Genomic DNA, 72,089 nt, shown 5'->3' with positions numbered 1-72,089 from the left:
ACATGTTATTATACGTTTTTGGTCCCAACCATATGTTTTCATGACATGTTTGTTGTGATTGTGCATTTGGTCACTACCCTACGTGAGAAGTACTTATTGGGTATATTATATACTCATCCTATATTTTTATAAACTTTGTAGGTAAGGACACGGTGTAGATGGCAGAATTGGACGTCGCTCAAATGGCCAACCATAAAACTCACTATTATAGGCATATGCATTTTGTACCACCATGCTAATGTTTTATGGATCCTGGTGTTTTGATAAATAAACTTTTTATATAGCTTTTCTATCTAATTAATAAAATTTAGATATGTTCTTTGAAAATTTCACCAAAACTCATCTCATGATAGAAAAGTCTAAGTATGCATGTCGTAGCGGTCGGATCATAATGTGTAAGGATCCGGTCGTTACAGTATAGGTTGTGGCATCCTATTTAGAAGAGATGTATTAATAGTAAGGATGTGGTGTTCAGAGAAAGTGAGATATATATGCTAATAGAATAGCAACCTACAGTTATACCAAAAACCAGTAGTACAAGATTTGAGGTGGAGTCACAAAATGATCTAGAAACCTTCACTCCACAATAGAACTTATAATTTGAAAGTGAAGACACTATGGAGGCTGGGGAAAATGTGTCTGGTGAAGACCTACATAACTATTTCTTAGCAAGAGATTGTTGGGGTTGATGCCTTAAAGTCTCGTGTCCTATAGTCGTGTCCTATAGTTTGTAAACAAATTTGTATGAACGCTTGTATTGTATAATATATGATATTTACCTCACATATTGGTTTTTGCTCAGTTGTATGTTTTATTTGCTTCATCACAAACCAATGAACATAAAATCTCTAGTTATTTGTATGTAACTTAAGTATGTATGTGGTGACATACAAGTAGATCATGTCTTGAGTGATAACCAAAATGGTCTGTAGTATATGGATAGGAGGGAAACCTTATCCTGGTAACGCTATGGATGCGGCCGCTTTGTGGAATGGTCACAAGTGTTGTGACTTGTCACAGATGGTTTGATCCTAATCATAGGGGACATACGAGCAGAAGCGTCCTATACAAAGAGTTTGTATAAGACCTGACCACGAAGTGTTAATGTCTCGTTATATAACACCGTTCATGATAGAGACTTCACTTCACTAGGATGACCATAGGTAACATGACCTCAATCCTGAGTGAGTTGGGAACTCCTGCCTTTGAGGGAGGTCCTTTGATTTGTATGGATGCGAGTGGCCAGGTCGCCGATTCAAACCTACCATTTTGGGGATTCGTCTGATTTGGGAGCTGGGAACTCAGCTACACAAGATGGAATTCACTCCTTCCCCGAGGAAGGGGTAAGTAGATAGATAGCTCCCTTAAGGGCTGATTCCAGGGCTTGAACGATGTGGTGCCACACACCTTCTCTTGGTCTAAGAGGTGTTCACACATAGTTGGGCTATGTTGTATTGTTCATTAGAGGAATCAGTGGTACTTAAGGAGTGAGATGTAATTACAGGGGCAAAACGGTAAATTGGCCCAACTGTACTTACGAGCATCTGTGAAGGGTCATCATACTCATGATTGGTTATATCCAATGGACACATCAATATATCTATGGTAAGAAGAGTTCAGCTGTTGGTCTTTAGTAGAATGCCTGACAGTTAACGGATGGTGGATCTCGTGGCTAAAGAGTTTAGTCAGCTATTGATGAACTGTTGGAGCTTCGAGCCACAGGTTCATTAGGTCCCCTGGGTAGCTTGGATAAAGTCGAGAATCAATGTTTGGGTCAGTTTAAAATGTTCAAATTGACAAGAGGGAGTTCGATTATATATGATATAATTGAACTAGTTAATTATACATGATATAATTTGCTAAATGTATGAGATACATTATTTAGGAGGAAATTAGATATAAATATGATTTATATTAAGTGGAGGAGAAATTACTATAGTAAATATGTGATATCAAACTATAGGGTAAGAATATAATATGATTATATTCATTTATTATTAAATTGGTTAATTATATGATAATTGGTTGAAAACCTTTCCTCGATCGTGCGTTAATGGGAGAATCCGAGGTTGGTTATTGTAACCGAAGAATAAAATGAAAATTTGTTTCATTTTGCAAAAAGGGTTCGAAAATTTCGCAATCGGTGTGAAACGTAAACGATCGCCTAGCTTGAGAGCCTATACGATAGTAACTCATTGTCTAAACGATCGCACACCAGCGCGTAAACGATCGCACGCCTGTCCATAAACAATCGCTTAGCTTTCCTAAATGGTCGCATAGCGTCCTCATTTTCTAAACGATTGTCTACCTTTGATTAAACGATCGCTTAGTAAAACCTACACGATCGTGTAGCTTCATCTAAATGATAAGCATCCCTGTTATACAATAGCTCTTTCTCTCCCACTTGCTTATCGTCTACACGGTCTGTCTTTCCTCCTACCTCTACCAAATTCACCAAAGACCACAGTTTGGATTCTCACTCCGAGAATACCAAGGGCTCAAACTACTGGTGTTGTCCCCACTGTTTACTTGTTCGAGTTGCTGTCGTTCGTGTAGACGATCGTGCTACCGCAGCTAACTGTTTTGCTGGGCGATAGTTCGTGTAGAGGTTCTTCCACTGCTTTGAGTTCGATGTTTGAAGAGAGTCTTCAACTGGTATGAGAACTCTTTCCTTTATGTTTTATTGTTCGAAGCATGCTGTTAATTTGCATAACTATCCGTTGGAATGTATGTGTTGTATTTCGGTCACAATGAAATCGAAAAGATCCGAACACGCTCATTGATGCTCTTCATTAAGAGCTCCTTCAATTGGTATCAGAGTCAGGTTCTGATATTCTAATTTCATTATTACAATGAATTGCATATACATTCTTAGTGGGTGCATGTCTGCTCTGTTTAATCGTTAAATTGTTGTGGATGTGCGGATTAATGGATGTTAGCCTCGGTATCATTTATTTCTTTTACATTTTCGGTTGTTGTAAAGGCCGCTACATTTTTGGGCATTATTAATCATTATCGAGTCTGTAATTCAAAGTCAGTTTGAGTCTCGAGTCGTTCGTGAAGAAGATCGGAGCAAGGGTTGCAGTTCTTCAATAAAGGAGACGATCATGGGTTGATTGGGTCGTGTAGACGATGGATAAGTAATCGCTGAGTATTGGGTCGTGTAGACGATGGGATGCTCACGTATCGTTTAACGTGCACACACACTAGACAATCGTTTAGCTCAGCAAGCTTCATCTCTTAGTAACTGACTAAATGATCGCTTAGCACCACATGGTAAATTGTTTACCTTTCGTTGCGTTAGGCGATCGCCTAGAAGATTAGGCTTTGCATCCTCGTTGTCGTCTAAGCGATCGTTTAGCTTTTGTGCCTATCGTCTAGTGCACTTTCGGCGATCATTTACCTACGGCGTTTACTAAACGATGGACTTTTCCTAGCGGTTCAAGATCTGGTTCGCTTGGTGGAAAATTTAATTGATAGGGTTATTTCATTTCGGTTTTTTGTAAAGGCTCATCCCAGTCCATTAATCCTTAGTAAAATATATGTGATGTATGGTTTTTATATGTCATATTGTATGCACATATAGTAAATCCCACCTTAGGTTATGCATTGGTCATGCATCATCTCTTTATTATAAATGTTATAATTTAGAGAAGCATGATTTAATTATGTAAGAGCATGGTCATGCATCATATAATATAAGAGTTATATTTATGCATGAATAAAAAGAATTGACATGCATCATCTTTATATTATAATTGTTATTGTATAAGGGTGAATGGAAAGCATGTTTTGCTTATTTATTACGCGTATAAAAGTTATGTATAATAATGACCGGACATTGCATGAAGCATGACACATAAGTTATTTTATAACTGTTAAAAACACCTTGTTGTGCATAATGGTTTTTTAGTTGTTTCTTTTTAAAAGGCAAAGAGAAATTAGAACCAAAGGAAATAAGAAAGACATGCATGCTCACTTAGGTTTAATTCATGGTTTTAAAATGTTTAAAACTTAGATCACATAGACCTAAGGTCACGGTTCTAATATGATTAGCAACCCTACGACTTTAATCTTTTTCATATGTTTAATATTAAATTGACTAATAAAAGGTTAAAGTGTAGCAAATCTATCTATAAGGGACCTTTTGTCTAAGGCGGGTTCTATCTAGGATGGAGTATTTAAGTTCACGGAAACGTAACACCCCTACTTGGGAACTTACCTAGAAAGGTGAATTAGATAGATTTGATGCATGCATGCAAGTTAAGGACAGTCTATTAAAGTGTTTAAATGTGACTACTTGAACTTGTTCATATTTCATAGACAAACGTTGTTTATGAGCAGAGTTTTAAAAAGACGACTTAGACTAAAATCAATAGTCGAATTGTCTAGGTTAATTAGTTAGAACATTCAATGGGAGGTACTTAGGGCATAAGATGCTTCACTTAAACCTTTCACGTTTCTCCTAAATAGTCCACACCGGATGGTGTTTGGGTAGGTAAATATCAAGGTGGATGAAGAGAGTGTTCATAGTAAGTGGGAATGGGAAGTGCGACAACATATCCCTCGGTATCCCTCATTGGGTTAAAGAAAATTATTGTGCATCGCCTCGAGGCATCTTAGGAGTGTCCCCCTAAAGGATGGCAATTTTGCGCATTTCTTTATTTGATCTTCTGTAAGAGGATAAGGTAACTTAATCCCTTGTCCTAATCTGCTTCTTCCCTACGATGGGCTCATTAGGGCGGGACTCTGGCACCGAAAGCAAGGGGTCACACTTACACGAAATTGTTAAAGGTTAACAGTTCTGGACCGAAAAATAGAGGCTATTAGGTTCAGTTCCAAGAGTTGGTTCTGACTAATTGTTGAGAATGTCTCATCCTAGTGAAAAGGGCATCTGATCACCACATCGGTGACATTTGTCCTCTCTCACTGGGGGCATATTGCAAAATAGAAGTTTTTTTTTTCTTAGGGTACTTGAAACTGTTTTGAAAAACTAATTGGTTAAATGTGGTTTAGCAAAATCTAATAAAGTTTTGTTCATATTTTTAGCAACAACTTTTTCAAAATGGAAACAGCCACGTTAGATTTGCTTAGCGCCGAAAAAATAACTGGCGATAATTTTTCGACATGGAAACACATGATCATGACGATCCTAATCATCGAGGATCTCCTATTCGCCCTTACAGAGGTCTGTCCTCCTATTCTAGCTCCAAATGTCGCTCAAAATGTTTGGGAGGCATACGAGCGATGTACATGAGCGAATGAGAAGGCCCAAGCCTACATCTTAGCAAGTCTTTCTGAAGTCTTGGCCAAGAAACATGAGCCTATAGTCTCAGTGCGTGAGATCATGGAGTCCCTATAGGGGATGTTTGGACAACCGTCTAAACAGCTTATGCATGTGACTCTTAAGTATATATTCAACTCCAAAATGGAAGAAGGAACCTCTGTTCATGAACATGTGCTTAACATAATGCTCCACTGTAATATGGTGAAGTTGAATGGGCTACTATCGATGAGAGCAACCAAGTTAGCATAATCCTGCATTCGCTATCGGAGAGCTTCCTGCACTTTTTTAGTAATGTGATTCTTAACAAAGTGAAATATAAGTTTACAACTCTCATCAACGAGTTGTAGACCTACTAATCTTTACTGAAAAGTAAGAAGAGGAAGAAGGGTGAGGCAAATGTTGCTTCATCCTTTAGGAAGTTCCATAAAGGTTCAACCTCAGGGACGAAGTCTGCACCTTTTACTTCTAACTCTGCAAAGAGGAAGAAGAAATAGGGTGTGAAGGGAAAAGGGAAGGCGCCTACTAGCCCACTTCCTGTCGCCCCAAGGAGGCGTCCATTGGTTGAAAAGGGAAAGTGTTTCCACTACAATCAGGATGTACACTTGAAGAGGAATTTTCCTTGCTATCTGAAAGAGAGGAAGGCCGCCAAGGCTAAGGCCAAGGCAGATAAAGGTAAATATGATTTACTTGTACTTGAAACTTGTTTAGTGGAGAACGATGATTCTGCTTGGATAATTGATTCGGGGGCCACTAACTACGTTTGTTCTTCTTTTTCAGGGGATTAGATCCTGGCAACAGTTGGAGGCTAATGAGATGACGATGCGAGTAGGCACCGGGCACATCATCTCAGTTGTGGCAGTGGGAGGGCTCCAATTATCTTTATAGAATAGGTTTCTAGTTTTGAATGATGTACATTGTTCTCGAACTTAAGAGGAACCTCATTTCTGTAAAGTGTTTATTTCAATGTAAATACACTATTTCTTTCAATTTGGATAAAGAATTTATTCATAAAGATGGTGTTATTATTTGTACAGAAAATCTGGAATCTACTTTATATGTGCTAAGACCGTTAGTCATTAATTCCCTCCATAACACAAAATTGTTTAAAACTGCCGTAACTCAAACAAAACGTCGACGTATTTTTCCAAAAGAAAATGCCCATCTTTGGCATCTTCGTTTAGGGCACACCAATCTCAATAGGATTGAGAGATTGGTGAATAATGGACTTCTTAGTGAGTTAGAAGAAAATTATTTACCAATGTGCGAGTCTTGCCTTGAAGGTAAGATGACTAAACGAACTTTTACTGGAAAAAGCTATAGAGCTAAGGAGCCTCTTGAGTTAGTACATTCTGACCTTTGTGGTCCTATTAATGTGCGAGCCCGAGGTGGCTATGAGTATTTTATCAGTTTTACTGATGATTATTCCAGGTACAGGTATGTTTATCTTATGCAACGGAAGTCTGAATCCTTTGAAAAGTTCAAAGAGTTCAAGGCTGAAGTTGAAAACGCATTGGATAGACGGATTAAAACACTTCGATCGGATCAAGGTGGAGAGTTTTTGGACTCAGCATTCCAAGACTATTTGATAGAACATAGAATCGTTTCCCAACTCTCAGCGTCGGGTACACCTCAGTAAAATGGTGTAGCAGAGAGGAGAAATAGGACCTTGTTGGACATGGTTCGTTCGATGATGAGTTACGCTTTCTTACCTAACTCGTTTTGGGGTTTCACAGTGGAGATTGCGGTATACATACTCAATTGTGTTCCTTCCAAAAGTGTTGCAAGAACACCTCTGGAGTTGTGGAACGGGCGTAAAGCTATTTTATGTCACTTCCGCATTTAGGGTTGCCCTGCACATGTGCTTGAGGCTAATCCCGAGAAGTTGGAATCACGGTTGAGGTTATGCCTCTTTGTAGGCTACCCAAAGGTACACGATGGGGTTATTTTTATGATCCCACGGAAAATAGAGTGTTTATTTCAACAAATGCTACTTTCCTAAAGGAAGATCATATAAGGAAGCACAGTCCACGAAGTAAAGTCGTGTTGCATGAGCTTTCCAATTAAACTACTGAAACTTCAACAAGAGTTGTTGAAGAGCCTGCTACATCAGCAAGAGTTATTGATGGAAGTTTATCTAGTAGGTTAGTTCCATCTCAAGAGTTGACGGAACCTCGACGTAGTGGGAGGGTTGCAAACCCGCCCGTTCGTTATCTGGGTTTCACGAAAATCCTTGCTATGGTAACAGATAGTGACATTGAGGATCCATTGTCTTATCAGAAGGCAATGGAGGATGTTGATCGGGATGAATGGGTCAAAGCCATGGATCTCGAGATGGAGTCGATGTACTTCAACTCAGTATGGGATCTTATAGATCAGCTTGATAAGGTAAGACCTATAGGTTATAAATGGATCTACAAGCGCAAATGGGGTGTTGATGGAAAGGTATAGATCTTCAAGGCTCGACTTGTGGCAAAGAGTTATACCCAAGTAGAGGGAGTCGACTATGAGGAGACTTTCTCGGCTGTTGCCATGTTAAAATCGATCCGCATCCTTCTGTCCATTGCAGTTTATTATAATTATGAGATCTGAAAAATGGACGTCAAGACGACCTTTCTAAATGGAAATCTCGAGGAGACCATTTATATGGTGCAACTCGAGGGATTCATAGCCCAAAGTCAAAAGCAAAAGGTTTACAAGCTGAATTGGTTCATTTACAAACTGAAACAGGTGTCTAAATCTTGGAACATATGGTTTGATACTGCGATCAAGTCGTATGGCTTTGACCAAAACATTGATGAACCTTGGGTCTTCAAGAAGATCATCAATGCTTCAGTAGTCTTCTTAGTGTTGTACGTAGACGATATACTACTCATTGGGGATGATGTAGGTCTACTGACTGTAGTTAAGAACTGGCTAGCGACCTAATTCCAAATGAATGATTTGGGAGTGGCTCAATTTGTTCTTGGTATACAAATCTTTTAGGATGGTAAGAATAAAGTGCTAACACTGTCTCAGACATCGTACATTGACAAGATGTTGCTCAAGTACTCGATGCACGACTCCAAGAGGGGCCTACTGCATTTCAGGCATGGAGTCACTTTGTCTAAGGACATGTGTCCTAAGACGCCTCAAGAGGTTGAGGAGATGAGACGGGTCCCATATGCGTCTGCCGTTGGAAATTTGATGTATGTGATGCTCTGTACTCGTCCAGACATCTGCTATGTTGTGGGCATAGTCAGTAGGTATCAGTCTAACCCAGGCCAGGGTCACTGGATCGTAGTGAAGAGAATCCTCAAGTATCTTTGGAGAACGAGGGACTACATGCTCGTGTAAGGATCTAGGGATTTGATCCTTACTGGATACACGGATTCTGATTTTCAGACTGATAAGGATTCTCGCAAGTTCACATCAGGGTCAGTCTTTACTCTTAACGAATGAGCTGTAGTGTGGCGAAGCATTAAGCAGGGGTGCATCGCTAATCCACTATGGAGGCGGAGTACATAGCGGCTTGTGAAGCTGCTAAGGAGGTCGTCTGGCTTAGGAAGTTCTTGATAGAACTGGAAGTTGTTCTAGATATGTCTAGGTATATTACCCTTTATTGTGATAATAGTGGGGAAGTGGCAAACTCCAAGGAGCCGAGGAGTCACAGGCGCGACAAACACATAGAGCGGAAGTATCATCTGATCCGCGAGATAATGCATCGAGTGGACGTGATCGTCACAAAGATCGCTTTGGAGCACAATGTTGCTGACCAGTTTATGAAGGCTCTCACGGCTACAATGTTTGAGAGACCTATGGAACATGGGTCTATAGGATCGCCCGTGGCTGGACTAGGGCAAGTGGGAGATTTTATTGTACTGGCTTTTATGCCCTAGTTTATTGTTTTATACTAGTTTCATGTGCACCCCACTTCGCTTTAGGACAAGTGGGAAATTGCTGAGGTTGATGCCCTAAAGTCTCGTGTCCTGTAGTTTGTACAAACGCTGGTGTTGTATAATATATGATATTTACTTCACATCTTGTTTTTTGCTCAGTTGTATGTTTTATTTGCTTTACCACAAACCAATAAATATAAAATCCTTGGTTATTTGTATGTATTTGTATGTAACTTAAGCATGTATATGGTGACATACAAGTGGATCATGTCTTAAGTGATAACCAAAATGGTCTGTAGTATATGGATATAGGAGGAAAACGTTATCTTGGTAATGCTACGGATGCGGCCCACTTTGTGGAATGGTCACAAGTGTTGTAACTTGTCATAGATGGTCTGATCCTGATCATACGTGTAGGGGACATACGAGTAGGGACATCCTATATAAAGAGTTTATATAAGACCTGACCATGAAATGTTAAAGTCTCATTATATAACACCGTTCATGACAAAGACTTCACTTCACTAGGATGACCATAGATAACATGACCTCAATCTTGAGTGAGTTGGGAACTCCTGCCATTGAGGGTGGTTCTTTGATTTGTATGGGTGTGAATGGCCAGGTCGCCGATTAAAACCTACCATTTTGAGGATTCGTCTAATTTGGGAGCTGGGAACTCAGCTACACAAGATGGAATTCACTCCTTCCCCGAGGCAGGGGTAAGTAGATAGATAGCTCCCTTAAGGGCTGATTCCAGGGCTTGAATGATGTGGCGCCACACACCTTTTTTTGACCCAAAAAAGGTACACGATCATTTAGTAAATCCGACACACTATACGATCATTTAGAGAAGCTATCTAATCGTGTAAGCGACAGTGTGCGATCGTTTAGCGCGAGGTGGACGATCGTTTAGGTGGAGAAGCGACTATCCGCCTATTGATTGCACGATCCAAAATGAAAAACTTTTTTTCATTTTTAACTCATCGGTTACCATAACAATGCTGCCCACTACCCAAGTCAGAATGTGGAAAAAAGATTAATTATCATATAATTAATCAATTAATTAAATAATAAATATAATCATATTATATTTATATTCCATAGTTTGATATCACATATCTACGATATATTTTCTCTTTTACTTGATATAAACATATTTATATCTAATTTTCTCCAAAAAATAATCTATCTTATACATTTAGCCAATTATATCATATATAATTAACTAGTCCAATTATATCATATATAATCGAACTTCCTCTTGTCAATTTGAACATTTTAAATTAACCCAAATACTGGTTCTCGACTTTTATCCAAGCTACCCAGGGGACCTAATGGACTTGTGGCTCGAAGCTCCAACAGTACGTGAATAGCTAACTAAACTCTTTAGCCACGAGATCTACCATCTGTTAACTGTCAGGCATTCCACTAAAGACCAACAGCTGAACTCTTCTTACTACAGATATATTTCTGTGTCCATCGGATTTAACAAATCATGAGTACAATGACCCTTCACAGATGCTCGTAAGTACAGTTGGGCCAATTTATTGTTTTTCCCCTATAGTTACATCTCACTCCTTAAGTACCACTGATTCCTCTAATGAACAATACAACATAGTCCAACTATGTGTGAACACCTCTCGGGCTAGGAGAAGGTGTGTGGCACCACATCGTTCAAGCCCCGGAATCAGCCCTTAAGGGAGCCATCTATCTACTTATCTCTGCCTCAGGGAAGGAGTGAATTCCATCTTATGTAGTTGAGTTCTTAGCTCCCAAATCAGACGAATTCCCAAAATGGTAGGTTTGAATCGGCGACCTGGCCACTCGCACCCATACAAATCAAAGGACCGCCCTTAATCGCAGGAGTTCCCAACTCACTCAGGATTGAGGTGATGTTACATATGGTCATCATAATAAAGTGAAGTCTCTGTCGTGAATGGTGTTATATAACGAGATGTTAACACTTCGTGGTCAGGTCTTATACAAACTCTTTGTATAGGACGCCCCCGCTCGCATGCCCCCAACACGAATGATCAGGATTAGACCATCTGTGACAATTCACAACACTTGTGACCATTCCACAAAGCGGGCTGCATCCGTAGCATTACCAAGATAAAGTTTCCCTCCTATATCCATATACTACAAATCATTTTGGTTATCACTCAAGAGATGATCCACTTGTATGTCACCACATACATGTTTGAGTCACATATAGATAACCAGGGATTTTATGTTTATTGGTTTGTGGTAAAGCAAATAAAACAATTAACCGAGCAAAATACAAGATGTGAAGTAAATATCATATATTAACAACACAAGTGTTCGTACATACTATTTACAAACTACATGACACGAGACTTTAGGGCATCAACCCCAATAGTAGGATACCTTACTGATGTTAAAAAATGACTAGCAGTCCATTTTCAAATGAAAGATTTGGGATAGGCACAATATGTACTTGAGATCCAAATCATTAGAGATCGTAAAAACAAAGAGCTAGTTATGTCTCAAGCAACTAATATCGACAAGATGTTGATTTGATATTCAATGCAGAACTCTAAGAAAGGTTCATTTCCTTTTAGGCATGGAATTCACTTGTTTAAGGAATAGTGTCTTAAGACACCTCAAGAAGTTGAAGACATGAGACGTATTCCCTATAACTCAACTGTGAGCAACTTAATTTATGTTATGCTCTGCACTAGGCCTGACATTTGTTATGTAGTGGGAATAGTCCATAGGTACTAGTCCAATCAAGGGTTAGACCACTAGACTGTTGTTAATAATATCCTCAAGTATCTTAGAAGAATGAGGACTATATGCTCGTATATGGAGTTAAGGATTTGATCCTTAAGGGATACATGGACTCTGATTTCCAAACTAACAAGGATTCTAGGGATTCCACATCAGGATCAGTGTTCACCCTGAACGGGGAAGCTGTAGTATGGCATAGCATTAAGGAAGGATGCATTGCAGACTTAACCATGGAAGTTGAATATGTAGCTGCTTGTGAAGCAGCAAAGAAGGCTGTTTGGCTAAGGAAGTTCCTAATTGATTTAGAAGTTGTTCCAAGCATGAACTCGCCGATTACTTTATACTATGACAACAATGAGGTTGTGGCTAACTCGAAAGAACCTCGTAGCCACAAACGAGGAAAACACATTGAAAGGAAGTATCACCTGATACGGAAGATTGTGCAACGAGGAGATTTGATCGTCACAAAGATATCTTCGGAGCATAACATTGCTAATCCATTTATGAAGGCTCTCTCTACTAAAGTGTTCGAAAGTCATCTAAAGAATCTACGAGATATGTACATTGTGTAATCTAGGGCAAGTGGGAGATGTGTAATGGGTATGAGATGCCCTGGTATATTGTATTTTACTTTGTATTTGTAACATCCCCATTGTTCCATGTAGTGTACATCCCACTAACTAGAGTTTTATGTTCAAGTGGGAGTTTGTTGGGTTTTATGCTATAAAACCCATAGATAGTGAATGTAATTAAATGACCGTCATTAATAAATAGCTATTAATGTTTTTACCAATAAGTGTTATTGATGTTTTATTTAATTTTGTCTTATTAAACCTAAAATCTAATTAACTAACATCCTAGGCTGTCTTATGAGTCTTGAACTATATGTAGAGACATATAAGGATCAATGTTCAAAATACAGCCTATAGGGTCTATCGTATAGGGATAAGGGTGGGTACCTTATCCTGGTAACACTTTGAATTTGATATAGACGTAGTGATCCAACGTGTTCGTTAGGAGACATGCGAGTGGGGGTATCCTGTGCAATGAGTTTACACAAGACCGGACCACGAAATAGTAACCACTAGATGTAACTCTGTTGACTAGTTAGGTTTCTATTTCAATAGGAATATCTAGGCAACTTAGTCTTACTCCTGAAAATATTATAAACTCCTGTTCACGAGGGGTTGTCCTTTGATTTGTATGGGTGAGAGTGGCCAGTTTGCCGACTCAATATGCCTACCATTTTAGGGATAAGATCGACTGGGTAACTGGGAATATAATCATACAAGATAGATTTCACTACTTTCCGACTTTAGGGTAAGTAGATGAGTGTTCCCTTAAGTGGTGTCTCCGAGACTTAAACAAAGGGCCCTACTCTCTCACTCGCCCAAGAGGGGTTTTTGTTTAATGGTTGGACCATAAACAGGTTGTTCATTAGAGGAGCACTAGTACTTAAGGATGTAGAGGTAACCTTGGGGTAAAACGGTAATTTGACCCAACTGGTGTTACGAACACTCGTGAAGGACTAACTTGCTGTTATTGGTGTATATCTGTAGACACATAAACATATTTGTAGTGAGAAGAGTGCAATTGTGGGTCTTTATTAGAGTGTACTTGCAGTTAATGAATATTGATTAATTTAGTTAATGAGTTTAGCCAATTAATCTCACATCGTTGGAGCTTCTAATCTGCAGGTCCATTAGGTCCCCTTCCTAGCTTATAAAGGGTATTGAGATAATTTGTCATTAAATTGAATTTGAAATGTCTAAATTCAAAATTGGGAATTTTTTAATATATGTTGATACATTTTAATATAAAGTTTAATTTTAGACTTTATTATTAATTTTGGATATGATTCAAAATTAATAAATGAGATAACAAAGTATTTGAAAGGAGTTCAAATATTAATTTAATATGAATAAGATTCATATTGAAAACTATAGGTTAAAAATAATGTGCATTTGATGCGCATTAAAACTATAGGTTAAATGAGAGAAATGTTTTTTAATATGATTCAAATGGGAAATTAAATTAAATATGTGATATTTAATTGGATGATTAATTAATTGAAGAATTAATTAATTATTTGATTAAATTAAATTTTCAATATAATTCAATTTAATTTAATTTAATCGATGAAATCAAACTATAGGTTAAAATTAATTTACGTTAGATGCACATTAAAACGATAGTTATGTGAGAGAAAATCATTTAAATATGATTTAAATGATCACTTAATTAAATATGATTTAATGAATAAAATTAATTAAAATTAATTAAATTTTGTTTAATTTAAATTAAACAAATTAACTCCCCATTTTAGGGAAGTTATGTTTCTCCCTCTTTCACCATCCCTCTCTTTAATTTGGGTTTCATTTTTGCAGATGGAGGAATAGACTCTCGAGGTCTCTGTGGCTTTTTTTTTTCTTCTTCCTAAGAAAAGAAAGAAAAATCTTCTGTGATATTCCCAAATCCCGAGAGAGAGAATCCCACAATTCTCCATAGTCTCAATTCCCTGCAAGAATGCGGAGGTTTTCAAGTGGCAGTGTCCAATCTCAATTCAACAGAGAAATTCTATAGAATTGTCAAAAGGTTTACAAGGTGGGTTTTTTCCGCTATATAATTAGTCTTTGGGAATTGCATGCTTAATTGATATTATTTTTTATTCCAATGTAAAATTTTTTGTTTTTAAATGCCAATTTGAAAAAACGAAATGGTTCTGTATTTTGGCTTTCGCTATGTCTTAGGGTTTTCATCCCTTCAACTTAGTCATCGTTTAAACTATCAGAACCATCACCCTCATATTGGTCCTCATTATGGGGAATTGCCGCAAGTAGTGGTGGAGGAAGCGACATTCTTTCCTTTGCCCGATGCTCTGTCTCCTAACCTATCCAAATGGTCTGTCATTGCTTCCATAGTACGAATCATTCACGCCATAACATCTTTTTGTGTTTTTCTCAAACATACTTTGTTAACTTCAATGTCATCTTGATTGTCCATCCTATAAAAGAAAAACAAAGTAAAAGAAAAATGGACCCTACCAGCACTCCCTCATGTGATTACTCTAAAAAAGATGAAAGTTCACTTGTGTTTGTACTCAATATATTTATAATTACTCCTAAGACTAGAAATATCAAGTCTTATAATATTCTTATGAGAATCATGCAATAACAATGTCAATTTAACTAGAAGGTGGAAAGTCACAAAAATCTCAAATTTAGAAAACAAGTGTGCCTAGGTAATGGAATGAACCTTTAAAAAGCAAATAATTTATAGGAAGTTAAGAGAAAATGAAGACAAAGAAATTTAGTAACCGATAACAAAAAAAAAAAAAAAATGAACAAAATGAACAAAATGTGTGAATAAAGATATGGAATGACAAAAAGATATAAATATGATTTTTTTTTTTTACTCTTTTTAGATATGTAATCACAATGCTTCAAAACTTGCTCAATAAACTCTTTTTTTAGCACATAAAACGAGTGGCATAAAATATGAAAAGTCATAAAAAGATAGTAAGATACTTTTTTTTTCTTTTTCACTTCTTTTCTTTTCTTTTCTTTTCTTTTTCCTTTTTGCAGCAAGCACAATAAAGTACGAAGCAAGAAAAAAATGACAAGATGCATAGTCACAAGAAATATGGAGATAGATGAAATGATTTTAAGAAAGAAAGAAGATGACATGGAAGCAACTATTTAATCCTTCTTGAAGTTTCTTAGCTCTAGCTCTTATCATTGGTTCTTGTGGCATTATGATTGCCTCATGATTGGGTTGACTTGGAATGTTCTCCCAATGATTTTCAATACGACCTTCAATTGAGCTGGTCAAGCCTCATTTTCCTCTTCTAAAACCTCATTGTCTCCTTCACTTGTTAGCTCCTTATCACACTCCAACGATGATGGAGCCACAAAGATAGCCAAAAGATGGAGGAGAAACTCATCGACCCATCCGCACGTCAGGTGTCAGCCCACGTCTACTCACCAACACCTTTTTTCTTTTTCTTTTTCTTTTTTTAACTTCTACGTTTCCGCTTTCCATCTTTCAAGTTTCAAGCTTTTGTTTTTTTTAGGTTCCTTTTTTTTCATATTTTGTTTCAACTTTCTTTGGGTTCTCAAAAGTTCCAACTTTTAGATTTAAAGATTTGATTTTTTAAAAAAGTTTTTTATATATTTTTTAGTTTTGCTTTGAAGTTTTGGTTTATCTTTCTTTGCATTTTCAAAAGTTCTACCTTTTAAGTTTCAAGATTTATTTATTTTTAAGTTGTTCATATATTTTTCAGTTTTACTTTGAAGTTTTGGTTTATTTTTGTTTGCATTTTCAAAAGTTCCAACATTTAAATTTCAAGATTTGATTTTTTTTTTAAAAAAAAATTTCATGTATTTTTTAGTTTTTCTTTGAGGTTTTGGTTTATCTTTCTTTGCAATTTTCAAAAATTTCAATGTTTAATTTCAAGATTTGATTTTTTTTTTTTATTTGTAAGTTTTTCATATATTTTTTAGTTTTTCTTTAAAGTTTTGGTTTATCTTTCTTTGCATTTTCAAAAGTTCCAATGTTTAAGTTTTAAATTTTGATTTTTTGTAAGTTTTTCATACTTTTCAATTTTGCTTTGAAGTTTTGGTTTATTTTTGCATTTTCGAAAGTTCAAACTTTTAAGTTTCAAGACTTTATTTTCTTTTGAAAGTTTTTCATATATTCTTCAATTTTGCTTTGAAGTTTTAATTTATCTTTGTAGGCATTTTCAAAAGTTCCAACTTTTAAGTTTCAAGATTTGATTTTCTTTTGTAAGTTTTTCATATATTTTTTAGTTTTCCTTTGAAGTTTTGATTTATCTTTGTAGTTGTTGATACGAAAAATTGCACTGACGGTAAATTTGTATTTGAAGGAGAATAATTGGATATCCTGCAAGAAAAGTGAGTAAAGCTAACACTGGTGTGGTGTTGAGCCAAATCCACTCTGACGCTCAAGTTAGAATCGGGTTTGAATTTGAGTCACCTGGTAACAATTAACATAGGTTGAAAAGCATACCTCTCTTTGATGGTACCCCTTGAATTATATAGGTCATCCATGTAATAACCGAACATAGTTGGTCTCTTCAGCTTCCAAACCATCATTAATCATTACTTTATCCGTTTTCCGCCTGAAGCATCATCATCCCGGCTGTTACGAAGTTCAACCCTTAATGTGCTTGACCTTTGGGTGGAAGTATGATTTTTGATTTATCAATAATTGTCCTTAATGTGTTGTGTTTCTCTAATAATGTAATAATTGAGCTACATAAACGAAATTAGGTAACTAAATAGTCTTTAAATTAACTATCTTAAAAGAGGTTTCCATTAATTTTCCTTTTCTTAAAAATCTAATGCATAGCCAAAAAAAACTATGAAAAACAAGCCCAATGAGGGTAGAAATGGGTTGGGGGTTGGTGGCCAACCCCATTAGCTATGGGCTAACCTCATTTAGAGGTCAGCTGAGCTCATAGGCCTAGCTGTGGGCTGGCCTTTTCTCAAAGTGGGGAGGTCGGCATACCCCTTTTTTTTTGTCTTGCCAGTTGGGTTGGCTTCTTCTTTCACAGTGGCAGGTGGGCAGTCCGACTACCACCCCCCTTCATTTTTTTTCTCTCTATATATAGATATACTTAAATTTCTTTATTTAAATATACACATATATATTTATATATACTTTTTTTTTTTACTTAAATATATATATACATATATATTTCTTTATTTAAATGAACATATACATATATATTTCTTTATTGGAATATACATATACATATATATTTCTTTATTTAAATATATATTCCTTATTTATGCATGTATCATTCCATATGCACAAGATACAATATTGTTTTAACCAAAAGCCATTTGAAAGTCTATTAACTTGGCAGTTCTACCTTTGGGTTGCCTGTCGAGCTTGGCTAGCTTTCCTTAGCCCACCTTTTTAGTTTATCTGCCTAAACCCAAAACTTTGGACTTAAATATGCTATTTGGGTTCAATTTCACCCTCCACAGTAGCCATTTTCAAAAGTTTCAACTTTTAAGTTTCAAATTTTGATTTCTTTGTAAGTTTTTCTTTGAATTTTTTTATTAAATTTAAAAGTTTATCATGATTTATTTGCAGGATAAATATTGAAGAGGAAGAGGAAAAAGCTATCAATATAATGGAGAAGATAGATGAGAATACCGTTAATGTGGATGAACATGAAGAAGAAGTCAATGAGAAGCCAACAAAAAAGCGTAAGAACGTGAAAATATCTATAGTTTGGGAACATTTTAAGCTAGGTGCAAATATTGTGGAATTACTTATGCATGTCATTCAAAACATAATGGTAACTGGGACGATGAAAAATCACTTAAATAATTGTGAGAAATACCCTTACCAAAGGAAGAGAGATCATTCTCAAAAGGCTTTAGCTTTCAAACCAAAAGAAGAAGAGGTTGGGGATGGTCTTTCACAATTTGTATGTGAATCATATAATTTACATAGTTGTCGTGAAGTTTTGGCTAAAATGCTAATTGTAGATATATTGCCTTTCGAGTTTGTAGAATATAACGAGAGCATTAATAGAATTCGAAATGTTGTTAGGTATGTTAGATCTTCTCCTACACGCATGATAAAGTTTAAAAAGTGTGTTGAAAATGAAAGGATATCTAGTGTTGTGTGTCTAGATGTTTCCACTAGATGGAACTCCGTGTATTTGATGCTTGAGGCGGCTACAAAGTTTGCAAGAGGTTTTGACAGATTAGAGGCTAATGATGATTCTTATAGAAATGATTTCACCACCCACTAAATATGATTGGGAAAATTCTAGGATGTTGATTAAATTTTTCGAAGTATTTTATATTGTCACATTGAACTTTCGAGATCTTTGTTTACAACTTCAAATTTGGTTTTCCATGAGATATGTAAAATTAAAAAATGCATACAATTAGATGCTAGTAGTGAACATAAAATGCTTTCTACTATGACTAATAATATGATGGCCATATTTGGCCAATATTGGGGGAATGATGAAAGGAAGAATAATTTTCTCCTTTGCATTGTTGTGGTGTTGATCCTCGTTATAATATGAAGTGCTTATAATATTGTCAAAATGACCTTTTCAAGCCAAAAATTGCTAAAACAAAGACTAGGATGGTGGAGAATGCTTTGAGACGTCTTTTTCATGAATACAAAAAATGGATTTGGTAGTAATTGTTGTTATAGTGGTAGTACTAGTGGTAGTACTAGTGGTAGTGGTAGTGTTAGTGCTAATGCAAGTGTTAGTGATTATGAATCCACTAATGATCCTAATATCCATGGTTGTAGTTTTTCAACTGTTTTGGATACAACTATGGAGGTAAATGTGGAAGATGAAGTGGAAGTGAGAGTGGATCCGAACTATGGTTACATAGATGTGTTTCGAACTGTTGAGACCACAACTTTTGATAGGGAGTCAAAGATTGATGTATAATTTTGTAGTCCTTAATCGTATTAGTAAAGATATTTTAGTGATTCCAGTATCTACTGTAGCATATGAGTCAGCTTTTAGTACAAAGGACAAGTGGTTAATACAATTTGTTGTTCATTGGCTCCAAGAGTGGAGGAGGCTCTTGTATGCACTCATAATTGATTAAATTCAGGTTCAATCAATCTTAAACGTCATAATCAATACTTTGAAGAAGATTTAAAGTTTGAAGAAGGTGTGAGTTTTATTTTTTATTTTCGTTCTTAATTGTAATGTTCGTTCGAGTTGTCGTGCATGGAGAAAAAGACATCAACATGATGGAAGATTTTATATAATTATGTTGGATGGTTTTTGTATGGTTTTGATTACCTTTTGTATTGGAATTTTGGATTTTGGAGAACATTTAAAGTTTCAATACTAATTTTGTTTTCCAATTCTCTGTTCTTAATTATGGATTTTTAATTCTTCTTTTTGAATTTCCATTTGAAAGGATAAGATTCCATGCTGTCATGGATCATGGATGGAGAAAAAGACATGAACAAGAATACAAGATGGATGATTTTATGTACTTTTATTTGAACTTGGATGAATTTTGTATAATTATTTTGTTGGAACTTTGGAGTTTTACAATTTTGGATCTTATAAGTTTTGGATTTTAAAACTTTGGATTTTATGATTATTGTGTTGCATTTATCATTCTTTTTACTGTTAAATTATTAATTTGAGAATCAAGTTCAATTCTACATATTACAATTTTTTATGGAAGATTTTCACATATAGAAAAAATGACAAACTATTTACAGAAATAGCAAAACAAAAAAACACTAACTGTTGGATTTTATGTCATAAAACTCGTAGTTTGTAATATCATATTCTTGTTCAATAAAACTGTTATTGAAAATCTTTAGTAAAATTAAATTCTATATTCATGAATCCAATAAACTAAGGATCCGAGACTATTAAGTTTAAGTTTGAACTTTATGTAGTGACATAAATGTGGATCAAGTTCAAATATATAGCCAAAATGGTCTATAGTATATGAATAAAGTTGGGCACCTTATTCTGGGTACACTATGGATGCGGCCTATTTTGTAGTTAGTACAAACGATGTGATCCTAAAACGTTTATGTGGAGACATGAAAGTGGGGGCATCCTATGTATAGAGTTTACATAAGACTGAACCATGAAATAGTCACTTTTTAAGTTCTAAACGCCGTTTTATGTATAAAACTGACTATTTCTTAATTGATGACCTAGGTAACTTAATCTTAATCCTGAGCTAACTATGAACTCCTGTTCACTCGGAATTATCTTTAGATCTGTATAGGTGAGGGCAGCTCATTATCGATGGCCCAGGAGTAAGATCAGGTGGATAGCTGGGAACATAGGGTGCAAGACGAGATTCACTCCTACCTGTTATAAGGATAGTAGATAGGTTGTTCCATTTAGTACTAAATCCAGGTCTTGAACAAAGGGCCCACCCTCTCTTTGGCCCGAGAGGGGTTCGGTTTATAGGTTGGACCTTAAATCAATTGTTCATTAGAGGATCGGTGGAACTTAAGGAATAAGATATGGTCTTGGGGGTAAAACGGTTTTTATGACCCAGCCGAGATTACAAACAACTTGTAAAGGATTAGCTTACTAATCGTGGTTATATCATATGGACACAAATATATCTATAGTGGGGGGAGCACAACTACGGGACTATAGTGGAATGACCCGTTAGTTAACGAATATTGATTAGCTCCGTCTAAAAGAGTTTAGCTAGCTAATCTCGAATCATTGGAGCCCATGATCTATAGGTCCATTAGGTTCCTCTACTAGCTCATATGGAATAAATTTAGAACAGTATGATAGAATGATTCAAATTGTTCGAATTAGGTGAAGAGAGATAAACTGACAAGTATATGTGATATAGTGGTCGGTTTTCAGTTTAGAGATACAGCTTTAATTATTAAATGTGATTTAAATATCAAGAATATGTATACGTTCATATTCAGAAATAATGGAAATGGTCAAAGATTTAAAAAGTCAATGACTTGACTTTTGACTTTGAAAAGTCAAACTTTGACCAACCTTATATTCAAATGTGATTTGAATTTCGAGAAAATGAATACGGATTCATGCTCGGGAGGCCAAAATTAGTCAACACGAAAAAAATCATAAAAAGTCAAAATGTTGACTTTTCGGTCAAATTTTGACTTTGACAAAATGACCATTTTGCCCTTTGACTAAAGTTAATGGGAAAATCAAAACTTTTTGTTGGATAATTCCACTAACAAGATAGTGGGCTAGGTGTTGGCTTATAGTGGAGACATCAAGCCCACTTAGATGGTGGATTTTGAGGTGTTGAGTTTTTATGAATTTGTTTCATGCAATTTTTTCATGGTTTTTTTTATATAAATTTGGGCTTTCAATTTGGGTAGTGGACTTTTGACAATTTTGCCAAAATTAGTTTCTAAATTGGGTTGGAAAAATCACCATTTTTAGAAATATCAAAACCCAAACCCAACCTAAAAAAAAAATCCATCTCCTATTTTCATATCTTTCTCTCTCCGGTTTCTTCATCCATCGGGTCCCACAACCCGGTTCTGAGTCCAGAGGATAGTAGGTCAGCTCTTGTGATTGTCCGGTTCGTGTTTGGGTGGAGATAGAACCGTTTTGGGAGCTTCAAAGGTAATATTTCAAAAAACCCTAATTAATTAATTTAGGGTTGTATGTTATTTTTGTGCAATTAGAGTAAAATTGGTCCTCAATTCCGCTACCATGCCTATTTTTCTATCATATGGTATCAGAGCATGTTTTAATTTTACTCAATTGCATGTGGCTGGTATCAATTTATTAGATAAAATTGATATTGGAAACTAAAATGGTTTTTAGGATTTGGCAATTAAATTAAGTTTTTTTTTTGTAGTATTAATTTATAATTACTCACATGTTTATGAGCATTAATGTGTGGCAAAGGTTCTATAAATTTTCTAGAGTCATTAGGCTATAATTGCTCGGTTCCGAGAAAGAGGGTAGCTTCAATATTGGAGAAAATTGGCTCACAAACCCAAAATTGCCACCAGACCCGAGATAGTGCTCCCAGACCTGACCCGTTGCCCGGATCCGACTCGCGTGCTCTGCCCGCTCTACCGACCCGGGTCCAGCGTCCGTTGACCGCCCCTGCAAGCGTTGACCAACCGGTCTGGACCGGTTCTGTTGAGCCGGTTTGACCAATTCAACCTGGTTTTTGGAGTTTTTGGGCTGGTTCGAGAGTTTTTGACTAGCTCGAGTTGATTCAAAAGTGTTTGAAGCTAGTTCGAGAGCGGTTTTTTTGTACTATACCAAATTATTATTATAATAATTTAGTTGTTGGCTTAATTTAAGAGCCAAAACCAATCCATTTTAGGGTGTTTAATTAATTATGCATGTTGATGTATGTTTAATTAGTTTTTGAATCTTGTTGTGCATATAGTATGCTATATAGATTTAAAATCCCACCATAGGTTAACATGTACATGCATTTGATATATGTTATAATTGTTATAATGTATATAGTATGCATGTGAAGTTGTTTTAATATAAAGTGTTATATTAAAGCATGATCATTGAGTATGGATGTATGTTATAGATGTATGATTCTAGGATTATAATGGTTATAATTTTTTTTTCATAATTGTTATAAAATAACCTAGACAATAAAATCTATAACAAAGGTAAAAGCTGCATGCTCACCTAGGATTAAATTGGTGAAATTTTAATTGGCTTTTCTAAAGAGTTAGAATAGGTCGATTACTTGTTAAACAAAGAGTTATTTACTTACCTGGGGAGATCTTGTCTAAGGTTGGGGGTTCTTAGACAAGATCTACCTGGAGATCAAACTGGCGTCTAAGTCAACACCTCCTACCTGGAGATCAAACTGGCGTAATAAAATTTATTTATCACCTAGACATCATATGTTAAAATCCAGTATAAGAGTTATACATGGATCTATCACCTACACTTAGGATATGTTTAATTTCGCTGAAATATATCTATAATTTTTTTTTATACCATAAACAGTTATAAAACACTTTAGCTAGAGAGAAGTAGTGTACTCTTAGCTTTAGCATCCCTAAGAGTTCACATCGTGAGGTCCATGCAGGGCTTTGGGCTGTGCTTAGGAGCAAACTCCCTTCAAAGAGTGTTTGCATGGATCAATATCAAGGTGAATAGGGGAAGTAGTTCATAGTAAGTGGGTGAGGGGTATGTAACAACATATCCCATGGTCTCTTCCATTAGGTCGCACCGTGAGATTCCTATAATGCACCTGCATGTCTGCCCTGGAGCGACCTTTCCCTTCAGAGGGTTGTATTATAGGATTCGAAACACCATGAACTCCAAATCTGGATAGGCTCTCTTAGATCAGTTTTCATATTGACTTTCCACTTTCGGGTGCATGTTGATTCTGTTCTCTGAAATCCAAAAATGGAAGGTTACACTTACAAGAATTACTAAGATGTTAGTATAATTTCTACCAAAGTAGCGATAACTAAAATGCTATAAGAATAAAGAGTTATTCTGGGGTTAGCATCTAGTCAAGATTGTCTTGGTTCAGAAAAGGAATAATCGACTGCCCCTCGGTGGAAGTTATTCTAAACTTTTGAAATATCATTGCAAAATATAATAATGAAAGGTACATTATTAGTTTTTTTTGCTAAATTAAATTGGTTTCTTTATGATTATAGTTTTTCTAAAAGAATATATTTATCTTTTTCAGCATGAATAGCTTGATAATTCAACTCTTAGCTTCCGAGAAACTAAACGGCAATAATTATTCGGCATGGAAGTCAAATCTAAACACAATACTGGTAATGGACGATCTAAGATTTGTCTTAACTGAGGAATGTCCTCAAGCCCCAGCCTCAACTGCTAACCGAGTTGTTCAGGAAGCATACGATCGATGGGTCAAAGCCAATGAAAAGGCCAGTGTTTACATTCTTGCCAACATGTCTGATGTTTTGGCAAAGAAACATGAATCCTTAACTACGGCTAAAGAGATAATAGATTTATTAAAAGAAATGTTTGGGCAACCATCATGGTCCCTTAGACATAAGGCAATTAAGCAAATTTACACAAAGCGGATGAAGGAGGGGACTCTGCTAGAGAACATGTCCTGGACATGATGATGCACTTCAATATCGCTGCAGTAAATGGTGGACCCATTGATGAGGCTAATCAGGTTAGCTTTATCTTACAATCTCTTCCGAAGAGTTTTATACCTTTTCAGACAAATGCGTCTTTAAATAAGATAGAATTTAACCTCACTACCCTTCTTAACGAGCTCCAGCGATTCCAAAACCTTACTTTAGGTAAGGGGAAGGAAGTGGAAGCAAATGTTGCTACCACTAAGAAAAAAATTTATAAGAGGATCGTCCTCTAAAAACAAAGCTGGACCCTCTAAAGCTCAAATGAAAAAGAAAGGGAAAGGATAGGCTCCTAAGATAAGAAAGGGAAAGAAGGATGCAGATAAAGGAAAATGTTTCCACTGTAACCAAAATGGGCATTGGAAGAGAAATTGCCCGAAGTACCTTGCAGAGAAGAAAGCTGAGAAAACGACACAAGGTAAATATGATTTACTGGTCGTTGAAACATGTTTAGTGGAATATGATACCTTAACCTAGATACTAGATTCAGGAGCCACTAATCATATTTGTTTCTCGTTTTAGGAAACTAGTTCTTGGAAAAAGCTTGAAGAAGGTGAGATAACCCTCAAAGTTGGAATAAGAGAGGTTGTCTCAACTGAAGTAGTGGGAGATCTTAAGTTGTTTTTTGAAGATAGATATCTAGTGCTTAAAAATGTTTTGTATGTACTTCTTATGAAGAGGAATTTGATATCTATTGCTTGTATTGTAGAACAATTATATATAGTATCTTTTAATATAAATGAAGTGTTCATTTTTTATAAAGGTATTCAAATTTGTTCTGCTACACTTGAAGACAACTTATATAAGTTAAGACCAACTAAAGCAAATTTTGTTTTAAATATCGAAATGTTTAGAACATTAGAAACTCAGAATAAAAAATAAAAGGTTTCTTCCAACGCCTATCTATGGCACCTAAGACTTGGTCACATAATTCTCAATAGGATTGGGAGATTGGTCACGAGTGTGGACTTTTAAGTCAGTTAGAAGATAACTTTTTACCTCCATGTGAATCCTATTTTGAAGGAAAGATGACCAAGAGATCTTTTTCAAGAAAAGGTCTCAGAGCCAAAGTACCCTTAGAGCTCGTACATTCGGATCTTCGTAGACCAATGAATGTCAAGGCTTGAGATAGGTATGAATATTTCATCAATTTTATTGATGATTATTCAAGGTATGGTCATGTCTACCTACTTCATCACAAGTCTGATTCTATTAAAAAGTTCAAAGAATATAAGGCTGAAGTTGAGAATGAATTAGGTAAAACAATAAAGACACTTCGATCAGATCGAGATGGAGAGTATATGGACATACGATTCCAAGACTATTTGATAGAAAACGGGATCCAGTCACAACTCTCTGCACCTAGTATGCCTCAGCAGAACGGTGTATCAGAAAGAAGAAACCGAACCTTATTAGATATGGTTCTCTCTATGATGAGCTATGCTCAATTGCCTGATTCCTTTTGGGGATATGCACTTGAATCTGCTATCCATATTTTGAACAACGTTCCCTCTAAAAGTGTTTCTGAAACACCTTATGAGCTATGAAAAGGGCGTAAAAGTAGTTTACGTCACTTTAGAATTTGGGGTTGCCCATCAATGGGTTGGTACAAAATCCCAAGAAATTGGAACATCGTTCAAAGTTATGCTTATTTGTAGGTTATCCAAAGAAAATAAGGGGTGGTCTGTTTTATCATCCTCAAGAAAACAAGGTATTTGTATCAACAAATGCCACATTCTTAGAGGAAGACCACATAAGAAATCATCAACCATGCAGTAAAATAGTGTTGAAAGAAATTTCAAAAGATGCTACAAATATACCTAGTTCATCTACTAAAGTAGTAGATAAAGCTAGTATTTTTGGTTAGTCACATCCTTCTCAAGAGTTGAGAGTGCCTCGACGTAGTGGGAGAGTTGTTCATTAGCTTGACCACTATTGGGTTTAGCTGAAACTCAAATCATCATACCTGATGAGGGCGTAGAGGATCCATTTACCTATAAACGGGCAATGAATGATGTGGACAGTGACCTGTGGATAAAAGCTATGGACCTCGGAATGGAGTCAATGTACTTTAATTCAATCTGGACTCTTGTAGATAAACCAAGTGATGTGAAACCAATTGGTTGCAAATTGACCTACAAGAGAAAACGAGATCAAGCCAGTAAAGTACAGACTTTTAAGGCTCGACTTGTGGCAAAGGGTTATACCAAGAGAGAAGGAGTGGACTATGAAGAAACTTTCTCTCCCATTGCCATGTTAAAGTCGATAAGAATACTCTTATCCATTGCAACTTTTTATGACTATGAAGTTTGGCAAATGGATGTCAAGACAGCCTTTTTGAATGACAATCTTGAAGAGAGTATCTATATAGTTCAACCAGAGGGGTTTATAGTTCAGGATCAAGAACAAAAGGTTTGTAAGCTTGAGAAATTCATTTATGGATTAAAACAAGTTTCTAGATCCTGGAATATAAGGTTTGATACTGCAATCAAATCTTATGGCTTTGAACAAAATGTTGACGAGCCTTATGTTTACAAAAAGATCATTAATTTTGTTGAAGTGTTCTTGGTTTTATATGTCGATGATATTCTACTTATTGGGAATGATGTAGGATATCTTACTGACGTCAAGCAATAGCTAGATACACAATTCCAAATGAAAGATTTAGGAAATGCGCAGTATATTCTTGGGATCCAAATTGTTTGGAATCACAAGAATAAGACACTAGCCATGTCTCAAGCATCTTATATAGACAGAATGTTGTCTAGATATAGAATGCAGAATTCCAAAAAGGGTTTGTTGCCTTCCAGACATGGAATTCATCTGTCAAATGAACAATGTCCTAAGACACCTCAAGAAGTTGATGATATGAGAAATATTCCCTATGCTTCCGCTGTTGGAAGCCTGATGTATGCAATGTTATATACTAGACTTGACATATGCTACTCAGTAGGGATCGTTAGTAGGTACCAGTCTAATCCTGGACGTGATCATTGGACTTCCATTAAGAACATCTTAAAGTATCTCAGGAGAACTAGGGACTACATGCTCGTGTATAATGCTAAGGTTCTGCTTCTTACTGGATACACTGACTTTGATTTCCAAACTGATAAAGATGCTAGAAAGTCTACATCTAGATCAGGTTCACTCTTAACGGAGGAGCAGTAGTGTGGAGAAGCGTAAAACAGACCTATATAGCTGACTCCACAATGGAAGCTGAATATATAACTACTTGCGAAGCAGCAAAAGAAGCAGTATGGCTGAGGAAATTCTTGACAGATTTGGAAGTTGTTCCAAATATGCATCTACCCATCAACTTATATCAACAATGGTGCAGTTGCAAATTCAAAAGAACCTCAAAGCCATAAACGGGGAAAGCACATCGAACGCAAGTACCACCTTATCCGGGAAATCGTACACCGTGGTGATATTGTAGTGACCCAAATACCTTCTGAGCAAAACATTGTTGATCCTTTTAAAAAACCCTCACGGCTAAAGTTTTTTAGGGTCACCTACAGAGTTTAGGTCTATAGTATTTCTAAACTAGGACAAGTGGGAGATTATGTTGGCCGTAAATGCCCTAGTTTAATGTATTCATATGTTTATTGTACTCATATGTAATATTAATTTCTCACAGTTAAATTCAGCATCGTTTGATCCTACTAGGAGTTTTAGTCCAAGTGAGAGTTTGTTGGATTTTATGTCCTAAAACTCATAATTTGTAATATCATATTCTTGTTCAATAAAGTTGTTATTGAAAATCTTTAGTAAAATTAAATTCTATATTCATGAATCCAATAAACTATGGATCTGAGACTATTAAGTTTAAGTTTGAACTTTATGTAGTGACATAAATGTGGATCAAGTTCAAATATATAGCTAAAATTGTCTATAGTATATGAATAAGGTTGGGTGCCATATTTTGGGGACACTATGAATGTGACCCATTTTGTAGTTAGTACAAACGATGTGATCCTAAACCGTTCATGTGGAGACATGAAAGTGGAGGCATCCTATGTAAAGAGTTTACATAATATTGAACCATGAAATAGTCACTTTTTACGTTCTAAACGTCGTTTTATGTATAAAACTAACTATTTCTTAATTGATGACCTAGGTAACTTAATCTTAATCCTGAGCTAATTATGAACTCCTGTTCACTCGGAATTATCCTTAGATTTGCATAGGTGAGGGCAGCTCATTATCGCTGGCCCAATAAGCATCCCATTTCAGGGGTATGATCAGGTGGATAGCTGAGAACATAGAGTGCAAGACAGAATTCACTCCTACCCATTATAAAGATTAATAGATAGGTTGTTCCTTTTAGTACTGAATCCAGGTCTTGAACAAGGGGCCCCACTCTCTCCTTGGCCTGAGAGGGGTTCGGTTTATAGGTTGGACCTTAAACCAATTGTTCATTAGAGGATTAGTGGAACTTAAGAAATAAGATGTGGTCTTGGGGGTAAAACAGCTTTTATGACCCAGCTGAGGTTACAAACAACCTGTGAAGTATTAGCTTACTAATCGTGGTTATATCATATGGACAGAAATATATCTATACTGAGAGGAGTGCAACTATGGGACTATAGTGGAATGACCCGTTAGTTAACGAATGTTGATTAACTCCATCTAAAAGAGTTTAGCCAGGTAATCTCGGATCGTTAGAGCCCATGATCTATAGGTCCATTAGGTTCCCCTACTAGCTCATATGGAATAAACTTAGAACAGTATGATAGAATGATTCGAATTGTTCGAATTAGGTGAAGAGAGAGAAACCGACAAATATATGTGATATAGTGGTCGGTTTTCAGTTTAGAGATACACGTTAATGATTAAATGTGATATAAATATCAAGAATATGAATACGTTCATATTCGAAAGCTCGAAAATAATGGAAATGGTCAAAGATGTAAAAAGTCAAAGAATTGACTTTTGACTTTGAAAAGTCAAACTTTGACCGGCCTAATATTCAAATGTGATTTGAATTTCGAGAAAATGAATACAGATTCATGCTCGGGAGGACAAAATTAGTTAATACGAAAAAAAGCATAAAAAGTCGGTCAAAATTTGACTTTGATAAAATGACCATTTTGCACTTTGACTAAAGTTAGTGGAAAAATCCAATCTTTTTGTTGGATAATTCTACTAGCAAGATAGTGGGCAAGGTGTTGACTTATAGTGAGACATTAAGCCCGCTTATATAGTAGATTTTGAGGTGTTGGGTTTTTATGAATTTGTTTCATGCAATTTTTGCATGGTTTTTTTCTATAAATTTGGGCTTTCAATTTGGATAGAGGACTTTTGACAATTTTTCCAAAATTAGTTTCTAAATTGGGCTGGAAAAAAATCACCATTTTTTAGAAATATCAAAACCCAAAGCCAACCTAAAAAAAAAATCCATCTCCTATTTCCATCGCTTTCTCTCTCTCGGTTTCTTCATCCATAATGTCCCACAACCTGGTTCTGGGTCCAGAGGATAGTAGGTCAGCTCTAGTGATTGTTCAGTTCATTTTCGGATGGAGATAGAAGCGTTTCGAGAGCTTCAAAGGTAATATTTCAAAAAAATCCTAATTAATTAATTTAGGGTTGTATGCTATTTTTGTGCAATTGGAGTAAAATTGGTCTTAAATTCTACTGTGCATGTCTATTTTTCTATCACTAATAGATAATGATAGACTTCTATCATCATCTATCACATAATATCATTGATAAACTCCTATCAGTTTTAATCACTAATTGACACTGATAGAACTTTATCAGTCTCTATTAAAAAAGATTATTTTATCTTCATTTTTTATTTTATCCATGTAAAACTAATTAAATCTTGCAAATCATTGTTTGTATAACTCATTAAGTATAGTTTTTTTTTTTTTTTTTTTTTTACAAAATAAAAATACAAAAATGAGAAAACACTAGATTGATCGATTCGAAGGAATCGATCAATCGATTAGTTTTTTTCCATAGTTTGGCAAAATCGAGTTTTCAGAGAAAATAAACCCCGCCTGACTGATGGTTGATTTGTGACGAATCGTCCAAAATGATGAATCGGTCGAATGATCAGTTATTTCTTCACGGTTTGGCAAAATCAGTTTTTTCACAAAAAATCACCCTCAACTGATGATCACCCTAAGATATTAGTAATAATATTTACATGATTATATATTTTATGCTTTTTGTTGTTGAAATATTTATCTTTTTATTTGATCTTGTGTGTATATATATATATTATATACTTTGTATATAATCTATATCTACATGTATATATATTATGTACACTTTAGCATGTATATATAATATATATCTACATGTGTGTGTGTATCATATATGGTGTAGATAATGTATATTTATATGTATATATATTGTTTACAATTTAAAATGTATATCTACATGTGTTTGTGTGTGTATAATGTATAGTTATATGTATATTTATGTTTACACTTTAGACTGTATATATAATGTATATCTACGTGTATGTCTACATTTGTGTGTGTATTATAAATGATGCATATAATGTATATCTATATGTATGTATATTGTTTACACTTTAAACTATATTATTGTATTTTACTTATATATTATTCATAATATTAAAATTATTGTTCATGCTCTACAACTAGTTTGAAATTTTATTATGATATAAGCATTCCAATTTTTGCCCTGTCAAAAAGGATTAAGTACATTTTTTTTATATTATAATTAGAAATTCAATATAATATGTTAGGTTTTTAATGATCTATCTCTTAAGAAGTTGGTGTTTTAGAAGTGGGGAAACCAAAAATTATATTGACTTCATTAACATGATTATTTGAAGAGAAAAATTGTTTGATATCATTGATTTAGTATTGTATTAAATGTAGAATATTTGGTAAAACGTTGTATCTACCACCCAAAATATTCTTGATCTAAAATATTGTGTAATAAATAATATATTTTAGGGGTATTTAGTTGAAATTTAAAAATATATAAAATGGTTTCTTTAGTAAATTTATATGAAATATAAAGTTTCTTCTTATTATATTAATCCTAATTATTTATCAATTCAAGTATATCTATTGCGTAGACACCTACAACTTGTATTAATCTTGAATTCATTAGTTAGTTCAATCAATTCTAACTCTAAACTTTAAAAAGTATAACAATCTTAACTCTCTAGTAAATTTTTGCTCCAACAAACATGATTTTAAAAAAAAAAACTTTTATTTTGTCTTGTACTCCTAAATTAACAAATTGCAAAAGCCACTTCTAAAGTATGTGGTAGTCGTAATTAAACTCTTAAACTTTAAATTTTAAAAATTGAGCCCTAAAACTTAAATGAGTCTTAAAATTAGGTCAAATGGGACCATCAAACTTACGTAATTATATAAATTGTAACATTTGTATAAGTTTGAAGGTTCAATTTTTAACATTTGTCAGTTCAATTTCTACAATGTTTAACATAAGCTTAAGAGTCCAATTTTAACACTTGAAAGTTTGAGGGTATTAGGGGTGTTCAAAAAACCCGAAAACCCGATCAACCCGAACTAGTTGGGTTGGGTTAAAAATTTTCAAAAATCTTAAATCCAGGTCGGGTCTCAGGTTACTCCATTTCAGGGTTATTGGCTTTTTGGCCCTTAATCTCAAATTAATTAATTAATCAATGTTTTGATGAAAACAAACTCAATTTTAATTACTGAAAATTTTAGTATTTTAATATATCCATAACGTAGAGCTCGGAACAACAATTCCAACATCTCTTGAATCACGCAAATCGGAGCTAAAACGAAGAAGTTATGATCGAAACGATTTTTATCGAAAAATACCGGTGGTGATGATGTGGCGACTGAGTCAGCATCAATGACCAATCTAACAATGACATGTGGAGCTTTGGGAGAGTGACACATGGGGCTTTGGGTTATTTAAAATATTATATATATATATATATATATATATATATTATTTAATAAAAAAATGTGTCAAACAGTTTCTTTGAAATTTAAAAAAAAAAAAAATCGAGAAAACATTAAATGCTCTTGTCGTTGGAAGCTTTTTTAAAAATATATTTTTTTTTTTCAAATTTTTTTACCGTTTGAAAGTTTCAGAATTAAAAAATATATATATATTTTTATTATATATTTTATTTTCTTATTTTAAATTTCTTTTTGCTTTTAATTTCTTTTAATCTCCACCCTTCATTTTTTTTCTTTCACACAAATCTAATGGTCCAATTTAAATTCAATTTTTTTCCCTTTCCATCTCTTTATAAACAATCTTCCTCTCCAAATTTTGAACTAACAAATTTTACATTTCATAATCCTCCAAAACTCAAAAGTTTCTATTGTTGTTCTCTCTAAGCTCCCATTTTTTTTTCTTTTCATCTTATTCTTGAGAGAGTGTTATTGTATTGTGAGGATAAATTTGTTGAGTGCTTAAACTTGTAAATCCACTCTAGTGAGAGTTGTATTGTGTTCTTCAAAAATTCCAACATTTATAACGGTTTGATCCTAAACCGTGAAAAAGATCGGGTTTGCTCTTGAACCCGTAAAAGAAGCAGTGGTGTAATGATTGGGCTCTAATCTGTGGATAAATTGAATGTTTTTTTTTTTTTTTGCAATTAATTTAAGCAATTTATTGTATGTTTTAGTTTGTTCTTATTTATTTGCTAAAATTTGATAGAATTAAATTATCACATTTTTTGAGAGGGTTGTTCTTGAAATATTTATTTCTTGATAAGCTTAATTGTTTTTTAGCTATGGCAACTTTAGGTTTTATCCCTTTTACCGATAGTCAATTTATTACAAAGCCTCATTTCTTTAATGGTACTAATTATAGTTATTGAAAAAATAGAATGAGATTTTTCTTGCTTTCTACTGATTATGATTTATGGGATATTGTTGTGGAAGGTTTTAAAATTCCAACAAAAGATGTTGATGGTGTTAGCACTATAAAACCTAAGGAAGAATGGTCAATAAATGAAAAGAAAGCATGCTCTTTAAATGCCAAAGCTATTAATTGTTTATTTTTTACTTTGAATGAAGTTGAGTATAATAGAGTGTCTATTTGCAAAACCGCTAAAGAGATATGGGATAAATTAGAAATTACTCATTAAGGAACTAGTCAAGTAAAAGAAACAAAGATTGACATGTTAGTTCATCAATATGAAATGTTTAAAATTGATGAAAATGAAGCTATTGTCGATATGTTTATTAGATTTACTAACATTGTCAATGCTTTAGAAGGATTTGGGAAAAAGTACTCAAATCTTGAGAAGATAAAGAAGATATTGTGGTCTTTGCCTAAACAATGGGAGCCTAAAGTCACTACCATTCAAGAGGCAAAGGATCTCAAATCTCTCTCCATTGATGAACTCATGGGCTCGTTGTTGACACATGAGATAAAGATTAAGAAAAACATGGAGGATGAGAAGAAAAAGAAAGAAAAGTGTATAGCTTTAAAGACCATCTCTTTAGAAGTTGACTCCCAAGATGAAGATGATGTTGCCTATCTTTCACGTAACTATAAGAACTTCATCAAGAGAAAGAAGCAATTCAAGAAGCATTCTCCAACCAAAAAGAGTCAAAATGTGAAAAGAGCAAAAAGGATGAGGTAATATGCTATGAATGCAAGAAGTCGGGTCATATTAGAACCGATTGTCCTCTTCTCAAATCATCCAAGAAATCCAAGAAGAAAGCAATGAAAGCTACTTGGGATATAGCGATGAAAGTGAAAGTGGGAGTGATAATGAAGAAGTGGCAATTATTGCTTCATGGCTCATAGTGACAAAGGATGAACAAAATGATGAGGTAACTCTAGAACTTCTTTCTTATAATAAATTGTTTGAAGCTTTTGAAAATATGCAAAATGATTTAGAAAAACTTAGTTCTAAGTATGTTGTGCTTAAAAAGAAATACAATGTTTTATCTAGTAAAAATAAGTCTTTATTTGAAGAAATTGCTTGCTTAAAAGAGAATGAGCATGATGCTATGCATATTGATGAAATGAATATCTCTTGTGACAAGCATGCTTTTGATTGTGATGAGAAAAATGCCTTGCTTGACAAAGTTAAATTTCTTGAGCATGATAGTTGTGAAAAGATAATTTGATTAAATTACTCAAAGAAAAGGAATTTAGTGCTTTGCAAAAAATAAGGCTAAATAATCTATTAAAAAGTTGACAATAGGTGCTCAAAGATTAGACAAGATAATTGAAGTAGGCAAACCTTTTGGTGATAAAAGAGGTTTAGGCTATATTGATGAATGTTCTACTCCTTCAAGTTCTAAAACTATCTTTGTCAAAGCATCTCATAATATGCCTAAGCTTAATATGCCTAAGGTTGTATCTAAGCATGTTAAATCTAACTTTGTGCCTATATGTAATTATTGTGGTGTTGAAGGCCATATTAGACCTAAGTGTTTTAAATTGAAATATGCTCATACTACTTCTCCAAGAAGAAATTTTTCTCAAAGGGCAAAGTTTCACAATGCTCCAAGGAATAATTTCTCCAAGAAAAGTAGAGTGCATAAATTTGTTGTAAGAGATAAATCTTTGCATAATGTTGTTTGTTTCTCATGTGGTAAGTTTGGACATACAACTTATTCTTGTTACTTGTCTAAATCCAAAGCCTTAAATGTCTATGCAGAAATGAAATGGATTCCCTAGTTTGTCAATGCTAACTATCTAGGACCCAAACAAGTGTGGGTACCAGAGAATCAAACTTGAACATTTGTGTTTGTAGGTTTGTTTGAAAGCCTCTAAGAAAAATAAATGGTACTTGGACAGTGGTTGCTTGAGACACATGACAGGAGACCCATCCAAGTTTGTCTCTCTCTCCAAAAAGGATGGAGGTCTTGTAACTTTTGGTGACAACAAGAAAGGTAAAATAATTGGTAAAGATAGTATAGGTAACGAATCTTCTATTTTAATTGAAAATGTACTTTTGTTTGATGGTTTGAAGCATGATTTACTTAGTATTAGTCAATTGTGTGATAAAGGCTTTAGAGTTGTGTTTGATAAAAAGAATTGCATCATTGAAAATGCTAATGATAGAAAAGTTATATGTGTTGGAAATAGAGATGAAAATGTTTATACTATTGATTTGAATGATTGTCCTATTAATGATAAATGTTTATCGGCTTTGCATAATGATTCTTGTTATGGCATAGAAGACTAGGACATGCTAGCATGCACTTAATTTCAAATATTTCCAAGAATTCTTTGGTTAGAGGTCTTCCCAAATTTAAATTTGAAAAAGACAAAGTTTGTGATGCTTGTCAAATGGGTAAGCAAACTAAGTCCTCTTTCAAATCTAAAAATGTGATCTCTACAACTAGACCCCTTCAAATATTACACATAGACTTATTTGGCCCTTCTAGAATTGCTAGTTTTAGAGGGAACTATTATGCCTTTGTGATAGTTGATGATTTTTCAAGATTTACTTGGGTTTTGATGCTAAAACATAAGGATGATGCTTTGAAAAGCTTTTCTAGTTTTGCAAAAAGAGTTCAAAATGAAAAAGGTTTTTTGATTTCTAAAATTAGGAGTGATCATGGAGGAGAATTTGATAGCAATGCTTTTGAAACTTTTTGTGAAGAAAATGGTTTTTCTCATAATTTCTTTGCTCCAAGAACTCCTAAAAAAAACGGTGTAGTTGAAAGGAAAAATCGTACTTTGCAAGAATTTGCTAGATCAATGTTGCATGAGTATGGTTTACCTACATACTTTTGGGCGGAAGCCGTTAACATCGCTTGTTATGTTTTAAATAGAGTTTTAATTAGACCTTCTTTGGATAAAACTCCTTATGAACTTTGGCATAACAAAATTCCAAATATTGGGTATTTCAAAGTTTTTGGTTGCAAATATTTTATTTTCAATAACAAAGAAAAAATTGGAAAATTTGATTCTAAGACGGATGTTGGTATTTTCCTTGGCTATTCCTCTACTAGTAAAGCTTATAGAGTTTTCAATAAAAGAACTTTAGTAGTTGAGGAATCTATGCATGTAGTATTTGATGAATCTTGCAATGTTATTTCTAATGAGCCTATTTATAGTGATGTTTTAGAAGGAAATTTTGGAGATTTACTTGTTAGTGACAAAGGCAAGGAAATTGTTTCAAGTAAGCAAGAGCTGAGCTTAATCGAAAAGAACGAAGTTGGTTCTTCATCCATGCCTAAAGAGTGGAGGTATGCTCCTTCCCATCCCAAAGAATTAATTCTTGGTGATCCCAAACAAGGTGTGAAAACTTGTTCCTCTCTTAATATGTTTAATATCTTGCTTTTGTTTCTCAAATTGAACCAAAAAGTTTTAAAGATACCGAAAATGATGAATTTTGGATCTTAGCTATGCAAGAAGAATTAAATCAATTTGAAAGGAATAAAGTTTGGGAGTTAGTCCCTAGGCCCTCTCATGGTTCTATAATTGAAACTAAATGGGTCTTTAGAAATAAAATGGATGAAAATGGAAATATCATTAGAAATAAAGCTAGACTTGTAGCTCAAGGTTATTGTCAAGAGGAAGGAATAGATTATGAAGAAACTTTTGCACCCATTGCTAGATTAGAAGCTATTAGAATGTTGCTTGCTTTTGCTTCTTATAAGAATTTCATTTTGTATCAAATAGATGTGAAAAGTGCATTTTTAAATGGTTATATCATGGAGGAAGTTTATGTAGAATAACCTTCGGGGTTTGAAAATTTTGATTTTCCTAATCATGTCTATAAGTTGAAAAAGGCTCTTTATGGCTTAAAACAAGTTCCAAGAGCTTGGTATGATAGACTTAGTAATTTCTTGCTTGAGAATGGATTTAAAATGGGTAAAATTGATACTACTCTTTTTATTAAGACTAAAGAAAATGACATGCTTTTAGTACAGATATATGTGGATGATATTGTTTTTATTCTACTAATCCATCTTTGTGTGAAGAATTTTCTAAGTGTATGCATAGTGAATTTGAGATGAGTATGATGGGAGAACTTAGCTTCTTCCTTGGACTTCAAATCAAACAACTCAAGGATGGTATTTTAATAAGTCAAGAAAAATACACAAGGGATTTGCTCAAAAGGTTCAAATTCAATGAAGGTGAAATTGCAAAAACTCCTATGAGCATATCCACTAAGTTTGACAAGGATGAAAAAGGTAAGTGTGTGGATATAAAAACTTATAGAGGTATGATTGGATCTTTACTTTATTTAACCGCTAGTATACCTGATATTATGTTTAGTGTATGTCTTTGTGCTAGATTTTAGTCTTGTCCTAAGGAATCACATTTACATGCCGTTGAAAGAATTTTTAAATATTTGCTGGGTACTATTGATTTAGGCTTATGGTATCCTAGAAATGTTGAATTTAATTTGGTAGAATATTCCGATGCGGATTTTGCGGGTAGTTTACTTGACCGTAAGAGTACAAGTGGGACTTGTCAATTTCTTGGTTTAGTAAAAAGAAAAATTCGGTTGCCTTATCCACTACCGAAGCGGAATATATTGCAGTTGTTAGTTGTTGTGCTCAAATTCTTTGGATGAAACAAACACTTTGTGATTTTGGATTAAAGTTTGATAATGTGCCTATATTTTGTGATAATACTAATGCTATTAATTTGACTAAAAATCCTATACATCATTCTAGGACTAAGCATATTGATATTAGGCATCACTTTATTACAGAGCATGTGAAAAATGATAATATTACTCTTGAATTTGTAAGCTTTAATAATCAATTAGCGGATATTTTTACCAAGCCTTTGAATGAAGAAAACTTTTGCAAATATAGGCTTGAGCTCGGTATTATTCGTTGTGATGCCTCTTGATTTTATAATTTTACTTGTTAAATCTTTTAGAAGGCATTTTGATAGGGGAGATATGGAAAGCATGTGTTAATATTCTTAGGGGGAGTTGTGCTAAATTTATGTTCATGTTTTTAAGGGAAACATTTATGTAGTTCTAAATTTTTCTTAATTATTCTTTTTGATGATTCCAAAGGGGGAGAAGTTTAAGAAAAATATGCTATAAATTTGTTATGATTTTGATTGTATTAATTAGGGAGAGAATTTATTTTTTGAGTGAATTTCAAGAATGATCTTTATGGTGATATGTTGAATTTTATTATGTGCTACATATGATTTACATGTATTTCAAGCTATTTTTCATGAATGGTTTGTCATCATAAAAAAGGGGGAGATTGTTGGCTTTTTGGCTCTTAATCTCAAATTAATTAATTTTAATTAATTAATTAATCAATGTTTTGATGATAACAAACTCAATTTTTAATTACTGAAAATTTTAGTGTTTTAATATGTTTTAATTACTGAAAATTTTAGTGTTTTAATATGTCCATAGCAACACCTCTTGAATCACTCAAATCGGAGCTAAAACGAAGAAGTTATGACCGAAACGAGTTTTATCGAGAAAATACCATGGCGATGACGTGGCGACTGAGTCAGCATCAATGACCAATCGGCGGCGACGACATGTGGAGCTTTGGGAGAGTGACACGTGGGTCTTTTGGTTATTTAAAATGTTATATATATATATTATTTTATTAAAAAAATTTGTCAAACGGATTTCTTTGAAATTTAAAAAAAAAAAAAATCCAAAAAGGCATTAAATGCTTTCCTGGTTGGAAGCTTTTTTTAATATATATATATATATATATATATATATATATATATATTATTTTATTAAAAAAAATGTGTCAAACGATTTCTTTGAAATTTAAAAAAAAAAAAAATCCAAAAAAGCATTAAATCCTGCCGTTGGAAGCTTTTTTAATATATATATATATATATATATATATATATATATATTTATCATATATTTTATTTTCTTATTTTAAATTTTTTTTACATTTAATTTCTTTTAATCTCAACTCTTCATTTTTTTTTCTTTAACACAAATCTAATGGTCCAATTTAAATTCAATTTTTTTCCTTTTCCATCTCTTTATAAACCATCTTCCTCTCGAAATTTTGAACTAACAAATTTTACATTTCATAGTCCTCCAAAACTCAAAAGTTTTCATTGTTGCTCTCTCTAAGCTCCCAATTTTTTTTCTTTTCATCTTATTCTTGAGAGAGTGTTATTGTATTATGAGGATAAATTTGTTGAGTGCTTAAACTTGTAAATCCACTCTAGTGAGAGTTGTATTGTGTTCTTAAAAAATTCCAACATTTATAATAGTTTGATCCTAAATCGTGGAAAAGATCGGGTTTGGTCTTAAACCCGTAAAAGGAGCGGTGGTGTAACGGTTGGGCTCTAATCTGTGGAAAGAGTCGGAAAGATTTTATTCAAATTTTCAAGAGGCACTTGGGGAGTGGAGTAGGTCGAGTTTTACCAAACCACAATAAAAATTACTGTATCTTCTTCTCTAACTCTTTCCTTTTTATTTTTGCAATTAATTTAAGCAATTTATTATATATTTTAGTTTGTTCTTATTTATTTGCTAAAATTTGATAGAATTAAATTATCACACTTTTTGTCATCTTATTTATTGCATAAATTGATTTTTTCTTATTATTTATAAAAAGTGTATTAATTAGTTTAATTGGGATAATTTAGAAAAAAAGTTTAATTAAACCTTATTCACCCCCTGTAAAACCCAAACCCTAATTACTTCAAGTAAGAGTAAGTAATGTGATGTCTTCTAATGAGCTTAATGAAGCAATGCCTTAGGAAGGGTAGAAGAAGGAAGCAAGAAGAAATAGGCTCTTGGGTAGCTAAGTAAAAGTGGGACAAAACCCGACTAGGCTAAGGAAGGTCATGCTTGATGATGGAATGCATAATAAGCACATGAATGAGACCATGTCATCTAATATGGTGTAGTGCTGAAGTAATATTGTGAGTGAAGTTAGAAAAAGGAGTTTTGCTAAATCCTAGCCTTCATCACCAATAGTGAGCCAGGTGGCACAAGGAGGGTTCATGCTGGATTTTGGGCAGTAATATAAGCAAGAAGGTCAAATTCATTGGGTCAGTTTGGACAAACTACTTAGGCTATTTGTATAATTCTAGTGGCATTCGAAAGCTCTGTATGTCTATTTTCTGTGGTTGGGCTGCTGGAGGGAAAACGCGCTGGAATAAGGCCGGAGGAAAAAATAAAGATGAAGGGTTCATTTCTTAGGTGAATCTAGGCCATCAGTGAAGAATTGAAGCTCCAAGACGAATTACGAAGCGTTTTGAACTAAAAATTTGAGGTAATATTGTTAACTCAGTTATGAACAACTTTCTAGAATGGAACTTTTTAAGATGAGTCCTGGAAGTCGAGTTATATAATTTTGAAATTTGAACTGGAAATTGTTGAACAAGCAGGCAGCTGCTTGAATTGAGGCCAACAATGAAATTTTGAATCTCCAGATTAGAAGACGAGAAGTTTTGAGCTTAAATTTTAAGGTAATGTTGCTAACTCAATTCTAAACATGTTTGTAGAATGAAGTTTCTTCAAAAGAGGTCTGGATTTTGAGTTATAAATTTTTAAAGTGTAACAGAGAATCTGTGCATAAGTAGACAGCTGCTTGGGTGGAACAAGCAAACAGTTCACCGTGGAGATTATAGCGAGATTTTGTGATGAGGATCTCGCTTTAGAAGGGAATCTCGCTAGAAATTGGGCTGAGTATTGTTGGTATCGCTGGTAAGGTGAGTATCGTTGTATCGCTGATAAGGTAGGTATCGCTAGTATCGCTGGTAAGGGAGTATCGCTAGGAAAAGCTTGATCTTGCTCATGAGGAGAATCTCGCTAGTAAAGCTGTCTTTGATGATGAAAGTTGCATTAGTAAATGAACTATTTGAGGTATTTTACTAAGAATTCTAAGTAGTTTAATCGGGAATTATGTCCTTTTAGGCCAAGAAGAGCTAGGAGAGGCGTATAACCCGTTAAGAGGCCAATGAGCTGTGAGTGCCATGTGATGATTTACTGTTTTAATGATTTAGAAACTAAGAATTCTTGAAGATATTTCCCATGCTAAGTGTTTAAATGAATTGCAAAGCAACATATTTGTGAAACTGTTTCTCATGCTAAGTAAAGCATGCTTTCCATGGAATTGACATGATTTAGATATATTATCTTGTCCAAATACTTTCAGTATGTTTAAGTAACTCCATTTTTATGATGAACCAGTATGATGGATGAACTAGTATGATGATTTGAGCACTAAGCTTTAGTGTTCGACTAAATGTTTATGACTAGTTATATGACGGATACTGAAGGACAATGAGAAAGTATCCTTTCAACTAAATGTATATGACTAGTTATATGACGGATACTGAAGGACAATGAGAAGGTATCCTAAGGATACTGAAGGACAATGAGAAGGTGTCCTAAAGATACGGAAGGACAATGAGAAGGTATCCTAGTCAAGTACCTATGGTATGGCGGTACTCAGTTATAACCATGTGCACGTAGGTAATACGACGTCGAGGGATTGAGCAAAAGGGTTCTCCTCGATTAAGGTTGGCATTGAGAGTTAGATCTGATAGTTCACTCTCAACTAAGGATAAAGGTAGTCATATCTTCTTCTAGGCTAGAAGGATAGTTTGGAATTGCTAATGCTTATGAATGTTTATCAACGCAAGATGTTATTAATGTATGAGTTTTCCAAGTATGTTTCCAATATCTAACGCATGTTAATAGTCTTACAAGCTAGTTCAACATGATTTATGCCAACTTATTTTGCAAAGTATGAAGCATGCGTTAGGGTTAAAGCTAAGGTCGTATGAAGCTTGATGTACTATGCTTTAAATACCTAAGATTGTCAAAGTACATGTGTTAGTATTCCTAAATATACTGAAAGGGATACTGAAGGTAGGGAAGGTATCCTAAAGAGTTTTCTATGCTATATTTGAGAACTATTCTTTAAATGCTTTTCGAGAACTTAATAGCTTGAGTGAGCCGGATACCAAAGATAAGGAAGGAATCTGAATAAATGTACCTAAGGTGTTAACGATACATAGAAAACTCCATAAGCACGTAGACAGGTCTGAATGAGAGGCCGAGGTATGGGTCTCTTAGCCGATAACAGACGTTGGGAGCTAGAGTGATATATGCTCGTTCTCAACTAAGAAATAATGATGTTAATGGTGGTTTTAAAGGTTTTATGTACACGTTTGCTTGGTATACTCTAGTTTCAGTATTATGTTCTCAAGCTTTCGGTTTTAAGCATGAGATTTATATTTTTATTAAGTCACTCACTGGGCTTCGAGCTCACATTTTCGAATGTTTTTCTTTTTCAGGTAGCGGTCAGTTCTCAAAGGACTATTATGCTGTTACTCTGCCACTCAAAGAAACAGGTTGAAGGAAGCGTAATTGAAGATCTGTATTAGTTAGTACACATGTGTCTTTCTAGTGACTAGTATTCTTGATGGGGCTCACTAGGTTTAATATCCATGTATAAACAATGCTACGAAACCCTGTGATGTAAATGTGTTAAGTTCTGAGTTAATATGTATGTATTCAGGGTTTGAGTATTATTTAACAGGTAAGATAGGCAGTAAATGCCAGTAAAAGGGTTGGTAACTGCTGCAGTCACCATTCTGTCCAGGTTAGGAGGGTAATCTGGTGCGGGGTGTGACACTCCCCCTCTAGGGTTGCCATATTGATCCAACAAGGGTTGGGTTGGGTCAACCTGACCTAGATATATATATAACAAGATATATATATATATATATATATATATATATATATATATATATATTAAAAAAACAAAACAGAAATTGAAGTCCAAACTCGAAGAAACAAAACCCTCGCCAGTCAGTCACCTCAACCTCGCCGCTCCCCTTGCCGCTTCCAATCAAAATGATCGAATCTTCGTTTGTCGTCGCCCTTACTGCCCCCGATCAAAACCCTCGCCTCTTCACTCGCCATCGTTGCTTTCGTTGAAACGAAACCCCTCCGCCTTAGCCGAATGAAAACCCTCCACTTCCGATCCGATCTCCCCTCGTTAGATCCGACCCACGCCTCACGCTTCCGACCTAGTTTCCCTCAGTCCCCTCGCTTCCAGTTCTGGTACTAACTCACGCTTTCGCTTTCGGTACATTTTTTGGTACTTTTGCTTATTTATTTAATTTTGGGGGTTTTATTTGGGATTTATGATCCTATTGGCTATTTCTTATGTTTTTCTAGACATTTGTACAGATTATTGTGTTGTAATGTTGATAGTTTTGAACGGTAAATTATTAGAGGTTTCATTTGTTTTGCTATCCAAATTTTTTTTGTTCCATTCAACCATGATTGATTAATAAAGTAATTTTTGTTCCATTCAAACGTGATTGTTGTCCAAGTTTTTTTTGTGCCATTCAATTGTTCCATTCAAATTCAATTGTAAATTATTAAAGCTTTCATTTTAATTGTAAATCGCTATTCCATTCAACTATGATTGGCTAATAAATTAATTTTTGTTCCATTCAAACGTGATTGCTGTCCACAATTTTTTTTTTTTGTGCCATTCAATTGTTCCATTTAATTGTAAATTATTAGAGATTTCATTTGAATTGTAAATCGCTACTCTATTCAAACGGAGATTTATTAATAAATTAATTTTTGTCCAATCTCACAGTGTCTTGAGAACAGTTAGATTCTTCAAAGTCGTCACAACAGACATGGAATCAGGCACTGCTGAATCACCATTTTCAAACTTCCTCGTGAGTAAAATAATTTAATTTTTATTGTGTACATATACTGTTTATGTGTGATTGATTGATGATTGATCTTTATACATGAGTTGTTATGAGTTAATTGAGAAGCTAGTGTTTGTTTTTTTTTTTTTTTTTAATTGTATAGGTAGGTGTAATTAGTTGTTTACTAGTTTCATTTATTTTATAGATGGACAACAGTAATGGTAATGCAAGTGGAATCGGTAATAATGAAATGCTTCTCCTCCTCCTCCTCCCCCTCCTAATGTTAGCCAAACTCTTATAAATATACCACCTCTACCTCCCAAGTCCAATCGAAAGAGACCTAATAAACCAACCTCATCTGTGTGGGATCATTTCACAAAAATGGAAGCAAGTGCTAATGATGGAGCTAGGTGCAAGTGTAACTATTAGTAAAGATTACGCATGTGATAGTAATACTTGTGGAACTAGTACTTTATGGAAGCACTTGAGAAATCAATGTAAAAAGTACCAAAATAAAGAAGAAGAAAAAGGACAAACCACCCTAACTCTTGTACCTTCAAATGATGGAAAATGAGTCAATGCTAGTAATTTTGTGACGACATTGTTTAGCCAACAAGCATGTAGACTAGCATGCGCTAAGATGATAATTATGAATGAGTTGTCATTCAAATTTGTTGAGACAGAGGGTTTTAGACACTTTTGTAGTGTTTTGTATCCTAAGTTTTATGTTCCATCAAGAGTCACAATAGCTAGATATGTATATCAACTTTATCTTGAGGAGGAAAAAAACTTGAAATCATTTCTAGTTAAAAGCTCTCAATGAGTTTGTCTTACGACCGACACATTGACTTCGCTACAAAATGTGAACTACATGGTCATCACTGCATATTTTATTGATTCTGAATGGGTTTTGAATAAGAAGATTTTGAGCTTTTGTCAAGTTGCTAATCATAAGGGGGAGACTATTGGGAAGATGATTGAGAGTTGTTTGTTGGAATGGGGGATTGAAAAAAAAATTTCCAGCACCATTGATAATGCAAGTTCTAATGATGTGGCTATTTCTTATGTTAAAAGAGACTTAAAAGTTTGAAATCAGTTGTTTTAGATGGAGAACTATTACACATGAGGTGTTGTGCCCACATTATTAATCTTATTGTGAATGATGGACTGAAAGATATGCATGGTTCTATTGCCAGTGTTCTTAATGCTATGAGATATGTTCGATCATCACCTAAGAGAATGGAAAAATTTAAAGCTTGTGTGAAATAAAAAAAAATTCATGTAAGGCTCTTGTTTGTTTAGATGTGGCAACTAGGTGGAATTCTACTTATTTAATGCTTGAACATGCAATTAAATTTGAGAAAGCTTTTAGAACTTTAGAGGAGGAGAAAGAGGACTCAGATTTTGTTGATTACTTCGAGGAAGATGACGGTGGAAATAAAAGATTGAGGCCCCCAAGTACATCGGATTGGTTGACTGTAGATGTGTTTATTAAGTTTTTAAAAAGGTTTTATGAAACCACCACAACGATAAGTGATCTTCATATGTGACTTCTAATATTGGTTATAAGGAAATTAATAAAATTTAGTTTGCTTTAAACAAATGGAGCAACGATATCAACTCTGTTATAAGTATGATGGCTATGAATATGAAGACAAAGTTGGGTAAGTATTGGGGTTCGCTTGAAAAAATGAATAAATTGATGTTTGTGGCTTTGGTGATTGATCCTTGGTACAAGTTAAAGTACTTGAATTATTGTCTTTCCAATGTTTATGACAGTGATGTGGTTAAGGATATGGTTGAGAGTGTGAAATTATATTTGTATCGCCTATATGACTTTACAAATCACATAACACTTCTCCTCGAGATAGTCATAGTACCAATGATTCTCAACAATCAAAGACTGTCACATAAATGAAGATGATCATGGGATGGACAAAGAAATAGATGATCCGTGGATAACTTTTAAGAGATTGAGAGAAGAAGAAAGTTCATTGGAAGTGGAGAATGATTTGACTTCTTATTTGTCTGACAAGGTTATAGAAGACAAAAATGATTTTGAGATATTGTACTGGTGGAAAATGAATGGCTACAAATATCCCATTTTATAAAAAATTGTTCGAGATGTTTTGGCGGTTCCGATATTTACAGTCACTTCTGAATCTGTGTTTAGTACAGGAGGGAGGATTCTCGATTCCTTTTGAAGTTCTTTGACTCCAAAAACAGTGGAGGCCTTGATATGTACACAAAATTGGATTCGTGGTGGCTCATTGTTACTAGATCTCCATCCACAACTTGAAGAGTTAGAGACGTGTGAAAATATTGAGTCAGGTAATTAAATGATTTTTTTGTACATATCTAAACTATTTATTGTACATATCTAACATGTATTATGCTCAAATAATGAATATATTTAATTTTGCATGATTTGTTTTGTAGAGAGTCCATCTTTTGTCCTTTTGAAATAAGGAATTGGATTTGGAGCATAATAATGATTTTAATGGTAAGTTTTACTACCATAAGATCAAATATTATTATTACCTATAAATGATCCTTTTGGTTTAATGTATTTGTTATTTCTTCAGGCATTGAGAATGAGAAGTGAAAAGATCAAAGATGAAGAAGAAAACTCATTCAAGTCATTTGTCATGCCTCATGGTACATTGGTGCTCTTGAATGTTATTATTGAACTTGGAGTTTTTGAATGTTATTATTGAACTTGGAATTTTATGTAATAGGCCACTAGTCATTATTAAACTTGGACTTTTTGTTTCTATTTTGAATGTAGACTTGAATATTTTGAGTAGAGACTTTGAACTTGAACATTTGAATTGAATTATTTGAGGAAGTCTATTTTGAAGTTTATATTGAATTTACGGTGGTTGTATTTTAATGTAAATGTTAAAATTTCACCTACATTACAATATTATATGTTTCTTATTATTAAATTTTTATTAATTGGTAATATATTTAGAATTAGTTCACTTTTGTAAATATGGAGGTTCAAATTGTTCAATAGAATGGGAAGTAAACATTCAAAATTAAAAAAAAAAAAAAAAAAACCACTGACCCAACCCGACCCAACCCGGAAATTTTGGGTTGGGTTGACCCTTAAAAATGAATCAATAGGGTTCATTATTAGCCAACCCGATTTTTTGGGTTGGTCCACAAAATTCTTCCAACTCGACCCAACCCGGACCATGTACACCTAAGGGTATAATCGTAGCTATCACCATACTTCAAGAGTGATTTTTACAATTTGCCAAAAAAAATTTCTAGGCTGGTAGACGTTGAAATTTTCTTTCAACATACTAAAATTAGGTAAGCAAAATTTATATCATTTCCTATATACTAACACTGATATATTTAGCATGTTAAGAAAGTGAATATTAGATAATAATAAAAAAAAAAAAATCTTCTTTTACGACAGAAAAAATATCCTGATTGAATGATTTTTCTTAAAAAAGATGAGATTAAATAACTTGTACTGATATAATTTGTACTGATTTCTAAGAAAGTTATTGTCAATATTTACTAACATGGAGTTGTAATTCTATACATATATGATTTTTTTCATTCCAATATCCAAATCAATATTCACTAATATGGAGTTGTAATTTTAAACATGACTTACCAAGGATGGTTTAGACATGATCATGATCAAGGTGGATTCAAATGATTAAGAGAGAATTAGTTTTTGTTTATTTCATGCATGTTCAGTCATTTCTTTTCTGTTTTTACTAGTGTTTAAATGTTGGGTATTTATAGTGAAAGAAAGTGAAATTTTGGTGAATATTTGAAACATAAAAATGCATTTAATTGTGTATTAAATTTATTGTTTAGAAACTTTTCAATTGGATTGAAACTTTATATTAAGATGATGATTCATGTATGTATGAAAGTAAAATTTGTAGTTTCTTCAATTTGAATGAGTTACGTTTGATTTTGATCAAGTTGCAACTCAATCGAGCTAGATTTGACAAAATTTTCAATTTTTGTATTTATTTGATTTTATTTGGTATTTTGGAAAGTTACTAAGTTGCTGGCCTATAAATAGTAACTTGGTTCTTCATTTATAGCATCTCATTCAAAATTAAAGAGTTCTTTCCTTTTTTACATTCTTTTGATATTCTCTTAAGTTGAGAGCAAGTATCCAAGAGTCCGCCAGATACGAGTAGTTCAAGGTTGCAATTCTATTAAAGTTAGTTGTTGTATCCTACTGAGATGACCGCTACAGTCTACTTGCAACCCATTTAGAGAAAACAATTGTTTTTTGAACAATGCTTACCAGAAACATGCCTCAGCTACATTTTAAGTCTCTAAAGGTTTTGATGTTCTTTCAAGTCTTTTATTATTTTCATATTTAAGCCTTGTTACATCATTTGACTTATGTTTGAGTTTTTATATTATACATTGAGCGTACTATTTCTAGTTGATGTGTAATCAGTTTGCTAGTATATTCAGTCTGTATATATTCATTTTCCCTAACAATCTGAAGATAATTAATATCTAAACTAATAGTTGCAAACTCCTTCACCAATGTCGCTACTTCTGCCATGATGGGATCACCCATTGTTAATCCGCATGCTAAAAAACCAGAGATGTTAAAAGGAGACAACTTCAAGAGATGTTAACAGAAGACGATCTTCTACCTCACCACGTTGAATCTTGCTCACATTTTAAAGGAAGATTGCCCAATTATCCCACCAGAAGCTGTAAGTTCTGAAATGAAAGTAGTGAAGCAAGCATGGATGCATTCAGACTTCCTGTGTCATAATTACATACTTAGTAGTTTTGAGAACACTTTGTATAATGTCTATTAGAATGCTTGCAATACATCAAAACTATTGTGGGAGGCACTAGACAAGAAGTACAAGCTGGAAGATGTTGGTAAGAAATTCCTTGTGGGAAAAATTCTTAGTTTACAAGATGATTGGTACCAAGTTGGTAGTCGATCAAATAGAAGAACACAAATTATCATTGGTGATTTGCGAAGTGAAGAATTAGACATCAATGAGTCATTCCAAGTTGTTGTGATTGAGAAGTTGTCTCCTTCCTAGATGGACTTCAAATACTATCTTAAACACGAATGAAAAGACTAATTATCCATGGAGAACATTGCGGTAAAACTTCGCATAGAAGAGGATAACATAAAAAGAGATAAAACTTTGTCGGAAATTGAAGCCTAGGCTCACATTGTTGAAGCTTCGAAGCATAAAACCAAGAAGCATCATGGAAAAAAGAATGTTAAAGAATGTAAAAAGAATGTTAAATTCATAAACCCACAAAAAAATGGTGTAGCTGAAATAAAGTACCAAACTTTAAAGAACATGGTTAATTGCATGCTAAAAGTTCAGATTTACATCACAATTTTAGGGGGGAGGAGCTTTACTAACATCAAATCTTTTACTAAATAGAATTCCACATAAGAAGACTAATAAGTTGCCTTATGAAATGTGGAATGGAAAGTTGCCCTCATATAAAATGCTTAAAGCGTGGGGATGTTTGGCAAAGGTACAAGTTCCTTTACCAAAAAGGACCAAACTTGGGCTAAAACAATTGATCGTGTCTTTATAGGCTATGCAATGCATAGTGCTGCTTATAGATTTATGTTGATTAAATCAGAAATATCATATATTAATAATAATACCATAATAGAATCTATTGAAGTTGAATTCTTTAAGGATATAATTCCTTTAAAGGAGGAAAAACACAAAATTAATGGTGTCAAAAGAATTAATGAGACTTTCAAAAGGTCAAGTCAATCAAAATATCGATCCTGAACCTAAAAGATGCAAAAGAGCTAAGAAAATAACTTCTTTTTTTTTTTACCTAATTTCATAATTTATATGATAGAAGGTGAGCCTCAGACTTTTCAAGAAGTTGTATCATCATATTCCAAAACCTGATTTCACTGGAATGCTAATTGGATTTCTAATAGTATAGAGACTAAATCAACCAGTGGGTATTGTCATAATGTCATTGCGATGCGAAGCTATTGACGTCCTTCCTTAAGGGTCTCTTTCAAGGTCAAAGGTTTGGAGTCACCACCAATCATTACAGGTGTGATTGGTCACTTTTTTTTTTTTTTTTTTTTTTTTAAATGTGGTCTACTTAATTGAAGTTAGGCTCAAGGGTCGTTGAGCGTAAGGAAGGTATTAGCACCCTACAACACTCGTTTGAAAACATCTCATTTTTGTTATTGAATTTATCTTATAAAAAATGGTCCTTATTTGTAAAACAAAAAAATGTTTATTAAAAAACTATTAATGAAATTATATAAAAGACAACAAATGAATAGTTCCCAAGTAGAGGTATCCCCTTACGGTCAACTGAAGTACCTCAGACTAGACAGAATTTATTGCATACAGTTAATTTTATTTAAAATTCATTGTCAAACTTTGTATTATTTTTAAATACAATTTAGAAGATGAATATTTCATGATCACCTAAATGTCAAAATAAATGTAGACAATGTCTCACTAAATCTCACTCTAACTTTAAATAATAAAGTAGAGTTAACACTTTATGAGTGGAGAAATGTCCATTAATTTATTATCATGTTGATGTTGGAATTTCCCAATTAGAGAAACATTTACCTCAAGAATTTGAGATATTTGACAATCTTAACTCTGTCATAGGATTATTAACATGATAGTTAAAGAAATATCTCATGTGGATCATGTTAGCAAAAATTCTTAATATCTATATTGAATAGATAAACCCTAGGATCATTCATGCCAAATTGTCAAGAATAACATCCGGATTCCATTGCAAAATTGATGATAGCTTCAAAATGATGATAGATGACTATGGTCTTCCTCAACCAAGACTCTGAATGCCCTTAGTGGGATCTCTCTCTAGATGAGATTCAAGAAAGACTGAGTGCTTATTGTTTTGGTATATTGGGAACCATAGCCCTAAGGTCTCTTTATATATTAGTTCAATATAGGGTTCCCATTAAACCCTAATTAACTAGGAATAGGCTTCTACCCATTAAGTTCATATTCAATTAGGAATCTAGGGTCTTAATTAACTACATCACATAATAGGGCCCAATCTAATAAAATAACCTAACGTGATAAATTATTAATCCATATACATAGCCCATACTTTGATTAAACATATTATTATTTAAATATGTTTAACAATCTCCGACTTGGACTATGTCTATGTACCTAATATAATTAAATCACATAAACCTTAAGCGCACATAAACAGGTTATGTAAAACCCCGAACTTAGGTTCCCTAGATAAGCATGTTTAGCCAAAGGAATGTTATATTACATATTTATTAAATAGAAAGTTTATAGGGATTATGAAAGAAGGGAAGGAAAAAAATATATCAAATGAAGAAACTCAATCATTAGTCTGCTGAAGGCACTAAGTGTGGAGTGACGTGGCAATTAATTCTTTGAACTCAGGGCAGAAAGATTAAAAAGGGAAGTGAAACTTCAAAATCATGGTTTTGGCAATTGACAAGAGCAAATTTAGCGAATTCGGTGCCATTTGAAAGCTGAGAGAATCTAGTTTTCAAGGTTGTCCTACTGAAGAAAAATTGCAAGAGGAGAAGAACAAAAGTGGAGAATTTGCAGAAGAGATAGAACCACGGATTAATCAGGGCTCGAGGTAAAATTTGGAAGTTCTAGGCCAAACTATAAAGAATTATGGGTTGAAATTTTAAGGTATGGAAGTTACTCAAATTTAAACAAGTTTGTAGAAGGAAGTTTCTTGAAAAGAGCTCTGGATTTTGAGTTATGAATTTTTGAAGTTATAACAGGGAATTGGTGCATAAGCAGACAGCTGCTTGTGAGAAACAAGCAAGCAGTTCATTAGGGAGAATTATAGTGAGATTTTGGGCATGAGGATCTTGTTTATAAAGGAAATCTCGCTGATTTTTTAAGGAGCATCTCTCTCTAGAGGAAAATCTCGCTAGGAATTGAGGTGAGTATCGCTAAGAATTTCATAGGAAAAGCTTGATCTCGCTCTAGAGGATCTCACTGGTATCACTCTAGAGGATCTCGTTGGTATCGCTCTAGAGGATCTCACTGGCATCGCTCAGTGGGGATCTCGCTAGCGTCGCTCAGGAGGGATCTCACTAGCATGGCTCAGGGGTATCTCGCTAGCAACACTCAGGGGGATCTCGCTGATCTCGCTCAGAGGGATCTCGCCAGTAAAGCTGTCTGTATTGATGGAAGTTCCTTTAATAAATGAATTGTTTGAGATATTTTACTAGGAATTCTAAGTAGTTTAATCGGGAATTATATCTTTTTAGGCCAAGAAGAGCTAGGGGAAGCGTATGAACCAATAAGAGCCTGACGAATAGTGAGTGACTCAGTAAACTTAAGGTTTCCAATACTCATGCATATATGATCAAGTAAAGCACGGTGACATTAATAATGTATTTAAATTTCCTCAAGCAACAAATGGTTGGAGAATAACTTAATGCATGTTTCCCGGCTTGTATGATATATGGTTCCTAGAGGAAGGCTATGAGAGAATGAGTTTTTGTGTAAATACGTGGCAATGGAACAACTCTTGTGTAAATAGGCAATGGAACTTAATTTGGTGTTACAAAATACACATTTGATACCGAAGGACGTTGAGAAGGTATCTAACCAATTAGGTACCGAAGGACATTTGAAAAGGTACCTGGCCAATTTGATACCGAAGGACATTTGAGAAGGTATCTGGCAAATTTGATACCGAAGGACATATGAGAAGGTATCATAGTAGCTCGATACTGAAGGACAAATTTGAGAAGGTACCTGAGCGGAAGTACCTAAAATATGATGGTACTTAGCGTGGCCACGTGCACGCAGGCAGTTATGAATGAGAAACCGATGTATGGGTTTCTTGGTCGGTAATAAATGTTTGGGAGCTAAAACGTTTAGGCTCGTTCTCAACTAGGGAATAATAATGTTTAATGATGTCTGAGAATGGTTTACAGCTACATATAGAGACAAATGCTTGAGTTTACGCATTGGTATATTTACATGTTTATAGTGATGCTACGCTTGTTGCTTTACGATTCTATAGTCATTCACTGAGCTTTTAGCTCACAGAATTTCTGTGTTTTCTCTTTTCAGGTAGCGGTCAGTTTCCTCAAGGTTGATCCTGTTGCTGCTTGCAACCTAAAGACTCAGCTTATTAAAAGACTTAGGTTGATAATCTATTTATGTACACATGTTTTATGAGGGACTAGGGTTTCTGTAGAAATGTTTGGGCCACCTGTGAATATTTTTCTATAAAAGTGATGTCTTGGTTGTATGCTTGTAATTATGTAATCTTCGTAAGAACTTAAGGGGGAGGTTAGCTGTTTGCGTATATTACTAATAAAATGAATAGGTTGGTATCTAGATTAGAAGGCTTGGGTGGTGAGTGCTGGCAGTAGAGCTAGTAGCTACCACGGTCATATCCTCTTCCAAAATAAAAAGGTAATCTAGGAGGAGGTGTGACAGGTTATTTCAGTAATAAAATTCCCCTTTAGTTCAATCTAGTCGATCTCCTATATTAGCACGAAATCAAGGCGGCTTTCGTCACTAGCCTTGTAACTAAACCTTCCTTAATCACCAATTCCAATACATTCAATGACATAGATCAAGTATGGATGGATAGCATCAAAACTACATGCAAAGTGGTCTAGATCATGCCTGTTTCCAACTGGTCCAAATTCCTTAATGAGATCATTCTAAAATACGTTATGCTAAACTGCATGCATGATAAACGAGTTCTGATAATAAAACATAAACCATCAACTATATTCTATATAGAAAATAAACAAAATAAGGTCAAAGAACATCCTCAATAACAAACTCCCACTAAATCATGGAATCAGAAAAGTGACTAACACCCATATGACCACTCTGCCACCATATAAAGCTCATGAAAAACTTTAGGTGGTAAACTTTTAGTCAATGGATCTGCCACCATAGAGTTTGTTTTTATGTGTTCTATTGAAATTTGACCATTCTGAACTCTTTCTTTAACAACAAGAAACTTCACGTCTACATGCTTTGACTTCGTATTGCTTCTATTGTTGTTGGAATACATCACAGCCGACTTATTGTCACAATATAATTTTAGTGGTCTTTCTATGCCAACCACTATCCGCAGCCCAGTGACAAAATTTTGCAACCATATTCCATGATTGGATGCCTCATGACATGCTATAAACTCCATAACCATGGTAGAAGAAGCCATAAGTATTTGTTTAACACTTTTCCAAGATACAGCTCCTCCAGTCAATATGAAGATATAGCCTGAAGTGGATCGTAAAGTGTCTTGACATCCAGCATAATCAGAATCAGAATACCCAATGATCTCCAAAACTTCTGATCTTCGATAAGTGAGCATATAATCTTGTGTTCTCTGTAAATACCTCATGACCCGTTTGCCTGCTTTCCAGTGATCCATCCCCGGGTTACTCAAATATTTGCCTAATACTCAACTACGAACACAATATCTTGACACGTACATACTTGAGCATACATTAGACTTCCAATGGCTGATGCATAGGGAACCTTCTGCATCTTCTTAGTCTTGAGTGTGGTCTTGGGGCATTGACCTAAATGAAATTTATCACCTTTAGCGTTCGGATATTTCCCGGTGTAAAATCTTTCATGCCAAATCTACTCAAGATCTTTTCAATGTAGTTCTTTTGTGACAATCACAAAATATTTTGAGAACGATCTGGTAGTATTTCAATTCACAGTACAAAAGAAGCATCATCAAGATCCTTCATCTCAAAATTCCTTTTGAGAAATCTCTTAGTGTCATGCAATAAACCTACATCATTACTAGCTATGAGTATGTCATCGACATATAGCACTAGAAAGATTGATTTACTCCCACTGAACTTGTGATATACACAATTTTCCACTATGTTCATCTCAAAACCAAATGAGGTTATCACTTCATGGAATTTGTGATACCATTGATGAGAGGCTTGCTTGAGATCATAGATGGATTTCTTTAATTTGCACACCATAGACTTTGAATTACCAAACACAAAGTTTTCTGGTTGCACCATATAAATCGTCTCATCAATGTTCCCATCGAGAAATGCAGTTTTTATATCCATTTGGTGTAAAAGTGAGCTACCAGTGCCATGATTACCCTAAAAGAGTCTTTCAATGAAATCAGAGAGAAAATTTCTTTGTAATCAATACCTTCCTTCTAAGTAAAACCCTTTGCCACAAGACGAGCCTTATATCTTTTGATATTTCCATGTGAATCCCTTTTGGTTTTAAATATCCATTTACAACCTATGGGTTTCCCTCCTGATGGTAGTTCGACAAGTTCCCAAACGTCACTGTCTTTCATGGATTTTATTTACTCTTCCATAGCACTTATCCACTTTTGGAAGTTAGAACTTTGTAAAGCTTGTTGGAAGTTGATTGGATCATCTTTCATTATGCCCACATCATCCTGATGTTCTTGAAGAAACACAATATAATCACTGGAATTGCACTTCTTCTCTCTTTAGTAGATCTTCTTAGTGGCACTTCTTGAGAACGCTCAAAATACCCAACAAAATAGCAGCTAATAGTTCTTGAGTCCAATTTTCTTTCATTAGGCCTATAAGGCCTAGCCTCAGCTGGACAACCCCAGATGTGAAGATGCCTAATACTAGGCTTCTTTCCTGTCCACAGCTCATAAGGTGTTTTGACTACTACTTTACTAGGTACCATATTAAGAATATATGTTGCAATCTTTAGTGCCTCACCCCAGAGGGATTCTGGTAGAGAAGAATGACTAATCATACTTCTTACCATATCCTTAAGTGTTATATTTCGCCTTTTCGCTACACCATTCATGTTGGGTTTTCCTGGCATAGTGTATTGCGGGACGATTCCACATTTCTCTAGGTATTTGGCAAAGGTCCCTGGACATTGTTCACCTGATCCATCATATCTACCGTAATATTCACCACCATGATCAGATTTGACTGCTTTAGTTTTCTTTCCAAGTTGAAGTTCAACTTCAGCTTTGAAAGACTTGAAAACGTCCAAGGATTGAGACTTCTCATGAATTAAATAATAGGTACCCATATCTTGAATAGTCATCTATGGACGTAATAAAATATTGTTGTCCATTCCAAGAGGCCGTAGGGAATGGACCACAAATGTCTATATGTATTAGTTCTAAGACGTCTGAGCATCTGTTGGAACCTAATTTTCTTATGTTTGTCTGTTTTCCCTTAATACATTCCACACAAACGTTGAAGTTACTTAAATCAAGAGAATCAAGAATTCCATCTGGCACAAGTCTCTGAATTCTCTGTTTAGAGATGTGACCTAAACGTTTGTGCCATAACATAGTGGAATTCTCATTTAATTTATGCTTTGTACCACATGAATTAGATAATAAGACCTTGTTAAATGAAGCAAAAGAATCAAGCATATATAGACCATCAATTAATGAACCGATACCACTAAGCTTAGATACTTGAAAAAGACTAACTTTATTATTTCCAAAAGAACAAGAAAAACCAAATTTGTCCAAACTGGAAATAGAAACTAAATTTCGTCTAAATGATGGTACAATAAAAGTCTCATTCAGATCCAAATAACATCCAATTTTTAAAAGTAATCTAAAATTTCTAATAGCTTCAATTGGAACTGCTTCACCATCGCCCACATAGATGAATCTTTCAGCATCACTTGGCGGCCGGCTCCACAGGCAACCTTGCATTGATATACTTATGTGAGTAGTAGCACCAGAATCTAGCCACCAAGTATCTGTAGGTACAGAAGCTAAATGAACTTCAGAATAGACCAAAGTAAGAAGTTTACCCTTCTTTACATGCCACTTGGTGTACTTGAGACAATCTATTTTGAAGTGATCTTTCCTTTTACAGGAAAAACAAGGATTTTCAGTAGCTTGTTTCTTGTTTTTATTCTGCTGAGATGTCCCTTCTACAGCATCCACAAATTTCCTTTTCTCCTTATCACGAGAGCATATTGCCAAATGAGCACTTTCTGTCCTTTCTCTCTTAATCCTATCTTCTTCTTGCACACATTGTGAGATAAGCTCATTAATACTCCATTTAATCTTCTGAGTATTATAGCTTATCTTAAATTGAGTAAATTGTGCAGGAAGAGAGATAAGTACCAGATGCACGAATAAATTTTCATTTATCTCGATATCAAGTGTCTTTAATTTACCTACGAGATTGGACATTTTCATCATGTATACCCATATGTTTCCATTGCCCTTATACTTCATAGAAGTTAAAGAAGTCAACAGACTACTTGCTTCCCCTTTCTCATTTTTAGCAAAATATTTCTCAATTTGAGCAAGGAACTTATTGGCATTTTCACTTTCCGTGATAGAGCCTCGAAATGACTCCGGAATGGAGTGTCTAATGATCATCAGACACATGCGATTTGACCATTCCCACTTCTCTATATTAGCCGTATTTGGTTGTTCCTCAGTAGACATAGGTTTATCGGTCCTTAATGCAAGGTCCAAATCCATACACCCGAGAAGTATCTCCAGGCTTTCCTTCCAAATATTGAAGTTCGATCCATTCAACTTAGGGATTGAACTTAGATTTCCAGATATTTGAGTAAGATCAACTGAAACGATATACAACAAAACATACGCTCACAATTAAAATATAACAAAATAATTTCACATATGTGGTAGGCCCTTTTATCAAGATATCTAATACAACATTGATGTCTAACCTTTGGGCAAAAACACCAACTGTAAATGGTACTCTCAATGTCACACCCTCTCCTAGACTACCTGCTAGCTTAATCAGGGAGATAGCGTAAAGCCAACAGACATCGTCCTTCTTTAACGATACCTATTGACCCTATTGAATTGTTGAACCTGATAAACATACTAATCTTAGATATAAAATACTTTACATGTAACACAACACAGCGGAATCCCTGAAAACCTTTAGACACACATGAAGTGCAGTCTTGACATAACTCGGTTTGGAAAATAACCTAATAGAGATATCACAACCAAAAACATATCCAGCTGGGGTTTACACAACCACGACATCTAGTGCTTACACAACCATAATCTATCCATTTCTTACAAAGACATTTACAATATAAACAGACACAATGTACAACTCCACCCACTATGAAGCTTGATCTGGAAGCTTTTAGGAGAAAATAGACTTTGGCAGTTATCAGGCACCGGGAGCTCGATCTCTACCTGAAAAGTGGTAAAACATTTTGAAAGAGTGAGCTACAAAGCCCAGTGAGTGACTAAATTTAAAACTGTAAATCCGCAAATCAGAACACGTGATAAACCTTTAAACATATAAATCTGTTCAATAAAAGCATTAAACATAAACGTGTAATGCTAAAAGCTTTCTCAAATGTTCCGCAAGTACGTCACTAAAATCTAGCAAGGTATATCAAGTATATAAAACATTTTAACTAACATGACAAATCAACGTTGTGTAGGGCACGCCCAGTACAACCAACGTTTACCAGCTCTACGATGTAGTGGGGCCTGCCCAGCACTCCCATCGTCTTTGTCGTAGTGGGGCCCGCCCAGCACTCCCGATAGCATCGTTGTCACGGAGTACACTCAACGTCAACAACGAAATATAACCTGTGTGAACAAGGTACCATATAGCCTTGGGCTCAATATCTCAGTCATGTAGTCAATATAAGTCTCAGAAAACCACATGAAAACATTAAAACATGCCTGCTTATCTTTATCTTTCGTAATACTCAAGCTTACTCGGCTTGGTCGTGAAAAACAGAAAATCTTTAAACAGTTCTCGCTAATACATACTTTATCTTAAATGGTATCGTTTCAACTACTTTTCAGGAAGTCAATAATCACGTGCTCGTATATAAACCTCATTAGAAAATCTAAGCTCAAAACTTATGCTTGAAACCATTCATAGAAATCATGCATCATTCATAAGTTCATATTCAAGCATGTAAACCATTTAAGCATAAATTACAGTTTAGAAATCATTTTTGAAATTTGTTTTGTCACTCACAGTCTTGGCTAGTTCCCTGGTCTATAGATTCAGCCTATTTCCTCTTGGCCTGTCAAACAACCAAAATCGAGCATCAAAACTATAAATTGTCTTGTCTTTCCATGCTCATGAATTCTAAATTCTAGAAATAAAATCACACTTCACATTTTCTTTCCAGATTTTCCAGATTCAATACCCTAACTTCCAACACTCATAACTTCCTCAATACTTGACCGACCAAAATTAATGTACCATATATCAAACTCTTCATTTTGGAACCCTCTACAACTTACCTGAAGGAATAAAAACGAGATTCCCAACGGATTTGTCCAGAAATCCCTCGAATACAGCGAATACAAATTCGTGCTTCTCTGCTACCCTCTACATTTCTCCTAAAATTAAACCTACTTCTATTCATTTTTGGCTCACAAATTCTTCATGAAAGTTATAGGAAATTGAATAAGATTTCCAACCATACCCAATTAAGCTTCTAATCCAACCTGCACACCCCAGAATGTTCGAAAAACCAGAGAAAAGCAGAGATTCTTCTGATTTGCACGAAAATTCTGTGCTCTATTTTCCTTTTCAAAAACCATTAACTTAACATCAGATTTAGCTCAAGCTTCCTTCATGAAATTTGTTAGAAAATAGATTAACCTTCAAGAAAGTCAGGCCTTACCTCTTATTTCTTCTTGTGTAGCTCAAACCGACTTAAAATCCAGAGATAGGTAGGTTGAACCCAAATTCTTCCATGGTTGCACTTGCATGAGCTTTTCCTCCTTTCTTCAACCTCCAACCTACAACAACTTCTTCTTCCTCTTCCTTCACTCTCTCTCTCGAAATGCTCTGAAAATATAATGGGAAATGATGGAGAAATTGGCTGAAATGAGTGGGTTCTCACTTTAAACCCTAAGCACCGAATGGGTTTCCAATTTCTTTCATTTTCTTTTTTTTCCCTTTTTCCTTTTCCTTTTCCTTTTCTTTTCTTTTATTTTTCTTTATTCCCTTTCTTTTCTCTTATTTATTTATTTATAAATTCCAGAATTATTAAAGGCAACTTCAACCAAAAGCTTTGCCATTTTCTTCAACAATGGAACAACAATAACTTAAATCCAACATCCTACAATGTGTGACAAGAGCAAATAATCCAAGGAAAGTCTCGGGTTTACAACTTACCTCTCCCTTATGAAATTTCGTCCTCGAAATTTAGAAGTCCTTAGGTGAAGAGTGTCGGGTAACTTCTCCTCATCTGGTCTTCTAACTCCCAGGTTGCCTCTTCCACTCCATGATGTCTCCAAAGGACCTTCACGAGTGGGATCGTTTTGTTCCTCAGAACATGCTCCTTTCTGTCGAGGATCTGAACTGCTTCCTCTTTATAACTCAAGTCTTCTTTCAGCTCAACCGGTTGTGCTTACAACACATGCGACGGATCTAGAATATATTTCCTCAACATGGACACATGGAAAACAACATGTATTCGGGCAAGTTCTGCTGGCAACTCAAGTCTATAGGCTGCTGGTCAAACTCGTTCTGTTATCCGATAAGGACCAATATATCTAGGACTCAGCTTACCTTTCCTCCCAAATCAAAGAACACCATTCCATGGAGATAACTTTAAGAAAACTTGATCTCCAACGTGGAATTCTAAGTCTCTTTGTCGCTTATCTGCATAGCTCTTCTGTCGATCTTGAGCTATCTTCAGGTTCTCTCAATCGACTTAATGTTGTCTAACGCAACTTGTACCAACTCAGGACCAACTAGCTTTCGCTTTCCCACTTCGTTCCAGCATACAGGAGTTTTGCATGGTCTGCCATACAAAGCCTCAAATGGTGCCATGCCGATACTAGACTGATAGATGTTATTATAAGCAAACTCCGTAAGTGATAAGTGGGTATCCCAACTTCCCTTAAACTGAAGGACACATGCTCTCAACATGTCTGATTCTGCCTACGTCGTTTGCTGGTACGTGGTGGCATGACTCCTATAACATATCAACACATCAGACATACTATAGATACTTAACTCAGATGTATGATACTAAATTTCTACCCACATTCTATTCCTGACTGGACTCACTCTTATCCATACTTGGACCATACTATGCTAGTTCTATTTGAACTGACTCAACGTCTAACTATTTACTTCCTAGATTCTTCTAAGCACTAACTGCTCCGTCTCATTTCCCATGGAGCTAACCGCTCTAATACCAAGTTGTCACGCCATCTCCCTGACTAAGCTGGTAGGTAATCTAGGAGAGGGTGTGACACTCAACGTAGTAATCAAAGTACTAACAATTAACTCTGTCAAAAAATAGCCTTTCTTTAGCCGACTATTTTTCACATGAGCAATCCTTATAGACATACTTCTTACCACATGCATGCCCATAATTTGGCCAAATAATTATCTTCCTTTAGGCCGATAATTAGCCGCATAAATTCATGAATATGCACATCTTATATTTTAGAATTAAATTAATTTAGATAACAGAGGATAATTTGGTAACATATTATTTTGACCAATTCAATCGAAAATATAAGACATAATAATATAATAATATTATTGTATAAAAATAAAGGAGGAAGAACACCAAATAGCCTTTACCAATATTCACTTAATAATTGCATACACATAATACAATTAAAGCAGCATAAACATGTGAAAATCACCAAATATTATCAATCAAATTTAAATTTAAATTCACCTAGATATCAATCAAATTTAAATTTAGTCCACAACATGATCAATAAATCTTGAATCCACAACATGATTAATCAAATTTAACTTAAGTTGACAATATTTTCACTCAAATTAAAATCGAATTCACAAAATTATCAATTAAAAATCTTGATTTTAAATTCACTAAATTATCAATAATTAAAATCAAGAATCATCGACAAGATAAAAAAAAAAAAAAAACCACTGGTAAAAACAAATAGATTGTTTATTCCTAATAGATGTTAGATTGGAAAAATTGGATCGATTGATTATTGATCAAATTGATTAATCAATCTTTGGACTTGAATCTACTGAACTCATCGATTAAAAGAAAAAAAAATGTGGAAGAACACAAATTGCCTACCCAAGAACTTGCACAAATTGTGAAAAGCATTAAAAAAAGTTGAAATAAAAATTGTGTTCCTGCCAATTTTCAATCACATTAAAATGCTAAAAAACACAAATCAGATTGCAAAAGAACACAAATCTACATGAAAAAATCTGAACATTCAGTAAAATTATGTTCAACCTTTTTTTTCTTTTAAATAATCTTTAAATTCTTTAGCCAAAAATCAAAATCCCAATGGAAAACAAACCTAAACCAACAATCCAATATGGAATTCATGATCTGATACCACTTGTTAGCATAAATTCTTAATATCTATATTGAATAGATAAACCCTAGGATCATTCATGCCAAATTATCAAGAATAACATACTGGATTCCGTTGCAAAATTGATGATAGCTTCAAGATGATGATGGATGACTATGGTCTTCCTCAACCAAAACTCTGAATGCCCTTAGTGGGATCTCTATGGGATTCAAGCTGAGTGCTTATTATTTTGGTATATTGGGGACCATAGCCCTAAGTTCTCTAGTTCAATATAGGGTTCCCATTAAACCCTAATTAACTAGGAATAGGCTTCTATCCATTAAGTCCATACTCAATTAGGAATCTAAGGCCTTAATTAATTACATCACATAATAGGGTCCAATCTAATAAAATAACCCATGTGATAAATTATTAATCTACATACATAGCCTATACTTTGATTAAACATATTATTATTTAAATATGTCTAACCGATCAAAGTATATTTTAAAGATAAAATATGAATCGGCCCTTATGAGTGGTGTAAGCCCTTCAAAGGAATATTGAAATTTATTTTGTAAACCAAAGTGAAAATTCAATTGGAGCTTCATTTAGAATATTCAACTTTGAATGAAATTGAAATACATCTGAAAACTTTGAATTAAAATTAATTTAAGACTCATTTAGGAAAGATTCAAATAAAAGGTCAAATTGAGGTTGCTTTAAGAAATTCAAAATTGAAATGATTCAAAATGATTTAAATCAAATCGATTTTTCTTTAGGGAATTTGAATTAAAATAAAATTTAAATATTTGAAATTAAACTTGAATGGAATTGAAATTCAATTGACTAATGTGAATTAAAATCAGGTTAAAATTCTTTTATGAAAAATCAAATTAAAGTTGACATCTTGATGTTTTAGAAATTCAAAATTGGAATGATTCCAAAATTCATTTTAGTCAAATTGAATGGCTGGACACTAAACTAATATTAGAGTTTTATTTGGGAATTGAAGATTAAGTTGAAATTTGGAAAAATTATCGAAGCTAATTAAAAAACTTCAAATGGATAAAAATAAGTTTTATTTGGGAATACTAAATTAGAATTTATTTGTAAAATTAATTGAAACTAAATTGAAACTTCAATTGTGACTAAAATCAATTGATTTTTTTTTATAATAAAACCAATTTGAAAACCTCTAGAAAAATTGAAACAAAATTTATGAAAATTTCCAAATTGATATCAAATTGAATTTTCAAATCCATTTAAAGAATGAAGGTTTTGGAGATTAAATAAATAAAAGAAAGAAACTAAAATGATAAAATAAATTAAAAATGAGACCCACCACACTTTACTTTTTCTTCTCTCCTCTTTCTTCCTCCATGATTTTTCTCCTTCCACCCTTTCTTATTTCTTTCCTCCTCTTTCTCTTTTTTCATTCTTCTATTTGCAAGGGGATTGTAGCTTTGGGTTCGTCGAAATCTAGCTTGCACGCCATTTATCGAAAGTCATATGCGTCGATAGGGATCTTGTTAGAGTTTACACAGTGATGGATATCGCCGAAAAGTTGGATTGCTATGATTTTCTTCTACTCTTTTCTGTAAAATGTCTACACCTAAACTCTCTTCTCATCTTATCTCCAATTTCTTTCTTAAATCTCTATAATCCTCTTATTTCTCTATTTTCAATGTATATAATAATTCCTCATCCCATTTTCTTCACCTAAATCTCTTTTCCATGTGTTCTCCGCCCTTCCAAAATGTATTATGTTCCCTTTTTATAAGCCATAATAAGGCTTAAATTAGCTTAGAGAGATTTGATAAAATGGAGGAAAAAACTAGGGGAGAAGGAGAGAAACAAGGAAGAATAGGAAGGATAGAAGAGGAATGGGGAAGAAGGAAGAATGGGAAAAAAATAATCGTATTTTTATTTAATGTTTTTTTAAATTTTCTTTTATTTCTATATATATATATCCTTTTAGATACTTTAAAAACTCCATTAACAATAATAATAATAATAAAACATATTTTAAAAAAAATCGAGTCCGACCAAATACGGTATCTACAAGTATATTTTTACTTTAGGTGGGGCAATTGTATCATGGAAATCTTCAAAATAGACGTGTATAGCATGCTCTACTATAGAATTTGAGTTTATAGTTCTTGATAAAGTAGGAGAAGAAACTGAATGACTTTGAAGTTTTCTTGAAGATATTCCATTGTGGCCAAAGACTATAAGTGCAATATGTATTTATCGTGAAAATTTAACGGCTTCTATGAGAGCTAAGAATAACGTCTATAATGGCAAGTCACGACATATTAGATGCAGGCATAATACAATAAAGTAATTGCTCTCTAATGGAATAATTTCCATTGATAATGTGAAATCAAAAGAGCATCACTATTACAAAATCTAACTGACTAATCCTAAGGCAAAGGATTGAGAAACTCAATACCACTATTCTTGAACAACTTGGAACTGAGCCTTCCTTCTTTTAGCACTATAATGGATACGAAAATGGAAATAATGGGCAAAATTGGATTTAATTGTCAATAGCTCCTATCGTAAATAGGATTGACTACGGATTCGAGCCATAGCACACGGTTTCATAAAACCGTACGATTTTCCCGATCTACATAAAGCAGGTTTTACATGAAAAAGATTTGGCTCAGCATGTTCTATTTGATACGGGTAGGAAAAGAACCCAACTCGGTATTAAAGAAAATGTCAAGTAAAAGGGTTAAAGAAGCGGAGATTGACGGGATGGTTTGGATATTTTCACACGATCCATTACTTGACACATTTTTCGTGTCAAGTAATATAAGGTCTTGCTTGACACGTTTTTCGCGTCAAGTATAAGAAGCTCTTACTTGACATATTTTTCGTGTTAAGTAAAATATAAAAATAATATTTTTTAATCTATATTTTTTGTTTCCCTCCCTCCCCATTTTCATTTCCCTCTCAAATTTGGTTTCCCTCCAACCAAAATCATCAAATAAATTATTATTTTAAACAAGTAAAACGGTTAAATGCCCTAGTAAAAAAAACTCCTTCCCCCTCCTTCCCCCTCTCTTCGTAGCACCCCACCAGCCGCCAACTCTCACAATCTCTGCCCAAACTTCAGGTAATTTTAATTTAGTTGTATTGAATTATTTGGGTTTTTATTTACTTGGAGCTTGAGTTTGAGATAATATGATATGATAATTGGTTCAAATATATTGGTTAAAATATTTGGAATTTTGGATTTAATTTAATTTAAATTTTTTAAAAAAATGTGGAGGGATTTAAATTAGCAAGAGAATCTAAGAGATTAAATTTTTGAGAGGGAAAATGAAGATATTAATGTAATTGGTTTAAACAAAAAAGAATTAACTTGATTGGTAGGACTATAATATAATATTTTATTTTATTTTCCTTTTATTTTTTCTTTCCTTTTTCTTTCTGTTTTTTCTTTTTTTCTTTCTCTTCCCCTTCCCTTCTTCTTCCAACCGCTAGACCCCCCATCTCCACCTTTCCCTCTCTGCAGCTTAGTGTCTTCTGAGACCCTAATGCATGCCCTCATCGAGCTTGAAACTACTTTCCATTCCTTTGTTGGGGACCAAGAATTTCAGGTTTGGGGGAGTTTTGTCTTGTTTTGTGAGCCGTTTTCATTTATGATTCTTTGTTTTTGTATTTTGTTTTGATGGAGGAAGTTTAATTTATTGATTTTTCGGTTTTTGTTTCAATCATCTAATTTGGTTTTGTTTTAGGATTTTGAATCTCAAGAATGCTTATTTGGGGGAAAGTATGTCCCCAAGGCCCTAATGCATGCCCTCACCGAGCTTGAAACTGCTTTCCATTCCTTTGCTGGGGACCAAGAATTTCAGGTTTGGGGGAATTTTGTCTTGTTTTCTGAGCCGTTTTCGTTTATGATTCTTCGTTTTTGTATTTTGTTTTGATAGAGGAAGTTTAATTTACTGATTTTTCAGTTTTTGTTTCAATCACCTAATTTGGTTCTGTTTGAGGATTTTGAATCTCAAGAATGCTTATTTAGTTTTAAGTGGACTTAAGTTGAAATGATTTCTCAATCGACTGGTTTTGCTAGAAATTGAATTCAATGGACACTATTTGTTGCTTGAAGAGACAAGGAATGCTATCTAGGAATGGAGTTTATTGATGGATATAATTCTTTTTGTTATTGATTTCAGTTGGTAAATTATTCATTTGAGGATTTAGAATCTTGTGAATGCTTATTGTTTGAGTTTAGTTGTATTTGTATTTGGTAGGTTTAAATGAAAATGATTTCTGAATTTACTAATTTGGTTGGGAATTAAGTGAATTTATTGATAGAAGTGAGTTTCAATGTAGTGTGGTTCTTTGAGAAATGTGGATTTTTATATGGTCCTTTCTTAAAAGTTGAGATTTTTTTCCCTTCTTTTTGACCCTTTGGTAAACTTTAGGAATTGAATATTTTTTTGGTGAATAAACTTAGAGTGTATGTGCATTCTGACATGGTCCTTTCTTAACTATTGAATTGGTTTTTCTTTGACTCGTTGATAAACGTAACGAATTGAATTGGTAGAATATCACGTGTTTAATTGTTATTTCTTTTTATGCTTTATATGACTCGTACTTTCAACTTCATACCTTCGAAGAGCACTAAGCTTCCAGTCCCCCCATCTCCACCTCTCCCTCTCAGTCATCAGACACGTTTTTCGTCGGATCTACAGGCCGAATTTGAAGTCGTTCGTCGCAACTCTGTTCGTTGCCGTGCCATCGCTCGACTGAAGATCTGAAGTCATTCGCCACAGATTTGAAGTCGTTCATCAGATTTAAAGCCGTCCGCCGCATCTCTATTCCTTCGAGTTGCGTTTAGTCGACCATCTGACGACCGCTTTTTAGATCTGGCCGACGCCCATCAGTTTTTTCATTGTTGGACGCTGCCACTTGGGTTTTCGCTAGATCTTGAGTTTTGGTGTAAATTTTTGGGTCTTTCTTGAAAATTTACCCAATTAAATTTTTTCCCAATACTTATTTAACCCATAAATTTTGGATGATGGATTCAAGAATTTAAGGATATTAAACCGCCATCCAATAGTGTTTGAGGTTCGATTTTTGTGTTTTGGGTTAAATTTGATTTGCCCTTAGGTTTTGGTGCCTGAACTTAAATTCTTGGAAGGAGTTATGTAGGCAAAAGTTTGTTGTCCAGTTGTTTCAGTGATCGACTTTGGAGGTTGGAGTTGAGATCTTGAGGTGGTTTTGGATCAAACCACTACTGGGTAAGGCATGTCGTTAATTTTTTTGGTAAGGGGTCATAATTAGTGTGAAGCCTGGATTTCCATTTTCCCTACTTAAGCAGGTGGTTATGGAAATTAACTAAGTGAAAGTTAAATCCTATGTTGAAGTGAAGGAAATTTCTAAGTGTTGAATAGATTTTCCTTGAGTAGTTTTGAGTTAAGCTTTAATTGATGAAATTTGGCTAAGTATAAGGTCAAAAGGACCCATGCGTTAAGAGTTAGGAAACATTAACACATAAGTTAAAAAGACAACCATGCGTTTGTAAGGTTGGATGCATGATTGGCCGAATTATTGGCAAGAGGCATTGCCAAGAGTAACCATGCGTTGGAAGCCAAGGAGAAAAATGACTAAGTATTTGACAATGCGTTAGTGTGTGACATGCGTTGGGCATTAGACTTTGAGAGGTTATTTGGGAGGTTAGTAGTGCATTGATGGCGGGAAATTAGAAGTCAAATTATTCAACAACTAAAATACCTTGGACGCAATATGCGATGCATGTTCCTAAGATATGTTTTGATAGACATGCGTTGATGGTTATGCGTCCTGTCACAAGTTTTCTTACGCTTATGCCAAATATAATGCGAACGCAAGTTTCTCGTGTGATCTGAGGTCGAACTCAGGGATTTGTAGCTATATGAATGCGGTGATGTGTATGCGGCGGTTTAAATAAAAGAATGGAAGAGAGGTTGCTAAGTTAATCATACTCCTACTCCTATCTAACAGATAACACAATGAGAATATGCATGAGAGGTAGAGATATGACAACACTTGACATGAAATAAATGTATGAAAAAATAGATAAAATGCGGAGATGCTTTCATTGCAACTCTTAAAGTGACCACAAGGGCAACCTTAGTCAACGCAAGATTATGCGATCATGCTACACTCATGCACGGCAAATCATTTTCCAATGCAAATGCGGTGCTCCTAAGTCTAGGACGCATGTGTTGAATGCAAAAATATCCATAGAGTTTATCCCTAAGTCTCTACTCTTTTCCTATGCGATGATGCAAGATGCACACAATGCGGCGATCACCACACACAATCATATCCAATCTCTAGAATGCATGCGATGGGTTAATAGCAAACAATGCTTATTCCTAAGCTTCTATCTCTTGTGTTATGCATTCTAATTTGACTCTCCCGAGCCTAGATTCTGACCTGACCTTCCCAAGCCTAGATCCTGCCCTTAGACTACCCGAGTATCCCTAATGGACGAATGAAGCATACATAATACAAGACAATTGCATAGACTTTGCTGACCTAAGATTGTTACTATTCCTAGTGAACAATGCATACATTGCTTAATGCGACCAACCACTTTCCCTCTCAGGCAGTTGGTTGTTGCGACTTTACTCATAGACAAGCAATGCATTAGCCTATAGACAGGCGTTGTCGCAGCTTCACAATAAGAAAATAAGGTTACTCGCACACTCACGCAATGCACACCTCTCGATGGGTTGCTACATGCTTCATATCCCTAATCCACATGACTAAGTATGCGATACCCAAGCAATCCCACTAAGTGTTGCAATGAAAGTAAAAATGCTAAGCAAGAAGATGGAGATGGAGTCGAAGGAACAAAGAAATGCATTGAAAATAAATTGTATTAATTCCTTAATCACACAATGTCATACAATACAATATAAGACAGAATGGAAAAGGAAATGACCGGTTGGAAGTAAAGACTTGCTTCCAGCGGATGTGCATCAAGGCTGTCGATGATGGATGCGATGGTTGCGGTGGAACTACAATGCGGCGGAGGGCATACGATGATGCAGTGCGAGGCATGTGGTGATGGATGGCATGCGGCGATAGAAGCATGCGGCGATAGGGGCATGCTGCGATGGAGGCATTCGGCAATGGACGCGGCAGTGCTACGTGATGGACGTGGTAGTGCTATGCGATGGTATGCAACGATGGATACAATGGATGCAAGGGCATACGATGATGCGAGGGCATGCGGTGAGGAGGCATGCAGTGATGAACATGGCAATGCTACGCGATGGACACGGCAGTGCTATGTGATGGTATGCAGCGATGGATGCGGCAGTGCTATGCGACGGTATGCAGCAACACTTTGTGTTGGTGATGTGCTATGCGTTGGACATCCGAGGGCATGTGGACGTATAGGACAAGGCTAGTAGTATGCGTTGAAAGGGTGTTGGTCATTATCTTAGTTGAACGCATATGAATTTGGATGGACGCACATGAAGGATGAACGCATATGAAGGATGGACGCATTCAAGGACGTCATCTGGACATGTAGCTTGTTAGGAAGAAGTCTCAAGCCTTGAGCAAATGAGGTGGATGCACAAGAAGACATGCAAATGTGAAGACTGTGCGTTGGTAAAAGGGGAAGAGAACACCTTGGATTGCGCTGATGCAAGATGCGGTAATAGTGTAAGGAAGAGACACTTGGACATGCGGCCAAGTAGGAGGTGTCTGCCTTAGAGAAATCTTGGACGCCTATAAATAGGGCCAAGGACTTCAGACCATAACTCAAATTCTCCTCAAAGGACATTCAGAAGAGTGTATGAAGGCTGATTAAGAGGAGACTATGCATTGATGGAGGAACGCATGCGTTGGTAGCAAGACCATGCGCCGGTCATAAAGTTCCAAGAGAAGGAGATGCTGTCGGACAGGAAGGTCTGGAAGTAGCATCAATTTGGGAAGAGAAGTTCTCCTAGAATATTCATGCGTTTGGAGTGATTTCAAAGCCACCTGAAAGCTGAAGGAACGCAATTTTCAGGGTAAGGCTGTCGTAGAAGAAGCTCCAAGGAATCGGGCTGGAGAATGAGGAAAAGACAGAAGGGTCGAGCTGTCAGGTAAGCTTGGGCCAGCCTTGATTTTTTTATGATTCCGGCCCCACGAGAATTTCTAAGCTAATATTTTGAGTTAAGCTTCCTGAGACAGTTTAGAGCATATTTGTAGAAGGAAGTAGCCCGAGATAAAGGTTAGAACTATGAGTAATCTGAGCTTTAATTTGAATCTGGAATTTAGGGTTCAAAAGAGGAGCCTGGGAAGATCAAGGAACTTTTAAGAGAAAGATTCCTATTCTTACCAAGGTGAGTGGTACTTTCCTTTAAGTCTTAAGCATATCTTTTAGAGTAAATTGTATATACTTATGTTATGAGTGAGTACCTAGCATGAGAATGAGATTATGTGATCGGGATAGTCAGGGGGTCAATAGACCTAGTTCCTAAGCCCGTAAGCAAAACCTCATGGGATGGTCAGGGGACCGAGAGGTCTAGTTCCTGACCCTGGGAGGATCCCCATATCGGATGGTCAGAGGGCCAATGGGCTTAGCTTCTGAGCCCATGAGCGGGGAGCTATGTGCACATAGGAGACAAAGGAAACATAAAGAGTAAACGTTAGTGACAGGTATCTATCTACCGTGTGTGTAGGTAGACATCATACTCATTCTAAGTAGTTATCAATTTAGCTATCTACCGTGCGCGTAGATAGAGTTGAGACCAGATGCATTCAAGGCAGAGGTTTGAATGTAACCTCGTATTTATGATATGCTTGTTTATATGAGTTGTATTAGACTCTAAAAGTTGTTTACCACTCACTGAGCTTTGTGAAGCTCATTCTGTTATTTCATGTTTTCTTCCCAGGTAGCGAAAGGTGAGGAGTTCCAAGGTGCTGCTAAGGTCAAGGTTTGCCACAAGCCACAATTACACTTCTGGAGGGTTTTATAATTGTTATTGTAAACTTTGTAACCCAGTCTTGGATTTGTATAAACATTACATTGTTGTAATAAAATGGGCCTACTTAATCAGTTGCCTTGACTTAATTAGTTGGTTGTTAAATTTGTTCATTAATATCAGAGTTATTTCCACAAGAGTTATTAGGCAATAAGTGTCAACAAAAGGGTTGATAACTGTTGTAGTCATCTTCTTCCCTAGGCTCAGAGAGTAGTCTGGGACGGGGTGTGACAACTAGTCTCATGTTCTATCTTATTTAATTTATGCATTAAGGTTACAACTATTAGTTATGATAATTTTTAACTTGTTTAATTTGTATTGTCATATTTATATCATAGGAGAAGGAAGTTGTTAGTGCATCAACCACACATGAGGAAGGGAAGAAGGTGAAGGAGATAGAAGCTATTAGTGTACAACCGATCTTGAAAGTGAATTGTATTATGAGGTAAATTTATGAGGTAAATTTACTATTAGTTACTTATAAAATTATATTTTGGTGGTTTTAGGAGAACGTTTCAGAGAATGCGGGAAAGGATGAAGAAGTGATTACTATTAGTGTACCACCGTTCTTGAAGGTAAATTGTATAAGTCCCATGTTCTTCTATCTTATTTAGGAATGAACATGTGATCGAGTTTTGTAGCATGCAAAAAGTGAAGACTTTATCAATAGTGGTTATATCCCGTAAGTAAATGTTATTTGTTTATGATATATTATCACTTTGTTAA

This window comes from Benincasa hispida, chromosome 5 (genome assembly GCF_027475165.1).
Source record: "Benincasa hispida cultivar pf3 chromosome 5, pf3_genome.v1.1, whole genome shotgun sequence".
In the NCBI taxonomy this organism is placed as follows: domain Eukaryota; kingdom Viridiplantae; phylum Streptophyta; class Magnoliopsida; order Cucurbitales; family Cucurbitaceae; genus Benincasa; species Benincasa hispida.
This window is presented reverse-complemented; position numbering follows the sequence as displayed.